Source organism: Sebastes fasciatus, chromosome 14, assembly GCF_043250625.1.
Source record: "Sebastes fasciatus isolate fSebFas1 chromosome 14, fSebFas1.pri, whole genome shotgun sequence".
NCBI lineage: Eukaryota > Metazoa > Chordata > Actinopteri > Perciformes > Sebastidae > Sebastes > Sebastes fasciatus.
Window position 1 is genome coordinate 21,510,238 of NC_133808.1, and position 71,604 is coordinate 21,581,841.

Consider the following 71,604-nt stretch of genomic DNA (forward strand, 5'->3'; position numbering starts at 1 on the left):
AACATTTAAAAAGCACATAAATAAAATCCCAAAGTTTAAGATAGCTCTTCCTCGTCATGTATTTCAGCAACTCTTCTGATCACATTCTGTTTGAAAACGATGAAATGTGAAGCTCTACTTCTGCTCAAAAAAAAAAAAAAAAACAGGTCTTAACTTTCAGTTCCCAGTGAAAACTTTGGAAAGAAAACATAACGACATTACAAAAAGAGCCAGGAGCCCTAATATGCACCGCACACATGCACACACGTCCTCACACTAACACACACATCCGCACAAATACACACACACACACACACAGTCTCTGGGCATAAACCGAGTGTGTTCCCTGAGATGCCCTGAAGTTGTTATCTTAAAGTGGCATCCTGGAGCTGCAGGGTGGGAAGGTGCGTGACTTGTGGAGCAGATTTAGAGTATCCCCAAAGACTGCAGTACAAAGCACACACACACACACAAAGTAGACAGAGGTGAACACACACGATTCCCAGTATGCCAATTCACACACTCGTTGGTACAGACATGTGCATCAACACTCTCACAGCAGTGACATCCACACATGGCCCCAAGTCATCATTTTCACTTACTGTGGCATAATTAAGAGACACTCAGGAGAGTTCTTGTTTTTATCATTGCTAACTTTTCATCTATTTCCCAGAGGGGGATATGCTTCATAATAAATTTATGAGGAATCAGATCACTCGCACACATAGTAATCCATATATAACATAGTTTTTGCATAATTCTAATAAAGAAATCTGGTGACGGCCAAAATGCCTAACTCAAGGGTTCAAAACATGCACAAACAAATGGGCGACGTCCAGGTAACTACGTCCACTTCTTATATACAGTCCATGGATATGAAGCAAGGTTGCTGGAAATCATGACATGCATCATAAACCACTCGCCAACAAGGACACCCCGTCTGCATTATTTTGGGATTCTGTGTTTTCTCAGGTCAGACTTGAGCCACATGTCTACAGCGCAGAAGTGCCTGGATGTCCTCAGCTCACTTACCTATCCTCTTCTCCATCACAGGCCTCCTATTTTTATAGCTCTAACTTTCTAGAACCATCCATAAAACCCACTCAGGTTGAACCTGGGGCCGGCACAATAATAGCCTCATGACATGGAGCAGTAAGTGGAACTGAAAAGTGGAGAGGAGAAATGTATGCACCTTTCTCCGTTGAAGTGGAACACACTGACCCGAGTCTAAATCATTGACGAAAAGCGAGGGGGAAAAGCACTCGAAGAGATCCTCTCACAGAATTACAGCTGATTTCTACAGCAGTGGGAAAAAGAAATCAGTGAAGTTTGTTTAAATGCAACCAAAGTGTTGTTTCGCATCCTGGCAAGAAGTTCTCCTTACTGAATAGTTAAAAAAATACTCCCTGCTGGAATTCTTCAATATTTAATATAATCAGAAAAATTCAACAACGCTGATTTCCTGTGGTTCCTTTTACTTCAAAATACAAAGCAGTGGGATACTTTCATCCAGAGAAAGTTAACTTTTTTACCTTTTTAATCAAAGACGTAGAAAAAACTCATTCTTCTCTAATCTGGTTTTAGTGAGAGGGGAGGATTAGTTATTACAGGGAAGTTAAATCAGGCTATAGGGATGGCTGCAGATTTGGATTAATTCAAATTCAGCCTCATTTAAAGGGACATGATTTTTTCCTGTGCGTTTGCTGGAATAGTGTTTTCCTCAAGAAAAGATATATTTCTCAACAGCCAGCACCAAGTGGTACACCAACCTGGTCCCACGGGAAGGCTTATAAATACCACGACATTACACGGATATACGCGTGTCATGAGTACGCATTTTAGCCTTTTCGCGTGTCATTTGTTTGCCACACAAACGTCCTCAGTTAGGTTTAGGCAAGCAAACCACTTAGTTAGGGTAAGGGAAAACATCATGGTTGGACTTAAAATAAGTACGTCATCTAAAAACATGTACAGAAACAACATAACAACGTCACTATTGTAACTTACAAAACAAAACGCTGGTCAACAACGGTCTCGAACACGGACCTTCTGATTAAAAGTTCAGTGCATCCACCTCCCCACCCAACCACTGTATGCTTATTTATTATTACTTATTGCACATTAAATGCCTTGCACATTATCCTAGCACCTTTTCATGCGAACTGGGTACCCATCACTAGTTCACCACCATGACATTGGTAATACTGCACCGTGTCTCTGGGCACGATCACCGTCTCCGCACAGGTCAAGCTGTCTTCAGCCTCAGCACTTCATTTCCCTTCATTAGGCCGACTCTCTGTAAAGCTGTCCACAAGGATTTGACATCAATTCTAATTTGTTGCACTTTGAAGTCTGATTAATTCACAATTACTGGGAGAAAAAGAAGGAGAGACGAGGATAGAGAGCGCAGTGAGGATGAGTGGGTGTATAGAAAAGAGACGGGGAAGTGAACAGTAGCGGTGCAGTCCTCTGAATGCAGAACAGACAATATTGGTCTGATGGCTGATTATGATTTCAGCTGAGGAGTCAGACAACTGATATTTTGTGCAATTATCTTTTGGCATGCCTATTTTATGCCTAATAAATGTCAGTTATATGTATAAATTATATTCTCAAATACTTGTGTGGAAGTCTCCCAAAGACAACGAGCGTTGTGTTGATCAGTTCAACCATCAGCGGTGGAGCACGATGACAGGCTGAGCTTTAATAAAAGGCTGATATCTGCAGAGGAGGATACGGGTGGAATAAAAGATGGGCTGGGTCATTATGAAGAAGATTTACTGAGTCACAAAGACAGCTTTACTAGGCTGTTAAGAACAGTAAGAGGCGAGTGGTTCAGACACACGGATTAGGATTGAGCGATGAGAACAGATATGTAAAGAAGTTCATCTGCATAGCGATGAGACTTGAAACGCACACTGCACACCAGCTAATAGAGGTCGACCTTTGCAGTGTGAGGCTAATCATTTACAGCAGAATCACACTGTACGAGAGTTAGTCTCTTACCAACACGTTCTCATCCCAACTCGTCACATACCGCCGCTTTGTCACGCCCATTGGCATCACTTTGTTTTTGGCATCAAAGCCACTAAAGTTATCCTTGGGGTCATTTTAGGATTAGGCAACAAAACCACTATAGTTGGGTTTAGGAAAGAAATACCTGGCTGGGCTTAAAATCACTACGTCTGTACAGTGAAAATGACACTGAACGTTGTAAACAAGGGACACGAAGGAACAGCTGAATGTAACGTAATGCACAGAACACATGATACGTTGTAACGACCACTACAAATCCTCGTTATTTTGGCGCCCTGGGAATGAGAACAGGCTGTAATGCCGTGACTTTGCCTTAGTGCTAATGAGTCATGCAGACTAACTACTTCTCCTGCTGCAACAACTCTTCTCACACTGCTGCCGTGAACACCATTTGGCCGTAAGTACTTAGTTTTACCAATTATTTGGAGCTGTATCTGAAAAAAAGTATTTTTATTTTGCTGCAAATCTTGTTAACAAGCACAGGTGGAAATAATAAGCATTGATTTCCATTTGGCTCTGAGTTTCTCCATCCAAAGTTATATTCTCATTACAGTGGTGAAATTTTCAGAGTCAGCTTTGTTTTTATGGGAGGACTTCACATCGTTAGCTAACTGTCTAGCTTTTATAGGGAAAATTACAACAACCAGCATGAAGCTCGGCGCTTGTTGACTCCAGGGAAGTGTAGAATAGTTTGGTTGTAATGTTAGTATGTCCAGCCTCCAGCAGCGAAAGTGAACTGCAGGCAATGAGCCGCCTCATCTGTAAAATCCCGCCGCAGAAAACATGCTCTGCTCGTCAGCAGAACTCTGAGGCACTCTGCTGCACAGAGCCTGTTCGCTTGTTTATTCAAAGTTTATTAATATTGAATGTGTCGCGTGTCCAAATTGCACCAACTTCAACACTGCACATCTTTGGGTCCCCAGTAATACACCCGCCAAGTGTGAAGTAGATTGGATGAACAGTTCTTGAGATAAGTGAAGGACACACAGACAGACAGAGATTCCTTGACTTTTCAGAATTAAAACATTTCTTTGAGAATACCCCCTTAAAAATACATTACAGAACGTTAGGTTTTTGTTTTTCGGGTTACAGTCTATTCAACAACCACATTTATTCAAGGTTGCCAACAGGCCAGTAATTATACTAACCGGTCAGTCATCAGCCATCTTGACCACTGACATTACAAACTGATGTTTTGAGGCCAAACATTGCACATAGCAAAGAATTTTATTTTAGTTCCCAAATGTTCCAAAGACACAAAATATGCTGATTTACAGGAAATGTATTTAAAATGATGCACAACAGTCCAGAATAACTGAGCATCCATAAAAACGGGCCTCGGTTTGAATATTTCATAGGTCTTATAGTGAAAAAGCAGAACGTGGTGTAATACAGTGTGAGAAACTTTTTTTTATTTGAACAAACTTAGGGTGACATTTAAGAAGAAATCCAAAAATAGCAGAATTTCTTTTTCCAGGTGGTGTGAGTTTTCAGTCCTGGCACAGTAGAGTATAGCCTTATCTGTCGGCCTCATGTCTCTTTGCGTCCCAGCACGGCGTCGTAGATCTTCCCAGTGAGGCGGTGCTGGATGGCGGTGAAGCCGGCGGCAGCCAGCAGAGCAGCGTACTGAGCAGCTGTCCTCTCTCTGCCCTCCGTCTGCACCAGCATGTTCAGGGAGTAGAGCTGCACCGTCACCGGGCCGGAGCCGTCCTCGTGGAGCAACGCCTCCACCAGCAACACAGCACCTCCTGCGGGACGGACCAAGAGGTCAGCTTTGTTTGGTCCTTTCTACTTGTTGTTTTCTCTTTTTTTGTTTCTTTCTCTCCTTCTCTGACTGTTCGACGAATGTCCTGACAAAGCTTGGCTAGCTTTATTGTTTGGCAGAATTGATAAAAATGAGACATCTTAACTTGTGCAAACATAGGTGTAACTAATATCATTGTCAATTGCTGCATTGCACTGCAATAATTGCTGTAACAGAGACATTAATAACGTTGTTAGTAACACCCGTGCTGGTCCTGTCAAAATGTCTTGCTGTCTGAGAAACTACGACAGGTTGTTTTCTTTCTCCAGTGTAACTAGGCTTCCCTACTTAGTTTTTTTCTTTGTTTTTCTTTCTTCCTCTTATGTACACACCATCACAGATGCACATTATCATAGAAACACATGAGAGGGTTTTCTGCCTCCTGATAACGCCTGCTGCTTTTGTGCATGTGTGCGTCTGTCTTTGATCAAAGTCACAAGGACAGATTTTCTGGGATCAGCTGCATTGTGGGATACAATCTGCCATCTCATTTCAAGGAGGGAAAAGAAAAAAAAGTATCATCCCGCTCACACTCAAAGACACACGCACACACACACACACACACACACACACACACACAGACCTGGTTTGCAGGCTTTGTAGACTCTACTGAGTAGCTCAATGCATCGTTCGTCTGTCCAATCGTGGAGGATTCTGGCGAGGAAGTAGAGGTCGGCCTCTGGCACGGGGTCTTTGAAGAAGTCTCCTAAACACACACACAACACACACACACATCCATATGCATAGTTCAAATGCACTGAATTCCTGAGACACTGTTAATTATTTCACGTAATTATTAATTCTGTTGACAAGCCTTCCAGTAATAAGAAACTGATTCAATTAGTGGTTACAAATATAATTAATACATCGAGGTGATGTCTGTTGTAATCACATTATGTCAAAAGCATATACCCTTTCCAGCTATAGTTTACCCTGTACAAACAGTAATAAAATTAGAGTATGTATGCTTGTCCCTCATTCAATTACATGTCCTTGCCGTCCATTGTAATTGTGTGACCACAATATTTCAAATTACTATGCAATAAAGCACACAGACGTCTGCACTCATAAAAAAAATAGAGACAAATTCAGTACATTTCATTTTTCATGTTTTCCGTGTTACAGCTCCTGTTGTGTTCAACACCACCAAGGCTCTGAGAGCAGCAGGAGAGTAAGGAATCGATTTTGGCTCTGGGTTTTCAAGATCGCAGGCTGCTGTGAACTTTTTATTTCCACATTAGCTGCTTTGTAGGAGAGCCGGCACAACAAAGCGTGAGGTATAAATCGACAGAATATTTTCAGTCCAATAGCATCAGTTCAGCAGGAGGATGGAGACAGCATCAACACTGTCTTTATCTGCTTTATTTTTTTCAGATCAGAGTTATACTTGATTATATAGTAACTGAATACTGTGCACACACACAATTGCAGGTAAATCTACATACACTCAACTTCTCTGACATTACATCATTAATGAAAGAAAATGTCTTCAAAAGATGTTTTCTAATTTCTCTCTATGTTTTTAGAATCAAACAAGACTGACAGTGGCAGACAGACTGAACCACGCCAAAACCATATCTCAAAGTATTCACTGGTGGAATTCATCCAGGATTCAAAGATCGCACTTTAGATCTGCACTTATTCTTCTGAAAGCGGGCACACACAACATGTTTTATCATGTGGAAAATCTCAAGATATAAATCCAAGAGCACTTTTATTGCAGAGTTTCTTCATCTGTCGTTGAATATTGTGTTGGAAACACAGGAGTAAATAGTGCATTGGTGGGGACTCTTTTCAGGAACAGGTGTGGTGCACTGAGTATTTACGGCACCAGGATTTTGTGGGATTGACTCAAAATAAACTACGCTGCAGTACAGGAATAAGTTATATCAAGCTTTTGCTACACAGTCGAGACTCGTTAGTGGAATCAATTTATTTATTTTTATTTTTTTTTTGTTCTTTTCAGGTCATTTGTTGTCAATAAGAATAATGTCAACACCAGACTTACATTCTTTGCACACCAAGTCTGTATTTTTCGTCCAAAATTGTCACACTTTAAAAATAAATACAACCTCATGTTGTGTCAATCACGTTTAGACGCGATTCAGAAACTTTCGTCCGTCATTAAAGTTTTCGGAGCAGGTTCGATTTCTTTTTTTTTTTAAAGACTAAACTCACCGTCTCAACACTGCATTATAAATGTCAAGGGATCAGTCAATTTGCAACGGCGTTACCTTCGTGGAAGCTTATCCTCTGGTCGGCCCCGGTGACAAAGTGTTCCCTCGACGTATGCACCACCTTGGGGAGGTCAAAGATCGTCACAGTGCATTCTGGGTAGGCTGACGTGCACTGCTTGGCTAATGCTCCACTGCAGCCTGGAGAGAGAAAGAGACAGAGCTAACTGAAGTTGAATGAATGCACGTAACCTTCATTAACAAGGTAGAGCATCACTCACACACACCGTGCACACAAACACACACAGCACACGGAGTCACACGAATGGAACAGATGCTTTCGGGTATCTACCCATTATTAATCTGCATGAGTTGTATTCAGATGTATGTGGCGGCTTTGGGAATATGGTTCATCTAACATTCATGCCAATAAAGCAGACTGGATTGAACTGAATATAGAGTGACTGAGACGCAGATGCTTTATACAGAAACAGAGCAGAGCTTGCTGTCTAGGAATCCTACTGAGGAATCTAATCTAAGGAAAAGCAAACACAGACACACAATTTACGCCGGTGACAGCCGTGGCCTGGGGCATAATGTTTTCGGGTTGTCCATCTATCCGTACCATTCTCCTGAACGTTATATCTCAGGAGGGAATTTCATTACATCTGGCACAAATATCGACCTGGACTCAAGGTTGAACTGATCAGAATTTGGACGACAAAAGTCAAGGTCGCTGAGGTCGACCTCGAAGCACATTTTGGGCCATAATTCATTACTAATTAGGATAAAGGAAAATCAGGATAAAATTATGAAGAGATGACATTTTGGACAGACATGGACGTAAACTGCAACTTGACTTGTTGGCGGAGGCATACAACCGCTAGGCGATAATTCTAGTTATCCATGCTCGCTGCATGATTGCAGTTGGTCTGCTCCACCACTTTGGTCCAGACTGAGATATCTCAACATCTATTGGAGGGATTGCGATGGAATTTGGAACATATTCATGGTCCCCAGGGAATGAATCCTACTGACTTTGTGATCCGCTGACTTCCTGCAGCGCCACCATGAGATTCACATTTTTGTTTTTTTATTGAAATGTCTTAACAACTCGTCGGTTTGATTGTAGCTAAATTTGGTACAGACATTTATGGTCCCCTGAGGATGAATTGTACTACTTTGGGAATCTTCCAACTTTTCATCTAGCGTCATCATCAGGTCAAATTTTTATTTTGTCCAATAATTCATTAATATGTTTATGACCAAATATCTGCAAAACGTGTCATCAGCCTCAGCTGTACTTTATGTTTAGTGTTGTTGTTGTTGTTGTTGTTAGCATTAGTTTGTGTTTGTTCTCAAAAACAATCCTGCTCACACAAGCACTGTTTTAAAAAAAATCTCTGTCCAGATTAAAATGCAAAAATACAATTGAAGCGCTGTCAAGGCCAGTGGGCAGGTTGGGACACACACACACACTCAATCAAATACCGGCGACATTGGCGACGGTCTGTGTCTTGGGAGTGTTGGATAAGGTAGCAGTGACCTCCGTAGCACCTTCTGGCGCCTCTGTTCCTCAATATACTGGAAGAGTAACTGTGCATGTTAACATGTATAAAGTCCTGGTAGCAAGGTTATTTGGCCACGTCCGCTGTTCGCTCATGGATGTATTTATGCCGACGTCGCACGACATGTTGCCTCATTGGTGACGCCACATGAAGGAGATAATGGCACACACTCTGATGCTATACAAGCCGAAATCTCAGTTTTACCTGTCTACATGTCAGCACTGAAAATGGAGTTTCTGAAAGTCTTCATCCTGGCTGGAGTATTAAAAAGAATTCAGTGACCTAAAACGTCGTTAGGTGTGGACGAAAGGCTAAAACGCATAGAAAAAGCTACGTTTACAAAAATATCTGTGTACGTGTGGATAAGGCTGAGAGATGGTGACCGTGGTAAACATTATACCTGCGCATGGGGGCATGCTGACACTAGCATTTATCTCAGCCTCACATATCTGCTATCATGACCATGGACTCTTAGTGTTGTTCTGCTTGCTTTCCTCCTTATAGAGAGAACTGTATCTCATTGTAGGGCAGAAGTAAGACCTGATGATCTGAGTAGAAAAAGAGCACATAAACACGGGCGGAATAAGGATTTACTGTGAAATTATGAATATTTCACCTTGATGCGTTGGCAGCATTATTATCAGCGTCCGTGCTTCACATGCAAAACACAAACTAGCTTCACAAGCAAAGTGAATTTAAAACAGAGGGTGAGGAAGAGTATGAGGCAGATAGAGAAAGAGGTGGATGAAGAATGTATGAATGGGATGGAGTGGTGGGAAGGCAGTGAGGTGGAATACACGATCAAAGGATCTCACTTTGAGAAACCTACAAAACCAAACCAGATCTGTGTGTAGGTGTGTGTGTGTGTGTGTGTGTGTGTACAAGGCAAACTGTCAAGCCCGATGGTGCCTTCCTCCTAGCACGACCTGCTGCTACTGTATCAGTCAGTATTTGTACAAGACTTTTTTTCACACACACACACAAACACCCACCCACACACACACACACACACACAGATACTCTCACATCAAACAGGGGTTAGCAGAGGAGAAAAATCAAAGAGCAGCGAGGAGGAGCAAAACCAAACACAACACGCTGTAAAAGACCCCGAGCTAACCTGGCTGTCTCAGTTTGTTAATGGAATCCTTTGATAGGCGTTCATGACTGTTACAGCCTGTTATATTTGTTGTATGTTATTGTTGTGTTTTTCTTTCTGCATTTGTATGTTTTCTGTCTGTTTACTTTATCTGTATGTCCTTCGATATTCATGCATTTGTGCATATGTGTGACTGTTTGATTAAAAAAACTAAAAAATTTAGTTTATTGCACCACTACATATAAGTATGTTTTGGATAGATAAATCTTAGGATATTGGCTATATGTAGTAGACATATATGAATATGTAGGCTTATTAGTTATGTGTCATCAGCTGGATACTGGTGACAACGTCTGCATCAAACTTATTCACCTCCACTGACTTTATATATTAAGATCAGTTAACTTATAATGTGGGAGTATTCCTTATTCCTCATCCTGTAAAAACAGTTGTATAACGTGCCACCGTGGCTCTGGAGGAGCTTTGTCAAGATGCAATCAGGGTTATCTCGGCTTAAGCTTCAGACTTCACATTTTTTACAGAAATCCTGGGTTAAACTGAAGTATGGAGTTTGAAAGATGTGGGCATTTACAGGAGTAAAACTGAATATTTCCAATTATTATCACTTGATAAATGATCAGCTTTTACCTGCAAAACAAATAATGATGATTACTATAAATGAAACTGCCTAATAATATAACAAAATGGTCTGTTGATCCGCTGTTTGTTCTCTCTCTGTCTGGTCGTGGCACTCTGTTCCACTCCTGCTGCCAACCAACCTGCATACCTGAGAGCCATCAAGCTCCTCCAGTATATCTACCCGGCTCTACACGCCAGTCTTCTCCAGATTGTTCAGTTCGTCAATGTGGTAGCGACTAACGCCTCGGCCAAACTAAACCCTAGTTTACACTTCCTGAACCTCGTTTAAACTGTGTTTCTACCTGTGCCTCAGGTTCATTCCCTGCTTAAAGCAACACATTGTCATGCCAACTCGTCACAATACTGACACTTTGTTAGGGGAAGCCCAGTGAGTCAAACTATGACGGTCGCAGTAAATACGTTGTGAATTCAAACAAAAGCCCTTGCTTAGCAACAAAACCACTTTAGGTTTAGGAGAAAACATCATGATTTAACCCAAACCATTAAAAAGATACGACCTTTGTAAAGTGATAGTGAAACTTAATGTTGTGAACACAAAGACAACATATTGTTGGTTTCACATACTGGATGAAAGTCTTGTGTTTGTTGGAGAGACTGTAACAGACTATTCTATCTTTAGGCTACTTTCTATCTATCTCTATTATATACTATTAGTACTTTAATACTTGAGTACATTTACCCAATTCTTGTTTACTTTTACTATGTTTAAAGGTATAATATGGTACATTTGTCAGGTTGGTGATTGTAAACACACGGCATTCAAAGTCGGCCACTCCTCCTCGGCACAATGAGTGAGGGAGGGAGAGACAAAGCAGCGATGGTCAAACGAGCTACAGAGTGAATGAAGAGAGGACAAAGTAGTGAATCCGAGAAATACATCGCTTTCTGATTATTTCATAGCGGTTATGTTCTAAAGCACAAATAAGCACACAACTAACTCTGTTAGTTAGTTTTAGTTAGCAAACTAAAAAGAAAAGAGATAACACAGGCAGAAGGCTGCAGGGTCTCTGCAGATACAGACAGCACCACACACTTCTAGTGGGTCATAAGTGATGATTGAGAGGAATTGTTTTTGTATCTATACATTGTTTTTAGGAAATTCCTGCATATTATACATTTAAATTTTTTTTATTTATTTTTATGTCACATACACATAGTACATGACATTTGACATGTGGAGCAACTTGAGGTTTAGTGTCTCGCTCAAGGACACTTCGACAGTTCGATCCTCCTGTCTGAGGAGGAGATGGGGATCGAACTGTCAACCTTGTTGTTAAAGGACAACCCGCTCTATGCCCTGAGCCACAGTCGCACTGCTTGAATGCATTCATTTGGAATATGCTTCCATTGTGGTATCATGATTCATATCATTTTTCGAACGTAAATTATGTAAATACTTTTTTTCTGGCTGTGTTTGTTACGTGTAGCAGCATGAGGCAGATTGCTGTTTACTTGAAAAAAGGCTTCGGAACCATGAATATAATTTCCTTAGAGCGGCAGTAACCTTTAAGTTGATTATTCTTTTTTAGACAAAACATACCAGGGAAGTGCGTGTTAAATGTCACATTTAAATAAAGCTATAGGTGAAGGGCTTCCCACAGACGGCCAGTGTAGTACAAACCACCTTCATCATATCAATGATAAAGATGAAAGTTGGCAGAAAGTAGGACACACAGACAGACAGACAGACAGGCAGAGCACCTGAGCAGCAGGTGTGTTCAGACACAACAGCTGCTGTGTGAGAGACAAAGTCTTAATGGGACACTGTAGTCTCTCCCTTCACACTCCTGCTGTCCACATGCACACTCCTTTAGGTGGTGGTGGTGCACCTTAATACATAAACATGAACACACAAACCGCATGCTGAGACGGTCACAGAGGAGAGGAAGGAGAAGACAGGAGGGCTGCCCTGGATGTGTGTCTACTGTGTGTGTATGCGTTTGTGCTTTCAGTGGCTTCACAGCTCCCCTGTGTGGTCAGCTGAGGTGTCACACACAGGAGGTGGCCACCCACGGGTGTCAAATAGTGTTGGAACAGTGAGCTGCTTGCCATTTCTTTGCCTGACTGAGCCCAAATGTTGCAGTTTTTATTAAAACTTTTTCAAACTATTTCACTAAAACTGGAAAAATGATGACTCACTTCTGCATGTAAAATAACTGCTTCTACGCAACATGTTTTTTTGAGGAACTTTAACTCATTTCAATGTTAAACTAAAATACATTCAGTCTGCGTTAGAGTGTCTGTACGATGCTTGTATGTCAACCTCCAACCTGATTTAACACAGTGTGGATTCTGTGTTTTTCGACATTATTCAACATTATTCCTGTCCCATTACTGCTACGTTATTATCCATCATCTACTATTTTTCACAGATAGAGGAGTGCATGAGTGGAGACAATGTTCAGCTCTCTGTTCAAAATGAAAAAGAACGTCTCCCAGACAAAAGCTTTCTCCCCTATTATTCTCATCATGACGCTTCCAGCAAGAGATGAAAACTCCTCTGACAACAGAAGATTCATTTCTTTGAACTCACATTGTTGAGTTCATGTCGTGTTTGTTCAGTCTGATTTTGTTCCTTTCTTTTTTATCCTTCTGCCCTTTGCTCCCTGTGTAAACCATGTTGTGAGACATCCTCTGTTCAAAGGCACTTTATAAATAAATCGTATTTGACAAAGAAGAACACACAGAGGCGATCAGCTACCTTTTCATCTTTCAAAGTAGACTGACTATGCTTCAACATCTTTCTTCACATTCATACATTTTACATTCAGAGCTGTACAGTTCAGTCTTTCTGTGGAACAATGGATGGAAGCAACATTAGTCTGCAGCAAATTGGAGTTACATGTTTTCCCTTACTGATTTGCATTTGCATATGTCTTATCTTTCAGGATCAGGCTATATGCAAAATCACATTAAACCAATTAGTAATGCGTACTAGGGCCATGTCCACATTAATACAGTTTTATGATAAAACATTGTTCTTAGATTGTTAAATACACTATCTAACTGAAATGCCGCAACAACAGGAAAACGATTACATTTCTTTATTCTCTTGGTTGTCAAGTTCTACGACAAAAACACACACAACTCCCAGACCAGACAGAAGTTGCCCACTGTGACAGACATTGTTGGATACTTCGCTTGTTCTCAGCAGGTTAAACTGCTCTGCTGCCTCCAACTCTCTCTCTGTGAACACCTTTTTATGTTTTCAGCTCAAGTATTTTTATTGACAACTTTCTGTCTCAGCTATGAAACAAGTACATGAGTATGAAATTTACATATGAACTATGACTAACAGTGATTCCTGGACCTGTGCCATTACGATATTCAATCAAATTACTATCTGATAAAACAAAACAACAAAAAATCACAACTCTGGCCTTGTTAAGTTTGTGTTTCTACACTGTATTTGTTGTTGTGTTGTTGTGTTTGTTCAGCTCTAAAAGAAAAAAAACTTTTTCTTCTTACAGATATACACAGTAATGTTAGAACTTGGCAACAGGGAAACAATGAATCTCTGACAGTATGAGGGAAACTCCAGGTGTAGGTGACTTTGAGTTAGTTGTGTGTGTGTGTGTGTGTGTGTGTGTGTGTGTGTGTGTGTGTGTGTGTGTGTGTGTGTGTGTGTGTGTGTGCGTGGGTGGGTGTGTGCGTGTGCGTGTGCGTGTGCGTGTGTGTGTGTGTGTGTGTGTGTGTGTGTGTGTGTGTGTGTGTGTGTGTGTGTGTGTGTGTGTGTGTGTGTGTGTTGGAAGGGTTGACTGATTTACAAAGAGTCATTAACTCCGAGAGGCTGGAGGGGGGTATAATAATAAAGGTCACAGTTGACTGCACGTGTTGTGCATTTTTGTGCACACACACACACTACTGTATTAATATGTGTGTGGCTTAGCCAGCTGTCTCTATAGTTAACGCATGAGGGCAACTATTTTAAATGTTAATGACTATGAACCCGCAACCTTATGGAAATTAGATAGGGTGCCTCGATAAACACACACACACACACACTTACCTCCAAGGTCGCAGATGATCTTGAAAGGCGAAAGGTCAAAGGCCGTGACCACGTCTTTACCACAGATGTTCCAAATGGAGTTCATTAACTGCATGAACTTCACCATCTCTTCATCAGACCTACACACAGAGACAAAACAGTAAGTCCTATCAGTACAGCCTCTCTTTCATTTAAGTCTCTGTGTATAGATTGCTGCAGAAATGAGTCCTAAAACCTTAAATGAGTTAGTATTTTAACACTTCCGGTTCCCTCGTCTGGAAGTCAATGGGATTTTAGTTAGATGCCTGAAATAAGGTCTGTGGTTAACACAAGCTTCAGAGATTTTAACCTCTTGTTTTACCACATATAATACATAAAAAAATACCCCACTCGTGACTTTTTAAGCTTTTACGTGTCTTAAAAAAGGCTGTTGCTAACAAGTGGACTCGTGTTCCAGCCCATTCTCATTCCCAGGGCGTTAAATACAGAGGCTTGGTCGCGGCCGTTGGCGTTTGGTACTTTAGCACACGGCTCCCTTTAGCGCTGGTATGAAACGCACCGGGCGTTCCATTAACTACAATTTAACAGTAAATGCTCAGAGAAAGTGCGCCAGGAGTGTGGTGACGTAGTTTAAAGCAAAAGAGACACACAGGCCGGGCGGGAGGGTAGGAGGATGGGTCCAACAAACACAAGGCTTTCATCCAGGAGACCGCTGACCGCTATAGCGAAACAACAGACCATAGAATGCCATGATTGACCAATCAGAATCGAGTATTCAACCAAGCCGTGTACTAAAGCAAACATCTGTTTGCCACAGAGTTTATTTTCTGCAATAATCCAAAACCCAATTGAAAAATCCCATTGGCTTTTTGTCGAGGGAACCAGTGTTGTGCTAACTTCCAGGTTGGCCTACAAAAATATGTCATCCCTGCAGCGCTCTATTGAGGCAAAACTTTCTTTAGCATTTCTGTAAGCTGTCACTAAGGTTTTCCTTGCTCTATGTCCACAATAAACAGACAAACACACACACACACACACACACACACACACACACACACACACACACACACACAGTGCCTCTCCTCATCTACAAAGTTTCTCCCCGTGGCGACACAGTGTGTGTGAGAGAGAGACAGGCTGCAGCAGAACAGAAGAGCCTGTGGTGACTGCTGCTGCTCTGAGGAATCTCCACCTCATCAACCAGCACCCAGCCCTGCCATGGGGCTACACTCACACACACACACACACACACACACACACACTGAGCATCCTCTGATCTGTAACACTAGAATTGTATTCACCCAAACTTCACTGCAGCAAAGTGATAGCCATCTGATACACGAACCAACTTCAGATGACACAGTGACCTCCAGAGGAACTTTGAAAGTGACTCATTGTTGCAGCTTCAGACTCTGATTACATCCGATGTGAAAAGATGAAAATGACTGTGAGGCCAAACAGCAGACTGTCAGCTTTAATTTGAGGACATTTTGGGACGCAAGTTATCGAATGCCCCCCAACGAATAACATCTGCAGCCCGTTTTGTCCCTGATTGAGTGCATTTACATGCACACGGCGATCTCATCCTGTCTCCAGTCATATTGAGGAAAAGATGCTCAGCCTGGTTCGTCTCTGTCCTTAAAATACATCGTTATAACATCATCGTGGTCTGAGATCTGTCTGCTCTCTGCACAGACATGTTGTGTTCTCCTCAACATCCCCGCAGGTCTCTGTCATATCTGTACCCGCTGAGTTATGGCTCATGGCTGCGTGATCACTGCTGTGTGTTTTACAGCTGTCTTGATGCTTTAGCCTCTCCATTACCAACAATAATAGAAGAAAAGACTGACAAGTATTGTGCACTTTGACTATGCTTTCACCTCTACCAAAATAGAGAATTTTTGAAGACACATCCAGGAACATCTTGGAGAACAAAAAATAAATGTTGTTTCTCTTTATTTGTAGAAAAATCTTATTGAAAACTGGTGCAGTTCATGCGTCCTCTCTGTCCATTTGTTTCCACTCTCTCTCATCCACTGTTACTGTTACTGTTGATACCACCACAGGAGGGTGCCAAAGCATGCAGGACATTTTCAAATTCTAAGTATTGTGGCTTACATACTTTTTAAATAGGAGTTAGTTTTCCAAAGTTGCTTTACTTTGGTCAGCGCATATCTTGTATACATTTTTGTCAATACAAAGTAGTATACTAATTCCCAAAATAATATATTGTGATTAGTAAACTTCGTGCATTTTTTCAGCGTTAGGATAACCCAGGTTTCATGACCAGAATAAAAGATTATCCAGGTTTGTAACCAGAATATGTTCAAACATGTAAACCAATCAGAGATCATATGACAAAATGTAATAAGATTTATCCAAAGATAAACTCCAAGGAATAATATTATTTCAATCCAGCCCAAGATTTGTAATAAGCAGGTACTCCTCCCCCATCCCAATCCAAATCCCTCCTTTCTTACACTTTTGCTTGTTTTGTTTTGTGTGTTTTGTTTTGTTTAGTTTTGTGTATCTTAGTTATTTATTAATTTATCTTGCATAAACAAGTATAAAATGTGCAATTGTCTGGAAGATGATGAAAGAAACATTGCAATAAAGTAAAACAACAACAACATGTAAACCTAATCATTGATAGAATAGAAGTGTCTTTACTCGTTGTATTCAAAACAATGAGTAAACAAAGGCCTAGTTATTGTAAATATACTTATTGTCGTACATTATAATGTAAAAATATTACATTTATTACCATGTTATTAACTGTTCCATCTATCAGTCAATAGACTACATTTTTCACATGACATGTTTCCTTCTGTACAGTTATTTTAATTGACACTAGGAATTCAGGTGATGACCCCATCAAGTGAAGCATTACAACCATTTCAGTATCAAACCCCTCAGCCTACATGTTTGAAATACAGAAACGTTTTAAATTACATGAATTACATAAAGATTACAGTCATCTGTGAAGGTTGAAACCATCAGACACATCTAGACAAAATAAGTAGTCATCTAATAAAACTTCTTTCTATGTGTCTTGTATATGTTTGAATCTCAAAAGCTCTCTAAATCCATTCTCTCTTGCCAGTCTTCACTCCAAATCTTCTCAGCTTTCTCCAGTATGAGAATTGAAGCTGTAGACGGGACTTGGCTGTAAATTATTCAGGTGCTGCACACGGCTGGTTAAATGGCGATGAGTAAACAGGAGTCTGAGTCATCCAGCCGGCTTGGAATCATCCTGCTGCTGCTACAGCGCTCTGAGACCGCAGTGAATGACTTCGGTGGTTGTTTCCCCTTGCTAATTTACCCCCAGTACTCACAGGGGAAATCAGCGGGGACAAACAACTGCTACTCCCCATTAAATCAATTGTTCGCAGGTGTTGACATTTTTCTTGTAGGATATTTTCATTTTCAATCAATTAAAAGCTGAATTGCAAATTCATCTGCACAAGGGTGCATTACATTATGTGTGTTGATGACATGAGGCGGTTTTTGTGAGATCATCAGCTGCTTTTCAAAAGGTTGCGAGAACAAATATGAATCAAAAATGGCAAATGCAGAGATAATTTAACTTATGCAGAAGCCCCCACAACCAGCAACACACAAAACATAAAAAATCCAAAGAAGACTAAATGCATTCATACGCAAAGAAATGTCAAATTTCACAGTTTTTACTTTCTGCTGCAGTGGTGTTCATTCGTACATCTGCACATTGGTGCTGGTACATTTCATTTTATGGTTCAGATGTAAAATAATAACGGAAATGTGCATTTTAACATCTGTTTCATCTTCCATTTGTGCGCATCAGATCCCCTCCCATCAAAGTATAAATGGTTGTGCAAATCATGCCATGATGAGGACGAGAAGGGAGGATGTTTTAGTGAGTTATTCCTCTGTGTTTCAGTTTTGACGGTCTCTGTTGCTTTGGGACACTGCCAGTGTTGTCCATTATGGTGCCTCAGGCAGACCGGTCGAAACCTCTTAGCGAACAATGTGTGAAACTTTGAGCGTGTGACCCCTGAAAACTGCTGACCAGCAGATCAGTGAAGCGTTAAAACTGTGGGCACTAGATGCCATAAACACACGAGACCTCAAGGACAATGGCAGGCAGATATATTCTCTCTCTCTCTCTCTGCTCCGAGCATCCTCACATCACTGCCCACACCCCCCCTCTCTCTGTCTCACACATCCCCTGCCGCCTAATAAATCCCACGAGTCGTTTTTTAAGAGGGAAGAGAGAAGAGAGTGACAGACAGGCTTAAGATGGAGAGACAGGGGTGGAATATAAATGAGCAAGAATGTGTGATTCATCTGTTTTTGTGTGTGTGTGTGTGTGTGTGTGTGTGTGTGTGTGTGTGTGTGTGTGTGTGTGTGTGTGTGTGTGTGTGTGTGTGTGTGTGTGTGTGTGTGTGTGTGTGTGTGTGTGTGTGTTTGTGTGTGTGTGTGTGTGTGTTCGAAAAAGACTGCTTCTTACCTGTAGAGAGCCTGAAACAGGTCGTTGGAGTTGACCCCAAAAGCCTTTTCATACTGGTTTCTTCCCTCTCTAGAACACAGAAATATTCATATATGACAACCACATTATATAGTGCTATACATATTGTGAGTGTGACTTATTTGACACTACGTGAGTGTACAAAATGTGGGATCTAGAAATTGATCATTACACTGCTTAAAATCTGCTTCAGCTTCATCTCATGAATTCACAATCATATTCTATTTTAAGTAAATTCACATATTACGAAATAATTAATCATATAGATCAAGCCTTTACCCTTCAGATATAATCTTTACTTCTATCTATTTTCAGTGCTTCTCACAGATTTGGACTTCAGCCACAGTAAATCCATCAAACGCTGCTCGAGAGCTGCTGGCTGTCTTCCCTCAGACATAACAATGAGACTAAAATCCATCTTGAGACACTGTTCAAACAAAAAAGGAGGACAGTAATCCACATCCTGCGGCAACAAATCAAACCTGCCGTTCTCACAGCTCCACACTGCCCACCTGTGTGTCGTTTTACTCTTCCTAGCTGGCTCATTTAATTGAATAACATCCTTTGTGCATAATTGACAAAAGCATTGTCTTCAGTATTTTTTTAAAGCAGGTATGGCACCCATTTATGTGTTTAATGTTGTTTGCTCTTTTGGTTTAACTCCCCCTGTATCATTTTATGTCCCCAAGTTACATTTTCAAATTATACTTTGGTCATTAACAGATGTTCTTATACAATATTAAGGGGATAATATCTGTATATCACAACACAAACTGTACAGCTCTGCAACCAAACAACAGGGAACAAAGATAATTTACCCCACGAGGGACTAACAAATTGTATCAAATCACATTATAGTTAGAGTTTAATAAAAGGTTATATAAATGTATACAATTTGAAGGAAGCCTTCCTTTTTTATAATACTCCAGCTGTTAACTGGTACATATCTATTGGGAACTGAGGTTTAAGTGATAGACACTCGTTTATCAGACATCTTGAAGTCTGACATAGTGCTGAAACTGATTGATTAGTCAATTAATCAACTGACAGAAAGATATTTAAAACATTGATTAATTGTTTAAGTCATCCATCAAGAAAAAAAATGATTTAAGAAACAGCGGGATTCAGCCTCTGTAAGGAATATGTAAGGTTTGCTGTATTTCAGTGTTTTATATCATTGTAATTGACATAAACACCAAACACATTTGGTTGCGCATAACCTTGTTCTTAGGGAAATTGTGAATTTTCACAATTTTCTGACATTTTGCAGCCTATACGATTCATTTTGGTAATAGAATTTTTTTATAGTTTCAGCTGCTCAGTGTACCGACCTGACAGCGTCGGTCAGGTAGTGCCAGCAGAGGTAGATGGTTCTGGAGCTGTACTGGATGGACTGGTAGAGGGATACAGGACTGGAGCGGGTCAGGTAGACGCTGGCCTGCTCTGTGTTACTGTAAAACACTGAAACAGGTGGTGGGAGAGAGACAGAGGAAGAGGTGACTGTGAATGAATCACTGCAGGTGTGAGACTAAGTTTGACCTTTTATGTCTGTGAGGCAGACAGACACTGAGTGGGAGGTGTGCACGACGTACGTGGTGCAGCAGTTGACAGTAAAAATTACATTTTGGTACGACAAAAAGAGTGAAAAAATATTAGTTTGTAATTTCTCTTATGAGTTTCATTGGTCATTTTTGTAAATTTGTTTTAGTTCTATCTAAGTTTCACACATTCATGTTCTTTCACTGTTTTAAACAAATGTGTGTGTGTGTGCTGACCTCGTCCATTGTCCTGGTGTGTGTTAAGGAGCTGCAGGCCGGTGCAGGCAGCCAGTAGTCTCTGTGTGCCATCCAGACTGGCTCCCACCGCCTGACTGATCTCCTCTGCAGACAGGGGGCGCTCTGCAGCCAGCAGCACATCAAACACACCCAGCTCACAGGCAGAGAAAACTGTCTGGGTCAGAGAGAGAGGAGACCGAATAGAAAAGAGTTCATTCATGTACCAGAGTAGAGTAGAATGCAGTTCTCTATATCTGCAGTACCAATTAATCTCCTCGAGTTCACTGATTTATAGTCACATATAGCACTATATATATATTTACACTAATAAGGACAGCACTATAATGATGCTTCAAAGTTATTTCAACAGAAATTATCCATGTAGATCATTTCTTGTGGTGCTTCATTACTCACTGCTGAGTAGGTCACTATCATGCACAGTAAAGGATTAAAAAGACGAAATATTGTAAAGAGCAGTTCAAACTGTCACGCTATCTGGTCCTTTACAGTGTAGCTGAAGTATGTCATTGATATATTTGTGGACATCAGTCATTTTCTGCATACCATGCATATCTTATATTAATTAACTTTTATCATTTCCCCTTTACACCTTCTGATGTATTCATTTACTATACTATACTATCTTGTCGGTTTCCTTTTACTATTTGCTCCTGCAGCAATTTGTTGATTGGGATCATTCAATTAAAGCTTTATCATCCAGTATCTATTATAGTTTAGATAATAGTAAATAAAAAGTGTAGTGAACTGACCTTCAATTGGTGACAAGGCCACAAATAAAACCAAAAATCGCATTATATTAGCACTTTGTGTATTTTTCTATGGTTAATCTAAATTATTTTCTCAATGAATTGAATGCCCATTACAATATTTGAGACCCCAAGGTGGCATCTTCAAAACACTTTCTTTTTTTTTGTAAAACTAAGTCTAAAACACAAAGCTATTAAGCAGCAAATCCCACAATTGAAAAACTGTAACCTGGTATGTTTGTGTGGAAAAAAAAGCATCAAAAACCCTGACAATTAATTTTCTTAATTGATTATTCAACTAATCGTTTTAACTTTTAGGAAACTATATCCTTGTATCTTTAATATGTTGGAGTGCTCTCAACCCTCAAGCTGAGGAGGGGAAACTCTATTGTGTCAATAACTTTAACCTGAGTAAAGGTGGGCTGCATCCCTGGTTACCTTGGAGATGAGGAATCCTTCCATATACTCCAGTATCTTTCTGGGGTACGTGTCTGCAGCAGGTGTCCCCTCAGATGAAACCATCTCTTGACGCTCAGCCATGGCCACAGTTTGGACAGGACTCCCAGAAAAGACTCTAAAAGTTGCGCTCCTCCAAGCTCTTCTACATGCAAAGTGAACTTCCCTGCTAGTTTGCTCTGCTTCTAAGGCACTTCAACAGGTATGTATGGCAGTGACGACAGAACCAGACTAAAGCTACAGAACGTAGTACTCACCCAGCAGCACCAGCAGTGAGAGTGGCAGTGGGCTAAGCTGATTACAGCCAGATAACCCAGATTATAGCAGGGGCTCAGTCTGCTTTGGACAAAGAAACAACTCTCCGGCAAACACACTGCATGCCTTGTTCATTATCACCCACACTTAGACACACTCGGATGGAGACTTTTTCTCAGTGCATTCTCATACCAGAACTGTTTTCATGACCCCAAAATGTGATTGACGCTTCTGGTGTACCAAACCTCTGAGGGGAAATCGTATGAAAGATGTGCTCCCCTTCTCTTCTCCATATGGCCTGATTGCACCAACGCTGAGAGACTAATGGTAGCATCAGACCTAATGACACAGACGGTCATGTCACATGCCTTGATGAGATTACACAGACACTAATCAGACTATTAATTATTCATCCACACAGTTCATTAAGCCAGCGGCGTATGGACAACACACAGATACAACAGCTGGAGTTGAGTAAATTATCACCTTGATACTTCGCACAAGGTCTTGAGGAAATTTGGAGAGATAACGTTTACAAGAACTGACTGACAATCAGAGCTTTTGACACAGAATTTAAATTGTGTTGATCACAGTGGAGCATGAGACGGTGAAAGTAGAAAGTGAAGTTGGCAGAACATCAAAGTTTTCAGTTTGAATTTTTATTTCAACAATGTGTATGCAAGACATGCTCTAGTAGATCATGAGCATACAGCACAAAGAACAAAATGGGCTTTGCCATGATAAGTAACAATGTCGACGTAGCAGTCTCAACAAAACTATTTGACTTGATCGACTTCCCCAAAGCTGAAATACAGCAAAGAGAACAGTCTGTACAGTTACTAGTAAGGCTAAGAAATGCACCAGCACTAAATTGTGAACATGAAAGCATCTTAACATCCCATTTTTACTTGGTACTGTGCTGGTTTGACTTGAAGCTGGTTTCCAAAAAACAATGATTAAACTTTGACCAAAGCTTTGTCGAGAGAGGAAAAGAGGGATTACACTGCTTGCTGAGGCAGGTCCAATATGTCTTACTATATCAAGTCTTCACACAACAAATCACTTTTCTTTTTCCAACAAACTTCTTCCAAACATTCAGAAATTCAAGAAAACCCGAAAAGATATCAAGTCAGCGGAAACTTTGTGATCATCAAAAATGGTGCCGCTTGGTCGAGCTCGACGACAAGTCTGTTTTAAAATTCAGTCGAGTGTTTTTTTCTGAGCTGCTTATCAGCAACACAGCTAACACTGAAGCAGTAGTCCACGAAATAGTTCAGGCAGCTAACACAGGACGACGAAATCAGTTTGCAGGTCAGCCAAAACATAGAGGTATGTTTCTTATGGTCTGTGGAGATTTCACATTTGTAACGGAACAGCAGCCAGTAGTCCACTTAAAAAAGTCTTCCATGACTATGGCAGCCATGAGATCTGAAAGTGTGTGATTATACTTCAGTACACAATGCTGTGTTTTATTTTCTTTAGTCAGGCTTCACAGGCTGGTGCCACATCAAAATGACAAACACAATTTTGTACTTGCCACTTTCTATAACTCACTGTTATTCAAGCACAAAGACAACTTGCTTGCAGAAAATGGAGGTCATCAACAGGCTTTTGGGTTCAGAGAAGAGTTAGACTGTCGTGTCAATCTATAAATACAGTAAGCCTCTGATATTCAAACATCTACCAGCCAGTCAATGTTCTCAATGTCCTATATGTAACTAATATCGATGATTATATAATAGAGCGATGACTTTGAATCAAATTTAAATAACCTGATATGTTTCTTCCTGTCAGAGTTTTAGTGTATTAATATTACATTTTGTGTTTTATCCCATGAAATTCTTAAATGTAAACATATTGAACATTTTGACAAATTCACAGGTAGCAGCTTCAATCCAACAGCGTGAAATGTGAAAAAGAAACTAAAAAAGGGTAACAGCAACTCCCTAGAATCAACTGCAACAATTTACATGCCTTACACATTTACAGGGTACACTTACATATGTTGTTTCAGTTGATTCTGTGGAGTTGATTTTACTTTTATATCTAAGATTACTTGTTTTTTTAATCAAGCTGCCCTATTCTGGAGAAAGCCATTTGGTGCACTTGGTGTCACGTTACTTAATTAAAAGACCAAAAAGGTCTATTCTTCTTAAACTCGTTGAACTTTAGGTGTGAGCCCAGATATGGGGAGTATATCAGAGAATAAACTGATAATATTGACGAGATCAGCGTCGTCTGGAGTGACTCCTGCCTCTACTGTTGCTGTGTCTCTTGTATCTGTAATGGCTGTGACTCCTCCGGTCTCTACTTTTGTTGCTGGTCCTAGAGCTGCCTCTGCTGTGTCTACGGTGACTACGCCTGCTGCTCCTCCCTCTGCTGTAACTCCTCCCGCTGCTGCTCCGGCTCCTGTCCCGGCTGGAGCTTGTGCTCCTGCTGCTGTGGCTGCGCCTCCTGCTGCCGCGGTGACTGAGGCTCCTCCTCTGACGACTGGAGCTCCTCCTACGGTGGCTGGAGCTCCTTCTCCTTCTGCCGTTGCTGTGGGAGCGCCTCCTCCTCCCCCGGCTGTGGGAGCTCCTCTCTCTGTGGGAGCGGTTTTGGTCCCTGACTTGTTCCCTAGTCTGCCTGCTCCTCGCCACCTCTTCCCTCTTTCCCTCTCTGTCTTTCTTTCTGCCCTCCCCTCCCCTCCTCTCCTCGGCTGTTCTGTTTTTGCCCAAAACTTGTGAATGCACACTGGACTTGGCCACCTGCTTCTCTTTGCTCTCAGCTGCCTTCACTCCGTAGACCCGGCCCAGGACCCCCAACATCACATCACTGCCGCCAGGATCAGAGGCCTCTTCGCTCGGTACAGGGCCGGCCTGGTCCTGCGTGCCTGAAGGTCTTGTGGTTTTACTGCTGCCCTTCTTTAACAGGTTGCAAAGCAGTTTCTCCCTCAGCTCCCTCTCACGGCGCTGGAGCTCCATTGCTCGGTCCTTCTCCACCTCCACCCTCCGGAGCTCCTGCTCCTGCTTGCGTCGGCAGGCCTCCAGCTGCTGAAGACGAGCTAGTTCCTCCTTCTGTCGAGCCTGCTCCTGCATTTCCCGCTCCTCCCGTTCTGCCCGCTCTTTCTCTTGCTGCTGTTGCTTCAGGGCCTGGAGAGGAGGAGGAAACAACGTAGGTACAGATAAGAGAAACAATGTTATTGAAGAAAAAAACAAACAATCTAAATTCAGGTTAGACAGTCAGCACGAGACACTGCAGTGTCACCCAAGTAATTTACTACAAAGCACACAAGCTCAAGTATCAGTATCAAGTACCTTGGCCCTGGCCAGCAGCTCAGCAATGAGCCGTATGGACTCCAGGTTGCGCTGAGCCAGCAGCAGCCTCCTCTCCTCCATTGCGATCTTCATCTGCAGCTTCTTCTGCTCCTCTTCCTGCTGTCGCCTCACCCTCTTCAGGTTCCTCCTCTCCTCTCTCTCCCGCAGCTTCTGCTCTCGCTTTCGTATCCTCTCTTCCTTCCTTCTCTCTTTCTCCTCCTCCTCCTGCTCCTTCTGTTTCCTGAAAATAAGATAAATTGTCCTCTGTGAACATCTGTTATTACTGGGAACTGTAACTTTACTTGGTTCAGTGAGGGCAAAATTAAATTAAGCAAACATAACTTATTACTTTCGTCGTCACCCACTCGATATTATACTGAAAATGTATTCCTGAATGTTTTTTTTACATTTAAAACAGTAGTACAACACCATGTATTGGGGGTCGCTGCCTTGATTCAGAGTTACATGAATCCTCTGGAGACCTTGTTCATCATAAACTAGCTTTCTGTTTTCCTTTTGTCTTCCATCATACCTCTCCTCCTCCTTACGCCGCTCCTCCTCTTCCTTCTCCCGTCGTTTCTGCTCCTCCCTCTGCCTCTCCAGCTCCTGTAGCTTCAGCCTCTCCAGGCTCCTCCTCTTCAGAGCCAACTCACTCAGGTGCTTGCTAGTGTCAAAGGTCACCTGAGGAAAACACATACACACAGATACAAGGCTTACAAAAAGGGGATTTCATGGAATACATGGTACCAAGTACAACAGCATCTTCGTTTTCTAGTAGGAATCTCTTTTTCAAAAACGTTTGTAGTGTTTCTGCATCTATGATGTTTTATTGCAGTTTTAATAAATCTGTAGTATATTTTGTGCTGTGGTGGTAATTACAACAACATGATATTGAAATCCAGAGTATATAGCTTGATAATATAATGATAAATTATGACTTCGTACAATACGGATCATCAGGCGGGGTTATGAGGGTCATTGTTTTTCATTTTCAAAATACTTCATGTCATATTCCAGCGAGATAAAGCCTTTCATGTTCAGACCAGAGCTGGTTAGATTATAATCTGCCTTCGCTTTGTTTATTTATGTAATGGACAGAACCTTCTTTTGTTCTTCATTTCTTTTACACAGAGCCTCCTTTGCTTCTTTTACCCTAACTTAGATTTCACAGAGAAGCTTTATTCTGTGGATTAAGAGACCTGGCTCTCCTCTACCCTCATTACCTTGGAAATAATGCTGACGCAGCTTTAATTCTCATTCCACTAAAAGGTCTTAAAGCTGCTATGTGTCTCTGACCAACACAATCTAATTGCTGAAATCTGCCAATCTGCAATATCACTACAACAACGGCAATTCACTTGTGGCCTCACATGCGAAACAGAGGGATGCAGATCTCTGACATGCCCTTAGCGGTAAACCCATCAGACCAAAAATAGCAAAACTTCACAATTGTGATATAAAAAGTAGAAATACATTGTTACCTTGCAATGTTCACTGTATTATCTATCTATTAAAGAAGTCTTTTTATACACCTTAGTCATGAGCTAAACTCAAGTTTTCTCTACACTCTGCCTGCTCGCACTTGCTTTAATCAATTCCTCTATCTAGGAATGAACATATTTAGGAATTCAAACAATTTAATCAAGCTTAATTATGTAGACCAGCTAGTACAGTATGTTACAACCATAAGAGCCTGCAGTACCTTGATGTTGCAGGCCACTGCCTTTCCATCTTCTCCTTTCAGCATCAGCTTCATGCTGCGCAGAGTGTCCATAGCCTTGGTGAAGCCGCCGTACTCCTGGTACTGGACATACGCCTCAAAGTTCAGATGACCGCCGAAACTGAATGTGTTGAAGTTCTTGTCCAGCATCTCCTCCCTGTATGGGTCTAGCATGGGGATGTCAACATTTCGCACCTACGATCAAAAGGATGACATTTTGACAAAATCAAATACAATGTTATTTTGGGCTCAATTTCTTAATATTGGTGATGTGAAAATATGATGATGATATACATGACTTCTATAGGTTATTTCTCTTGCAATAATTAAATGTTGTTGAAATGTTGAAATTCTATCACTTACATGTAATGCATACAATCACAACTATCTTTTTGAATTATATTGTTTGAGTGAAACAATTACAAAAGTCAATACATCCAAAAAAAACATACTAATTGTAAGATTGTACTGTGATACTAGCCATGTCTATGCTTAATTATTAGGCCCCAAAATTAAGAATAGGTCATCAGTAAAGTCCTGCATGGTACGACTACGTTAGGTTTGCAGCGAAAGCCACATTACAATAGTTGTGTCTTACAGCCTAGTGGGAAGATTACCTTATTTCAAACTAGCAAATAACATAATGTGAATTGTGTGATTAGGTTAATTCCCTGTTAAATATAGAAACAGAAACGTGTCCTACCTTGCCAAATGTCTGGAAGACCACAATGAGGACCTCTTCAGAGGGTCGGTCTGGGTACGGGCTGTCCTTCTGGCTGAACCAGCGGCAAGGAAGTCCCTCCAGGTGGATGGTGTCAGGCCTCTCTCCCGGCAGAGTCTCATTCATGTCCTTGGCGTCGCGGAAGAAGGAGTCCCAGTCGTGACGTGTAGGGAAGTCCACTTTGTTCTCTACCGCACGGACCTGAGGAAAGATAGGGAGAGAAGGGTTGATATAGGTTCAGTTGCCAGTTTATTAGATACACTTAGATAAAACTAATGCAGTCCAGTACAACATTAAATATTATATTGAGAGGAGTTTGTAATATTTAGTCCCTCCTTTCATTGATATAAATGAGATGGGCAAAATATTAGAAACATCTGTCAGTATAACACAATGAAACTCAACTGCTACACAAACTACAACCTCAAAAATAACCCAAGAGTACTGGATACATATACTGCAATATATAACCAGCAAAGTTTCACCATGGGATTTGTGGTCCAATAATGTCAGCCTTACCTTCAGTACATCAGTAAATCCACTAAGTTTGATGCACTTCACATCCAGACGGCTCAGCAGGCTCTTGACCACCGTCTTGTTTTCTACCTCGCCCTCAAAGCGGATGAAGTCCATGGTGCTCTTGGAGATCCGCAGGGCTGAAAACTGCTCCGGAGCAACCATGGCCTTCACCCTCTCCATTACCTCCCAGTTGGAGATGCTCTTGCCCGGCAGCTTGAGCTGGGGCAGAGCCACACTGACGGTCACTTTGGCAATGGGCTTGAGGTACAGGTTGTAGTCAGAGGAGAGACACACCGCCTCTGTAGTGTCATGGACGATGGTGGTCATTGTGGCAGACATTTGGAGAACCTGCAGGAAGGTTGGAGAGACAGTGAAGGGTGTAAGCTTAGCTGTAATAAGTAAGGCAAGGCAAGGCAGCTTTATTTGTATAGCACATTTCAGCAACAGGGCAATTCAAAGTGCTTTACATAAACATTCAAGAACATTGCGACAAAGTGCAAAAGAACATTAAGACATAAATAAAACAGTTATAAAAACATTAAAGATTAGAAAATAAAAAACAGGCTAAAAATAAAAGCTAGGATTGAAGCTAAAATAGAATATAACATACAAGAGTAAAAGCTCTAGTGCAGTATAAGATCATTATCTGGTTTAATAAAACGCAGCAGCAAACAGGAAAGTTTTAAGCTTTGATTTAAAAGAACTCAGAGTTGGAGTTGGTCCTGCAGGTTTCTGGGAGCTTTTTCCAGATATTTGGTGCATAAAAACTGAACGCTGTTTCTGCATGTTTAGTTCTGACTCTGGGGACACTAAGCAGACCTGATCCAGATGACCTGAGAGGTCTGGATGGTTCATAACATAGCAGAAGATCAGAAATGTATTTTGGCCCTAAACCATTTAGTGCTTTGTAAACCAGCAGGAGTATTTTGAAATCAATTATCTGAGATACAGGGAGCCAGTGTAGAGACCTCAGAACTGGACTGATGTGATCCACTTTCTTTGTCTTAGTGAGGAACTCTCAATCAGCTTTCTGAATCAGCTGCAGCTGTCTGATTGATATTTTAGGAAGACCAGTAAAGACGCCTTTACAGTAGTCAAATCCACTGAAGATAAATGCATGGACTAGTTTTTCCAAATCCTGCTGAGACATCAGTCCTTTATTATTGCTATATTCTTTAGTTGATAGAAGGCTGTCTTTGTAATTGTCTTAATATGATTGTTAAAACTCAGATCAGAGTCCATGACTACACCAAGACGTCTGGCTTGGTCCGAGCTTTTTAACATTACAGATTGCAGGTGAGCATTAACCTTTAATCTTTCCTCTTTGCCTCCAAAAACAACCTAAATAGTGGTTTACAAATGCAAGCTTGGATTTGGATTGGGGAGATCTCCACATTAAACTCCATTCAATATTCTGACAATTCAATGTTGTTGATCAAAAAACACACACAAAATAAATTAAAAAACCTTTTATGGAATTGGGAACTATCAAATCAGAGAGTTCACATGTTAATTGTATTTAACGTCAGCGTTATAGAGACATCCACAGGTTTGTTATCTTCAGCTCTTTGTCTCATCAAACCATCAAGCTACAAACAACTAGCTCACTAGCTAAACGTGACTAGTGTTAACGATGCTACATCACGCTATCTAGGAGTGTTAGCTCTCATTTCAAGCGAAGGAAAAGCTTAATTATCTTGTTTGTTTATGATAACCCACTAAGACTAAACCATAAAGAGATAATCTGGACCAAACTTTGATTAACCTTTATGCTAACGTAAAACACGTTAGCTCGCTAGCCTAGCTTCAGCTAGCGTTGTGATTTACGAGGGTTAATTAAAGAAAACAAATCACCAGCTGAACTATAATGTTAACAATTCATAAACCAGGTTGGACAAAAGATTATCTGTTGGCTACGTGTACATTATATAGGTTAATAATAATAAAACATTAGTGTTATTTATCGCAGGCTAGTTAGCTTGAGGTGTTTTCTAACTCAACCTTTTACACGTCCTGTTATATAATGTTATAATCTAACATCACACTAGATTTCATCACCACTTACCTAACATGAGTCAGCCTCCAGGCAGCAAAAAGAAGAAACACTTGTTGTAACGTTACTGATTTATGGAGAGACAAACACCGCAGAGGAAAATATCATCATGAGAAAACATAAAAGCCTCAGCTACACTCAGCTTCCGCGTGCAGTGACCTGTGACCTCACAGAGAACCAACGAGTCTCGAGCAGCAGGGTGGTGGTGTTGTTGTTGTTTCAGAGCAGTGACACCATGTGGAGCATGTGTGTAGGAAAAACAACAGGGAAATAAGAATATGGAAAAAAACGCTTTATTATAGAATAGTATAGAATAGTATAGTATCATGACTTTAGATAAACTGATCTATATTAAGTCCACAGTGCACTTTCATAGACTAAGCTACTGGAGTTACCCTGCACTATATTCACTTTTAACAGTCTCTTCTGCACTATATTCACTTTTAACAGTCTCTTCTGCACTATATTCACTTTTTAACAATCTCTTCTGCACTATATTCATTTTTAACAGTCTCTTCTGCACTATATTCACTTTTTTTAATAGTCGTCTATCACAGCTGTTACCCTGCACTATACTCATTTTTAACAGTCTCTTCTGCACTATATTCATTTTTAACAGTCTCTTCTGCACTATATTCACTTTTAACAGTCTCTTCTGCACTATACTAATTTTTAACAGTCTCTTCTGCACTATATTCACTTTTTTTAATAGTCGTTTATCACAGCTGTTACCCTGCACTATGCTCATTTTTAACAGTCTCTTCTGCACTATATTCACTTTTTTTGATCGTCGTGTATCACAGCTGTTACCCTGCACTATATTCAGTTTTAACAGTTTTCTTCATCTCCTTGTATTTTTATATCTGGTATATTTGTTTGTACTTTGTACTTTGCACTACTAACTTTTTTACTGTCTTTTTACTAACATGTTTTGCACTATGGAACTGAGATGCTGGAAACTTGAATTTCCCTCGGGATCAATAAAGTTACTATCTATCTATCTATCTATCTATCTAGCTGAAATTAATTAAATCAAAATATGCCAAAGATCTCTTTCTATTACTTGAAAATGATCTGACCCTATAACTAACAATCACTTAATCACTTTTTTTTTACTTTGTTTTATTTATGACATGCTTTTTTTAAATGTATTTATTTATTTTTCATTTATTGTCTGTGTAAATGTTTTATGTCTATTGTGATATCTGCAGGATGATAACTTTGTTATTGTAATGACTTTGCCTTACTGTTTGTAAATTCATTCATCTTGTGAATTTAAAAAAAAAGAAGTTAAATGGAGATCACCTGTGTGTAGTCAATAGGTAGCCTAACAATTGAATGCATTACAAATAATATCCTCTGTCTAAGGACTGCTGTACAGATTGTAAAGCCACTTGAGGCAAAGTTGTGATTGGGCTATATAGGTAAAATGGACTTGACTTGACTTGAAATACATGCAAACAATTACTTCATATGTTATATTTATAATTCATTTAGATCACTTAATAGAAATCTGTTTTCACTTTGATATTAGAGTGCTTTTCTGATGATTAGCATAAAAAAGCCACAATAAATCTACTTCAGTGTTGTACAGTAAAACAATAAAACATGAATACCTTTTATAGGCACCCTATTTCACAAGACAACAGTGCACATGTGTTATTAAGTTGATGGCTATTTGGCACTGTTAGTCACAAGTTAGACTTTGTTTGGATGTCAGTGTCACTGTGGTGACTGTTTGGGGAGGGAGTAGGAGATGGGGATAGATTGGACATGGATTAGTCCAACAGCAGAGGCCCCAGGCTACAAAGTTGGCACAGTTTCCGTGAAAAGATGGCAGAGGAATTTACATAATAGGCATTACTCCCTTCACTTTGTATGTAGGTCAGTAGCTGCAGTCAGACAGCCTCTCTGCTCCGTCCCGATCAGCAGTCATCTAACAGATAGGCCTGCCTAAGGCAACTAGACTCTACCGGCTCAGGAAAAATCTCATCCCTTTGGTGACCTCTATAAATCTTGTTTGACTAGTCGATAACAGAGATCAGAGAAACATCAAAAGAACAGACTCTGACTCCAGATCATTTAGTTACACAAGCAGCACATGTGATTTTAATGACTATACATATGTAATCCTGCTTTTATATGGCTGATTTGTTCTGGTAAGCATGAGGTAGAGGACAGACCCATACAAGAGCTAGAAGGACATCAGTGCCAGAGGACGATGTGGTTATCTGTCCAGTCGCAGGACTGCAAATGTACCCCATCCCTCTCATACACATGATGGCTTACTCAACTTTTTAGATTTTTGCCAGAGATAAAATGCTCAACTACATGTCAAACAGAAAAACATAAAAGCTACTTGTCCTCTGTTACTTCTCACATGTAATATACTGATGAAACTAAACCTACAGTATATCTGCAGTTGAAATGGTTGTGAAACGAACTAGACCAGTGTAGATCACTAAAAAATTAATTTATCTTGTGAGGGCGTTTGGTCTTTGTAACAATAGAAGTACACCCACAACAGGTGCAGAGTGGGCTGTGAATATATTGCGTGCAGTATTACATGGGCAGCTTGTGGACAGGAAGCCGTGGATGTACTGTAAATGGGGGCACAGGGGGTCATCAGATCATCAATTATTCAGCACCACCAGACAAGGACAATCACTCGGTGTCAGCAGGACTGGCAGAAAAAATAGCTGGCTTAATGTGGAGCTTTGGTCCATTCTAGTTGAAGTTGACTCTTAGCATTCATGATTGTAAATATTATGACAACTCTGTCCATTATTTGTCTAATCCTTGTTACATATTCTGTATATTGGTTTGCTACGAACAACAGCAGCAAACTGTAACAGAGCACCGACTTTATGCAAACCATTATTGCTTTATTTCATATTCAATGATGAGAAATGAGGACAAAGATGACAGTGGTCCAGTAACAGTGTATTCACACCACATAACTTCACAGTATTTCACAAAGAAGACAGAACAAATTACTTACAAAACATACAAAGTAACAGTGCATAGCATTTCCCTTATTCATGCATCTGAAAAAAGTGACATCAAAGTAGGTTTGTACAATACATTTCTACATCAAAAGAGTCAACCATACAGTTACATGAAGCCCTATGATTTGAGTACAAATGCTACAAAATATTAAGGGAACATTCATGAACTCTATAGGATGTGTCGTTGATCCAGTAATCAGATATAAGCAAGGTTCACATATTTGGGAAAAACAGTCAAAAAGTCAATGTGCTCCTCAGCTAAACATCCCGCATATTCTGGTACCGACTCTTTACTGTCCACAGACGATGCAGACATGATTAATGGACAAATGATTGTATACATGCAAGGTTAGAACAATACAAGGAGGTTGATTTACTAAATGGTGGAGATAAATCAGTTTGTTTGATTGCATGTTTACTGTAGAACTAATCAGTGAATGACTTGAATAACCTAAATAACTTTTCACTAGATTAGATTTTGAGATTAGATTTCTGCATGAAATACAGAATTATTATAATACATTTTAAGAATTGGAGATTTGCACAAAAACACTGCAATCTAGTATTAGAGGCCCAAACTGCTTGAGAAGCAATTTAATAATGAGTAGACCAGACTCTGGCTCAGACTCAGAGGACTTGAGGTACATTATAGTCAGTAGAAAAACCACATCAGTTCTCCCTGTGCTTCTACACTGTGAAACAGTCCTACTGTATAACTGATCAGTGTCTTTATAGTACTTGGATCTAACTAAAGCCATGGCAGCCTTCTTTTGGTGTCAACTAATGATCAACTGAAGTGAAAGGGAAAAATGACTCATTTGTACTTTTATATATACAGTACATTTTACATCTAAAAGTAACAATTTGAGCACCCTTATGAGTATGACATGGGACCAATAACAGATGGCATGGTTTTAGTTTGAGCGGTTTCCTCCCATAATCACAATCTATCTCCAAAGTGACAAAGTGCAAACATGACAACTGTACATCGATGTTTGGACATACAAGAATTCTGTGGTTACAACAGTTTCAATACTAAAATCTGGTAGTTAAAAAATAATAATTCACATTACAGAAATGTAATTTTAAAAAAACAGCACCATCCAATCCAAGGAGGTTGAAATATAGAAAATTAGTTCTATGAATATATTACTTTACTCTGCAAACAAAAAACAAGATTTTAGATAAGTGATAAATCAAACCTAAGTGCTATTTTCAAATCCCTCACCACTGTGAGTCAAATCTAAAAGTGTAAACATGATACAATCCTGCCGGCTTTTGCATGTGTGAACATTGTTCTAGTGTAAATATTAAATAATAAAAAATAAACTGGTGTATTGTGTGCTACCAGCTCTAAAACAGAGCCTAAAAACATGATAGAAAAACACACTAAAACCAATAAGTTCAAAAGCAATTCACAGAGCCGTGGTTCAATGAATTGTCGTGGCAAATAAAACGCTACATGAACTGTGACTTGCCCTCAGTGATTAACTAATAACTTCAAAAGGAACAAAAATAAGTTAGATTTTTAGACATTTGTGGTCCTATAATAATAAAACTTTAAAATCAACTTGACACTATACTGTATATTAGGATGTGTTCGGTCAGTTTTGGTCATAAAAACGTCTGACCTGTCAGCTTATAAAAGGTGAGTAAACTGCATTTTGTCAAACTGGTTTATATCTCAGAGATGTGTGTAACTTCATCCAAACAGGTTGGACAGTGGTCGGGTTCGGAGAGGGCTGCTGGGGAGATCCTCTCCTCTTCCCACCTCCCCTGCGTCCCTGAAGGAGGCGCTGTGGATGATCTGGGCTCGGTGGCGTCCTCGGTGCAGCCGGGCGTTCAGTCGGCTCAGAGACGACTTCCTCTGCATGCTCCCCTTGGTCCTCCCGGTCACGACTCCATCCTCTGCTGCCTCGGCGGGCGGGTTCAGGAGCCGCAGTGGGTTCAGATTGCCCTGGAGGACTCTGGGAAATCGCCAGCCGCGCATTCCGCTGCTGCCGCTGTTGGTGTTTTCATTGTCTGACTCAGCTCCCGGTGAGGTGACCACTCCCTCCTCCTGCAGGTCAGCAGCCAGCGGTGGGGACAGGTACTGGATGGCTCGCCTCCCGCTGTAGTCTCGGGCCTCAAGGTCGGCCTCCCAGTCCGACAGCAGCACACGGACCACCTGTCAATCACACAGTAGAGGGAATATTCAGATCGTGTCATTTATGCGGAATTAACTCTTTCTCTGATATCAATTGTCTCATCAATAATCAATAGCACTAGTTGTCTTCTCTAAAACAAACAGGTGTTACAAATGGGGCAGACAGAGCAGATACAATCCTCTGCTGCTTCACTGAGCAGGTGAAACACACGATACCCCACCACCACCACCACCATCTACGCAACCCACCTGTGTGTGTCCATGCATAGCTGCCAGGTGTAGCGGTGTGTATCCAGCACTGGATCTCACATTTACATTCACAGGTATAGCGTTCTCCTTGGCGAAGGCCAGCAGCTGGGAGAGCAGCTCAGCTTTGCCCTGCTTAGCCGCCCAGTGGAGGCAGGTGAAGCCGGTCACAAAGTCTCTCTTGGCCACGAGGCTAGGCTCCACAGAGAGCAGGGGCTGCAGACAGTCCCACAGGCCATCTGAGGCGCACAGCATCCACTCATGTTCCAGCGGGTCCAGGGTCACCGAGGCGCAGTCCTCATCGGTGGCTGAGGAGAGGAGCGATGCCGAATCTCCATCGCTCTTCACCGAGTCCCGGATGCGTGAACCGCGGTTGATCAGAGACCTCCGAACCTGCAAAGGGAAGAAAGAGGTGCATACTTTACATACATTTTTTTGTGTCACCTTTTAATACGGTATCTGTTTAGCTTTGCGCCACTGTGGAATGCTTTATGGTGATAGAAAGACAGTAAACAAATCAGTTTTGAAATACTCAATTTAGCTAGTTATTGCCTTATGATGATCACCAAATGGAGGTCATAGGTCAAGCTGTCTAACAGTTAAGTCAAGCTAGATTACATCACTGTGTCTCTAAGTTACAGAAAACAGAAAACTGTTGCTGTGGAGTCACACTTCATGAATATTGCATTTGTGGTTACACCCCAAATAGCGTTTTCAATCAGCTGTCAAAGGCTGCGCTCTTGGCCGTGCTGCAAGTTACACAGCAGCAAAGGCAGGGGAACCTGATTCAGGTATTAGAGCACACCCAAAGGTGAAACACCTGATGTGACACTACTGCTTTAGGTGTGGCCAAATGTATAGCATGGTCCAAAGTTTGAAATAAAATCAAAAGCAGTACAGCAGCATTTTTCTTTTATATCTGAATCAGTGATTTTTACAGATTGAAGCCTATTTTTGCAAACACACTTTCACACATGCTTAAATTGGTACTTGTTTTAGCTACTATGCCTTGTAGAGAGCGAAAAATAATCCACATGGGAGTTTTTTTCATGCCAGAGAAACGTAGTATCCTACCTGAGGAGAACTGCTCATCATCAGCTCTATGAAGTTCCTGCGACTTCCCTTGGGGGTGTTGATGTCTCCAACAGGGTCCAGCCCTTCCAAGGCGCTGTCTTCAGATAGGCAGCTGGTCAGCAAGGCCCGCTGGGATCCTTTGGACACCCTGCGAGCCCCTCTCACCTGCTGGCTGTGGGACCCTGCAGGGTGAGCCTGGTCGAGATCTGCAATCCCAATCACTGGGGCCGACTCCCGCCTTCTCCTCTCCCTCAGCTTCACCTCCCCTCCTCCACCAGAGGTAGGAGTCCCTGTGTTGTTGGTTTTATTATTCTGGGAGGGGGTTGCAGGCTGCACATTTCCATTGGACTGTTTGTCATTGTCCAGACTGGCAGCCAACGAGCTGGATGCTCCTGTGGGAACCATTGGATATGTTTATTTTTGTCACGGTGTACGATGGAGTTGTCTATGGCACAATCTTAACCTGAACTCCCAAGCAACATTTCCATTGTAATCCCCACAGGTATATGCACAAGGCTGGTCTTGTTACATCTTTATGTTATCATTAACCCTGACTTATTGTAGACTTATTATGATTTTTTTGTCAAGAAAGAGGTAAAAATTAAAGGTCTGATTACTGGATTTGACAATGTCAGTCTGTATAGTAGGTATTGGCCTTCAAAAACAATGGCAAAAACAATGACACTTTATAATGTTGTGGCTATTCAGAGGGACAATGCTGAGACAATAAAATCTAAGCAAATAAATAAATAAATATCGAACGTTTGAGATTACTGTTTTACACAAATATACACATAGGTTAGATAAATAAACACAAGATTTTGCATGTATATGCTATTTCTGCTCCTGTGGAACCATTGGACATGTTTATTTTTGTCACAATGTACAATGGAGTTGTCTATGGCGCAATCTTAACCTGAACTCCCAAACAACATTTCCATTGTAATCCCCCACAGGTATGCACAGGGCTGGTCTTGTTAGGTCTTTATGTTATCATTAACCCTGACTTATTGTAGACTTATTGTGATTTTTTGGCAAGAAAGAGGTCAAAATTAAAGGTCTGATTACTGGATTTGACAATGTCAGTCTGTATAGGAGGTATTGGCCTTCAAAAACAATGGCCAAACAATGACACTTGATAATGTTGTGGCTATTCAGAGGAACAATGCCAGACAATAAAATCTAAGCAAATAAATAAATATACAACGTTTGAGATTACCTATACACATAGGTTAGATAAATAAACATACGATTTTGCATGTATATTTTAGAATATTTAAACAAATCATAGACAAAAAACAATCACATAGGTTGGAATAACATCAACACATCGTGCAGTATGCCTTACCTGTTTGCTCTACGTTGTCAGGGGTGCTGTTGACATAGCCGTTGTCCAGTGTCTCCTGGATATTATTACCATTGCACTCCGCGTGATCGTGGCCGCCTGTGTCTGCACGCATCACCGACTCCGCGCTGTCTTCACTGTTCAAACAAACAAATGTCACGCCGTTTTCCACCTTCACAACACCCACGTTGTCCACGATGCGTCTCAGCAGCTCCTCACCACCATCCACCCCTTCATCTTCCTTCGACTGGTCGTTTTGCCCCGAAACTGATAGGAAATGATCCATCAGCTCCATCTGTTGGACCCTCCCTCCTCTCTCCATCAGGAACTCCTGCACGGCTTGCTCCGTGGTGCACTGGGACGACATCGTCGTCCTGCACAACCTCCAAACAGAGATAGTTACACAAGGACGTTTCAAAATGAATGCATGTTTTCACACTACTGTCATGCATTTAGGTCGGTGATGACAGCATCTTCTTCTTCTCCTCTCCTCCATGGGGAGTGTCCAGCTCTGGCAGATAGGGGTCGCACGTAGCTGAAAGGATGCAGACGGCTCACCACTAGTGATGTGTCGGTCACGAACGAGTCGGCTCTAAGAGCCGGCTCTTTTAAGTGAACGATAAGAGCCGGCTCCCGTCCGAGAGCCGTTTTTTTCCTCTTATTTAAAGGGGTTGTTTGTAAGATCAGAAAAGCTTGTTAACGGCGACACCTGTGGCTGTTAAGTCAATGAAAGTCAGCGTTGGGCTACGATTGCTTGCTCTAAATAGACATGAACGAGCATCGCTCAAAACAGCGAGGCGACACACGTCAGCTAAAACCACAATATCACTCAATATTTCACCTGCTTGGCAGTAACGTTAGCTGACGAGACGGAGGTATCCCCATGAACATGATTTAGATCTGATCCTAGTGTTGGCTTTTCCTGCCTCAGCCTTCCGACTGCGGCCGGAGAGAACAGGGTAGACACCGGCACCCGGTCGTAGACGATAATGTTTCTCGCTGCGGAGCCCCGTCACTTCACCAGACACGGGAAAACTTTGTTGGTCTGGAGGAGCTGCAGCAGTTATTTCTGCACAAACGTCCACTGTACATTCACTAGATATTCTCAGAGCTACGAAGTCTTCTGCAGTGTGTAGTAAGCGTGCATGCACGTTCGAGGGGAGCGCGAGAAAGCGCGTTGTGTGAGTGAAGGCAGGCAGCGGAGCAGAGAACAGCAGAGACTCTGGCCCTGGAGACCAAAGCTATGGTCTCCGCTGTGACTTCTGGCCTTGATCAGGGGCTGGAGCAGGAAGAGTTGACACTGTTTTGCAAGACGTGCTTCACTAGATATAACTTTGTGGTTTTGGTACTTCCGTGTAGTTTGTGTTAGAGTCTGAGTCTGAACAGCATAGCCACATGCGAGCGTGCATGGGACACCGATCCGGTAGATTTATATGTGTAAAAAGTTACAAACAGTCCCTTCAATTAATTCAAGGCAGAATGATATGATGATCTTCTCCTTGCAACGGGCACTCCATGCACCGACTGTGACTGAATGTTGTGTTAATGACGTCCGTTACCAATCAGGTGATGACAGACATGGATCATACCATCGAGCAGGGAGGGGTGGGGAGGGGCGGGGATACACGGCGCGTTGACGGTCTACAGGTACAGAGCAGGAGGGAGAGGAGGAGAGAAAGAGAGAGGAGTGTGGTGTGCGAATAGCAGACAAGATGAGTGATAGTAGGAAACGAAGCAGCATGTAAAGTTATGGTATTCTGTAAAGTATAAGGTATAGTATAATTAAATTGAATAATTTAAGTGATATATATGCACACATACTAATCATAGGTCAAAACAGCGCTAAATTTGGCTGAATTATAAAAGGGCAGAAGTGGTAAAATGAGAGCCGTTTGGGAGCCGAAAGAGCCGGCTCTTCTTGGTGAGCTGAGCCAAATGATCCGACTCACAAAAATTAGCCATAATTCCCATCACTACTCACCACTGCAAATATCATGCTGCGTTCTGGTGCTCCTCGTAAACGCGGACTTCCTATTACTAGTGTAGTCGACTATGAGTAAAAACAAGTCCGATTTTTTGAGAATGCGGTTTTATTTCAAGTGTCAACACCATAAACTGTAGGCCTATACGGTAAACACAAATGGGGCAAATTAGTCAAAGTCTATGACAAATAAAATGTAAGGTATACATTAGAATAGCATCAACATGAATGTAAATTAGTTGCGCTGTTTTCAGTTTTACAATTTTTCTAACAGTCCCGTAACACACCATGGAAGCGACTGGGAAAATTAAGTTGAGCTGTACCATTATACAAAGAAGGGGTGTTGGGTGTTATTAATGGAATAAATTAACATTTGGCTACATTTTTTTGAAGATTATTCTGCATTTTATTCTTTAAAAAACTGTACTGTTTGAATTCACGTCACAGTCTAGCCTTAATTTGTAGAATAATAGTTTTAAAGCAAATTTACAAACTTTACATTTCACCTCATTCCTATGTTGAGTGGTCTAGTCTGCCTAGTTGTCGACGGCATACGCAGTGAGGCGGTCCTGATCAGGATTTCTAAAAAAAAGAAGAAGTGGTCTTTTAGTTAGTTTTGTTGTATTATTTCTGAATCTACATTGGTTTATTAACTTCTAACTCAAACTATGGCTTCTTCGGATGTTGCTCGACAGCCGGTAAGCACTTTTTCTCCTATGTATTTGATAAATGACAGTGTTTTTGACTTGTCTATCAGGGAGTGTCCGTCGGGCCTGATACCTACTTTCTATTAAAGTTACTGAAAACAGCTGTTCAAAGTCACTTTTACACAGTGAAGAACACAAAACACATCTGTCCTTCACGTTGGTAAACATCAGGAACATCAAGTGTGGCATTTCAACTTCTATATTCAACTTTTCCAAAGGGATTCAGTGTTATTTAACGTACATCTTTCACCATAATGGCTAACACTAGCTACCAGCCACCCAACAGTCAAAAAGTTTATGAAAATAGTTGTGTTGCTGCAAACTGGTTAAACATTCTGTGCTACAGCTAACCTACTAGCACAAACATTGCGAAAGTGTTAGGTCATGCTCTACTGGTAGGCTATGTGGGTTGAGCTTGATAAGAAGCCACTAAATTCCTACATGTATGAATGAAATCACTTTGTGGAAACGTGTGTGAACTTTCCCACACAGACAACATAGTTTACTAATATATCAAAAGTTGGAGATCTATCATGGTATGCCCCTGGCTTAATTTTTTATTTATTTATTTATTTATTTATTTGCACATATATAAAACTGCACAATATCCAGTCAATGAAAAAAAAACAAGAAAGCATAACCTAAAAGTGTTAGGTCATGCTCTACTGGTAAGCTATGTGGGTTGAGCTTTGCTATGTATCTTGATAAGAAGCCACTAAATTCCTGGATGTATGAATGAAATCACGTTGTGGAAACTTGTGTGAACTTTCCCACACAGACAACATAGTTTACTAATATATCAAAAGTTGGAGATCTATCATGGTAGGTCAATGTTAGCCCTCGACTAGTGATCTTCTGGATTTCTGAATACAAGTTCAGATGGGGCCAGGTCAGAGGAGGACGACAGGAGAGTTTGAGGAAGATGGAATCACCATAATTCAATTAAATTCAATTTGCTTTATTGGCATGACTGTCAGGTGAACAATAATGCCAAAGCGTCAATTCAATAATAAATGAAAATAAAAAAGAACAAAATAAAAAACAAAAACATATATATATATATATACATATATACAGTTCATTAAGCAAATTACAATATATAGATATTTAAAAAGAACATGCATGTAAATGGAAGAAAACAATAAAGAAGTAATTCATGTTTGTTGTGTCAATAAAATAAACAAACAAATAAAAAACAATTAATAAAAATATATTGCAATATCAAAGGATAAATGTAAAAAACAACAAAAAAACAAAACTATATGAAGTAAGAAGTTTTTTTGTTACTTGTGCTTTGAAAGAAATGTACTAAAATTTGATGTAATTTTTTTTCTGTCTGTCTCAGTGGCTGAGATGCGAATTTATAACGTTTAGAACATGTTTTGTCTACTATATCACTTACCAAGAGCCACTTGTAAATGTAACTTTAAACATTGCAAAGCTTTTTCATTCCATCACATTAAGAGGTGCCAACTACAAAGGATAATGGATTTAGCAATACATCATGTGTAAAAAATGTTATAGACGCCTGGACCATTTGATATGTGAATGATTCCATTTGTTAGTAGCAAGTGCATGTAATTTTAGTTACCTGCATTAGGACATTTCTTAATTGATATTACCTATAGTATGGATTGGATAACAAATATTGCCAGACTCGTCATTATTGTGCATCCCCAAAACAAATTTTAAATGTATGAAGCTATAAAGTTGTGGATTGCCAGTAAACAATACCTAAAAGTTCACATTTTATTTTTCCGATCGATTATTTCCTTGATTAATCGATTAGTTGTTTGGTCTAAAAAAATGCTGAAAAATATCAATCAGTGTTTCCCAAAGACCGAGATGATGTCTGCAAAAGTCTTGTTTCGTGCACAGCTCAAAGATATCCAGTTTACTGTCATAGAGTAAAGAAAACAGAAAATATTCACATTTAAGAAGCTGGAATCAGAATTATGACTTTTTTTCTTAAAAAATTACTCAAAACGATAAATTGATTATCAAAATAGTTGCCGATTAATTTGATAGTTGACAACTAATTGATTAATTGATTAATTGATTAATCGTTGCAGCTCTATTTCCTGCTGAGATAATCACACTTCGCATAATTTTTTTTATTTTGAGGAGAAAATGACTGCTGCATCTTGAGAATGATTTGTCTGTCTGTGCAATTCCTTCCTCAGGATCAAGGCGTCCGGCCCCTGGGCCTGGCAGGCCATGTGGGCTTTGACAGCCTTCCAGATCAGCTTGTTAACAAGTCCATCTGCCAAGGCTTCTGCTTCAATATCCTCTGCATTGGTACGTTGTAATATACGCGCACACATACACAAACAATACACAAACAATACACACTCACCCATACCAAAACACAGGTACTCGCAGGATGCTACTACTAGAATACATTCTTCACTCACATGCACACACATACACATTGTTTTACTTGACCACCTCAATTCACTGCCATTGCTTAGGTCTGTCTGATATTATAGCTCCTTTTCTCCTTCTCATTAGCTAGAGCTTTGATCCCAATGGCAGTGCTTGATACTCCTAATTATACTGAGTATTACTCTGAGTATTAGGAGCAGTGGTAGACAATGGGTCAAAGGAGCATTGTGATGAGAAGGATCCCGTTGGTTCAAATCTCTCCACCAGCTTGTAAATATGTGGTTGGGTGAATGAATAGTATTTCTTCTTCCTCAACAACTGCCATCATTGTGTCCTTGAGCAGAGCACTGATTTGACCACTGCTCCACTGCAGCTGGAGTTTAAACTTGGAGCTTGGTGTTCCGTCATCCTTCTCCTAGCAAATTAAATTTTAGGAATATTTCATTTAAAGTGTTTTGGTGTCAGAGCGACAGTCTCAACTTTCAACTTTATTTTATTCCCCAGAGGGCAATTGGTTTTACAGCAAGGCACATTACAATACATTACAGAACATGGACGTATTGTACAGTAAGGAGAAGGAGGGGCATGCTGAATACAAGTGGGTTAGAGGTCAAACAACAGTAGTCACTGCTGTCTGACTCGCATTTCCACAGTGTGCAAAAGCACAGCAGCAATAACAACTTTAAGGAATTTCAAGTCAGATAGAATAAATAGCAGTAGAATATGACCTTATAAATACACAGGGAGAGTAAAGTGCATAGTGACCAGATCAACATCTCTCCTATTATAACACAGTCGTCAGCGGCATAGACATAGACATCGTAGTTGACATTGTCATCATCATCACGATTGCTTGTACCTGTTACCCTTAACAGGGGAGAATCTGAACCAAGAACCAGAAGGCAAAAGTCTCCGATGCTCACACTACTAAATTGGATCTCGACACAAAGTTAAATAACTAAAAATTGTGTCCCATCTTCTTCTGGCTCTAGGTGAAACTGGTATCGGCAAGTCTACCCTGATGGACACTCTGTTCAATACCAACTTTGAGAACTTTGAGTCATCCCACTTTGAGCCTCAAGTGAAGCTGCGGGCTCAAACCTACGACCTACAGGAGAGTAACGTCCGACTACGCCTTACCGTGGTCAACACTGTGGGCTTCGGAGACCAAATGAACAAGCAAGAGAGGTGGGAGGAGGAGAAGAGTGTGTGTGAGGTTGTTATTGATAGTGACGAAGAGTTACAGGCTCAAAGTGTTCAGGCTCAAGTGAATGTGATTTAACAACGAGTGTTTAGTTAAATATCCTTTTTCAAATGTACAGCCATTGTGAACAAATCAATGTCAACCAGTCAGAAAACCCAAATTTCTGACCAGCCCTGTATGTCTTTCCTGTAGCTATCAGCCAGTGGTGGACTACATCGACCGGCAGTTTGAGAGTTTTCTACAGGAAGAGCTCAAAATCAAACGCTCTCTTCACAACTACCACGACTCGCGAGTCCACGCCTGCCTTTACTTCATCTCCCCCTCGGGTCATTCACTCAAATCCCTGGACCTGGTCACAATGAAGAAACTAGACAGCAAGGTAGGAAAAGGATTAAAGTGTGTGTGTGTGTGTGTTTTGAAGGGTCGGACTGGTGTTTTGTCAATACATCAGAAGACTTTTCAATGTTCACTTTGATATGAGATTTCTTAAAATACCATAGAATATTCTGGGAATATCAGGCGATTTTTAAAGTTTAATTTAGTAATTGTATGATATGTATGTCTGTATTATACATTTCTTCAACTATATCATCCCAAGACATCCCAAAGATGGTTGTCTTCAGAGGTTGTTAACCTTTTACGAGAAGAAAACCTTTCATTTGACAAAGCTCAAAATGATGGCTGAATTAACTTGCTATAAAATGACTGACAGCCAGAATTGTTGAGCTCGTCTTTACCTAACGTTCTAAGGGGAAAAAGATGTTTGGTGATGCATGAACATTTTCAAAAGTTAAAGGTTCTCTAAATGACATCTATAGCATTAATATAGAAGCAGACATCTACAGTATTTGCTATCTAAAGAGTGGTGGAGTAATGTCTACCTGAACAGAGAATGAAGTGTCTCTTCCTGTGTGTGTTGTAATCCGAGTTTCTCCTTGCTTTGTTGACATCGCCAGGCCGGCCGTGCATGCTTTTAGTGCATGTGAGCATACCCCACTGGCTAGGTCATGGCCGCTGCTCTGCACTGCTCTCATTCGGCGGTTACAGTCGTCACGCAAGCGTAGTGTAGCACGCAAGCGTAGCGAGGCACACACCCTCTGGTTCCCCCTCAGATAAACACTGTTAGCTTTGTCAGCACTTTTTTCGTTGTTTCCACTGTTAGAGACGCCACGTTGTGAGCTGTGCGGAGGCAATGGAAATGCTCCCAATCTCGCATTTAGCAGAAACTCCAGAGAGATGATGTTGCATCGATCTAAAATGTGCCTGCAGTTCTTGGGATGACTTCTATAGAAATCGATATTTTAAAATGAACCTGTCACTTCTTTGGTCTGCCACAGAACCCTGGCTGGCATATTGTGAAGAGATGTCAATATGCAAAAGAGATTGATTTTGTTTTTTTGGGACACAGAAGAATCCGATACAAACTGTCTGATGTATGATGTTGGGAAATACTGTATTAGAGACTGTGCTGTGGTTGTTTCTAGAATTTCATCCAAGTGTTTTTATGTCTGACTGTTGGGAGAAGTTTGCTCTCCAAGTGACTAAACCCCTCCTTCATTCTTGAAGTGGTCAGAGACTTTCCCATGCTCTCTGTGTGTAGCGACTTTGTGTTTTTTGTGCGCTTGTGTGATTTCCCTGCTCTGGAGTGTCAGTAACCCTGGATTTGCGTGTGAATGGAGGAGAAAAAGCAGTGGAATGCTGTAATCACCTCACGAATACACACTCGAGTTGTCCTTTTGTGTCACTGTACAGATACACACAGAATGAGCCATTTGTTGAATCTGCAGCACTGACAGAGAGACAGTCACTCACTCACTCAGACAGCTGTTGGAACACATCTCCTAGCATTGTTTTGTTTATTCTGTATGTGTGTATGGGTGTGTGTGGTCTGGCCCAGAAGCTTGTCTAGTGAGAGCAACTCATCAAGCCTCTCTTTGGTACGACGAAGACGACGGACAGACAGGCAGGAGTGGAATGTGGGAAGACTTGGATAGCGGAGTGGGCTGCTGGGCCAGAAATAACATCAGTAAACCCGGTTTATACAACACTTATCTAAAAGCAGTTTTAAAAAGTATTTTAGATTAAGTAACAAAAACAAATGCTGTTGGAATAGTTTTTGTTGAACTATTGTTTGTACCTCGAGTCAGACTAATGGAGGCCTTTTAATGTGTCTACATGTAGTTTCATGCTCTGATACTAGATGTGTATGGCATCGGGTGCAGCTCTGCTCAAAGTTCAGGGAAGTTACCGTTACTCATTTTGAATTAATTAAACTTTTTCTTATACAAAACTACATTAAAGGTGCAATGTGTAAGATATGGCCAGAATTGTAGTTCAAAACATTCAAAAAATGAGCTATCATTATCAACTGCATGTGAAGAGGTTACAGTTTTGATGTTATGTTAAAGATGTCTATACTAGCCCTACCTGTCCTGTCTTGTAATACCACTTGTACCTCGAGAGGCGATAGTGAGTCACTGTATCACCAGTCTGCCCTCAGTCCAGAGACAAAGGAGGAGAGCTGACCCATTTGTCTTGGTCTGTGTGCGTTTTGATAAGGGTGCTCTGGGAGTAGAGCATGCGGCATCTCCGAGAGACAAACCCCCAGTTGAATTCAGCCAATGCAAACCCCAGCACCGGGGGTCTGACACTGCCTTTGCCCAATGTCAGCTGGGATAGTCTGCAGATAGTAGTATGTATATTTGATATTGATTGTTAATATTTTGTACATGAACATGTTTTTTCCATCTTGCTGTAGGTGAACATCATCCCAGTGATCGCTAAAGCTGACACCATCAGTAAGAGCGAGCTGCACAAGTTCAAGATTAAAATCATGAGTGAGCTGGTCAGCAACGGCGTCCAGATTTACCAGTTCCCCCTCGATGATGAGACCGTCGCTAAGGTCAACACTACTATGAATGTAAGGAAACGCACACAATACACCACCTTGAACTAGAATGCTTTCTTAGAGCAAGCTTATGCTTGATAATTGCTGAGAAGTTTGGTGTAAACATCGCTGACGTTTTGAGTATATAAATGAACTTTATACTGAAATTATTTATTTAACGTATAATGAAATAAACTCTTTTTGTAGGGTCATTTGCCGTTTGCTGTAGTAGGCAGCACAGAGGAAGTCAGTGTTGGCAATAAGATGGTGAAGGCTCGTCAGTATCCCTGGGGTGTAGTACAAGGTAGGATGGATCATTGTTTGGTTGTTTGTGTATTACCTTTTTTAGGATCACATTGATTTAATGAACATCTGTTAATCTTTTCAGCCCTACATATTCCCCCCTCACAAGAATTGTCACACTTTTCCCATATAGAAATCAGTACAGTGGCTGAAAGACGTCAATACACTAGCTTCATTTTGAAATCGGCACATTCCAGCTCTGTGGAGTTAGCTGCCAGCCAACCTACAGTAAAGAAATATCATTACTGTGGCTGTCATTAGGGAGTTTCAGTTGGATGACTAACCCTTCTCTATTGATGTGTGTATCAGTGGAGAACGAGAGTCATTGTGACTTTGTGAAGTTGAGGGAGATGCTGATCTGTGTCAACATGGAGGACCTGAGAGAGCAGACGCACTCTCGCCACTATGAGCTGTACAGACGCTGCAAACTGGAGGAAATGGGATTCAAAGACACGGACCCAGAGTGCAAACCCGTCAGGTGAGCTCATAAACACCTGCGTGGACACAATGGAAAAAGTACAACTGGCATGACTGACAACTGACCTGTGAGTGTGTATATGTGCGTGCGTGTGTGCAGCTTGCAGCAGACTTATGAGGCCAAGCGTCAGGAGTTCCTGGTGGAGCTGCAGAAGAGAGAGGACGAGATGAGGCAGATGTTTGTGCAGAGGGTGAAGGAGAAGGAGTCTGAGCTGAAGGAGGCTGAGAGAGAGGTATGGACACATGTAACACAAACTCATTCACATGAATCTCTTCATTAGCAGCATATGTTGTGTGTTAAGATAGTCGCGACTAAGTGGACATCGCTCTAAGGTAACGAAAGCACAACGATTCTTATTTTCAGGTGATTATACACTAAAGAAAACATACTTATTAATATTATATTACATTTCTGCCAATGGATCCCCCTAATTGTTACACACTGTTCCTTTAAAGGAGCCCCCAGGTTAGTCAGACTTAATTGAAAGAGAAAACAATTGTGATTTCATAAAATTCTTTATTAAATATTTTTCTTCCAGCGAAAGTCAATCTTTTTACAATTTCACATCTAATTTGGTTTTAGTGTGAGAGAGCGAAACCTCATTATGAGGAAAGTAATTTATTGCGTAATGATTTTAATTTGCTACATAGAAATGCAGATCTCTAATGTTTTTGCTTGTTCTACTTGATATCATCAAAAGTGGAAGCATCTCTGTAACTCAACTATGTTGTTCTCTCTGTGTGGTTCAGCTGCAAGGTCGTTTTGAGCAGCTGAAGCGCCTCCATGCAGATGAGAAAGCAAATCTGGAGGAAAAGAAGAGACACCTGGACGAGGACCAGAGTTCCTTCGGCAAGAGACGAGCTGCCGCCCAGCTCCTGCAGGCCCAGAGCCTCACCGCCAACGGCAAGAAGGACAAGGACCGCAAGAAGTAAGAGCTGATGTTTCATGGAAATATTCAGGATCCATAGATTCATCCATAGGTAAATTAAAAGTTTTTGTCATTAGTGACTCGCTGCTGACATTAGGTTCAGTGCTCAGAGTTTTATATGAAACCGGACATGTTGCCACCTACTGGTAAAATTATTGTGGCAACAAATCTGATCACCTCTGATTGCATTTAAGATTTGTCTACATGAGTACAGGGCTTAACAATAATAATATCTTTATTTATATAGCACATAAAAACAGTTATAAAGTGCTTCAAATAAAAGCAAAAATCAGCAAAAACTAATTAAAAGTACTAAAAGAGCAACATACAAATTAAAATAGTAAAACCCAAAAAACAGAATAAAGACTAGAAACAGGTGAAATCAGGGAAGGCAATGCGATAAAAGTAGATTTTGAGTTTAGATTTAAAGGAAGCCACTGACTAAGCCTGTCATATTTCCTCGGGCAGGGTGTTCCAGAGCCTCGGGGCTCTTATCTCAAGCTCTGTCCCCCCTTAGTCTTAAGCCGAGAGACCCTAGACAGTTAAATGGGTTTGATCCCCCTTGTGTTAACTACTCATATTTGTTCATTAAAATTGTATTTTTGTAATGTTTCAACCGTAATAAAATATTGAATGTGAATATTTTGTAGTCGTAAACACAAAGACAGAAGAACAAATTTAATCTAGAAAACTAATGCATAAAGTGGAAAACAGGCCACTTACAGTGCAAGTGGACATTTAAGTTGCTTACGGACAATAGAGCCAGTATAGTAAATTAAATTATATGTTGTGAGATATATTATATGGAATTTGCTGTAAAATTGATTCTCAACTATCTCTTTATTCCAGTTCTGGCTTCATGTGAAGACATTGGGATTCGAAGAACACTCCAGTATGACCAGTATAACCAGTGACATTCTGGCCACATCCTTTCCAGCCCTTTGTGGCCAGTTTCAAACACTAACCAGGAAAACCCCCCACACAAACCAGCAGTGTGTGTGAGTGTTAGTTTGCCAAAGTTTAATGACTGTACCCATGAATCCTGTGTACACTTTCCTCAATGGTATTTTTAATCTTCTTTGTGGGTTTTATACCTCCCGTGTAATATTTGATATTTATCCTTTCTTTTTTTTTTTATATAAAACCTTTTTTATTTTCCATGTACCTCCCTCTTTTTTAACTTCTGCCCAGACTGAGGGACACCTCAGTGTATTGATCGTCTCACAGACTCCTCACTAGATGCTGTACATTGATCAAAGGAATTGGATACATACCAACACTATATTGAAAGGGACTTCTTCACTTACATTTAATCTGTCTGCTATATCTTAAGTGTATAATGAGAACACACTTAATATGTTGTAATGCAGTCTTCTGACTTTTTTATATGAGAAAAAACATCTTTAACATGCTTGTAATTTATTATAAAGCCCCTTTCAGGCATGCTCTTCATGAGGAGATTTACATTTTGGCTTCAAAGTCTGAATAAATGCCACGGTCTCTTTTTCATAAGAGGCGAGCCGGTCATTAATAAAGCCTCAGAGATGAACTTGATTATTTTTTCTACTCACAGCTCTTCTGAATGAATATAGTGTGAGCATTGCAGCTCTGCGTAATAGTCCTGTCATGTTTAAATAGAGCCCTTACAGAATAATTACTCCACGGAGACCTGTGATATTTAACAGATTTGTAGCTAAATCCAGCAATGTAACAGAATCCATGTCTGAAAAGGGCTTAAGTGATCATTTCTGAAAGCTGATCTAGTGCATTCATTGTCAAGAGTTGTCATAATTATGGTCACAGGGCATTATAATTCCTTCCTTTGATTTGTTCTTCTCACACCTCCTTGTTGCTATACACTTTAACTATGAGCACACCAGCATTACAAACACCTGCAGGAGCCACACTGATTCTCCTGTTGCTGTTTCAAAGGGACTTCTCTTGTCCAATCCCAGTTTTACAGTTTTCTAGCAGGGTGAGGCTAAGGCTTGGTTTCGGATTAGGTACATGTTACCGCATATATTTATATATATTGTGTTTTTATTGGCTCCCTTATTTTTCTTACTGACACAAACCGTTGAAGTTTGCTATGCAGTCTGTCTGAAAAGAGCTGACTCGTGGGGAAAAAATGCGAGTCAGTCATGTCGAGTCAGTGTTTGTTGAGGGAGTATGGGAAGAGAGGGAAGATGCATTTGTGACTATATTTTGTATCATTTCTTTATTCACTTCTGTCTGGATCATGATGAGACAGTTTCACACCTCGAAGCATTTTACAGTATAGTTAAACAGTAAAGTGTGATTTATAAAGCAACATTCACTCACAAACATTGCCACTTTATATTTTACACTTGTGCTTAATATGTGTCAGTGCCTTATCTGTGTGAAACTTACTTACGAAATACACTATCCACCTAACTTGTACATCCAGGGAAACACACCGATGCTTAATGGAGTAACGTTTATCTAAGACACATTTGTACTACACTTGTATTTAAGGAATGAACAGTGTTATTTGGGAGCTTTTTTTCCTTCTTTCTAAATAAATCTTTGTATTTTTGTCATGATACACTCTGCTCTTCTGTTTGTTTTCATCTCACAGTGTGGCGTCTTATGTCAGCTACTTTTTCTTTATTTAAAAGTTTATATTAGGGCTGTCAAAGTTAATGTGATAACACGTTAACGTTTTAACGCCACTAATTTCTTTAGCGCATTAACGCAATCAATCTTTCGAAAGTTGTAGCGGGCTCAGTTTTAAAGCTAGAGTGAAGATACTGGTATCATATAAAACTTGAAAACCTAATGAATCCAATGGTACCAACCATCGTGATTAACCAGATTGTAGGAACATTTTTTTTTCTTTTCGACATACTATATATACTATGACCTTTTTATGACTTTTTTCAACATGTTATACTATAACTTTTTCAGGACTTTTATTGACATGTTATTCCATGACTTACTTCGACTACGACTTTTTTTGACAGATTATACTAGGATTTCTTTCATCATACTATACCGTGACTTTTTCATGACTATTTTTTTATATACTAAACTATAGCTTTTTTGTGACTTTTTTCTACATCTTATGCTATGGCTTTTTTTTCGAGATGCTATACTATGACTTTTATCGACATACTATGACATTTTTATCACTTTGTTGACATGCTATACTATGACTTTTTTCGACATACCATACAATTACTTTTTTATGAGCTTTTACGACATGCTATATGATGACCTTTTTATGACTTTTTTTGACATGACTTTTTTCTAACTTTTTTAAGACTTTTTTTTCAGATATTTTTTAGACTAGTTTTCAGACATTTTTCAGACTTTTGTTTTTCAGACATTGTTTAGACTTTTGTTTTCCAACATTTTTCAAACTTTTTTTTCCAGACTTTTATTTCAGACTTTTTTCAGACTTTTGTTTTTCAACATTTTTCAGATATTTTTTCGACCTTTTTTCAGACTTTTTCTCAAACTTTTTTTAGACATTTTTTTCAGACTATTATTCAGACTTTTTTTTTTACGGAAATTTTTTTAAGACAGTTTTTTCCCAACATGTTTCAAATTTTTATTTCCAACATTTTTCAGACATTTTTTTAGACTTTTTTTTCAGATATTTTTCAGACTTTTTTTTCAGATATTTTTCAGACTAGTTTTCAGACATTTTTCAGACTTTTGTTTTTGAGACATTGTTTAGACTTTTGTTTTCCAACATTTTTCAAACTTTTTTTTCCAGACTTTTATTTCAGACTTTTTTCAGACTTTTGTTTTTCAACATTTTTCAGATATTTTTTCGACCTTTTTTCAGACTTTTTCTCAAACTTTTTTTAGACATTTTTTTCAGACTATTTTTCAGACTTTTTTTTTTACGGAAATTTTTTTAAGACAGTTTTTTCCCAACATGTTTCAAATTTTTATTTCCAACATTTTTCAGACATTTTTTTAGACTTTTTTTTCAGATATTTTTCAGACTAGTTTTCAGACATTTTTCAGACTTTTGTTTTTGAGACATTGTTTAGACTTTTGTTTTCCAACATTTTTCAAACTTTTTTTTTCAGACTTTTTTTCCAGACTTTTTTCAGATTTGTTTTTCAACATTTTTCAGATTTTTTTTCGACCTTTTTTCAGACTTTTTCTCGAACTTTTTTCAGACTTTTTTTCTAGACTATTTTCAGAATTTTTTTTTTACTATTTTCAGACATTGTTTAGACTTTTGTTTTCCAACATTTTTCAAACTTTTTTTTTCAGACAGATTTTCCAGACTTTTTTCAGATTTGTTTTTCAACATTTTTCAAACTTTTTTTTCGAACTTTTTACAGACTTTTTTTCTAGACTATTTTCAGAATTTTTTTTTTAAACATGTTTCTGACATTTTTTTCAGACTTTTGTTTTCCAGACATTGTTTAGACTTTTGTTACGGTAAAAAAAAATGTCTGAAAAATTTCCCCAAAAAATATCTGAAAAATGTTGAAAAACAAAAGTATGAAAAAAGTCTGGAAAAAAAGTCTGAAAAAAGTCTGAAATAAAAGTCTGGAAAAAAAAGTTTGAAAAATGTTGGAAAACAAAAGTCTAAACAATGTCTGAAAAACAAAAGTCTGAAAAATGTCTGAATACTAGACTGAAAAATATCTGAAAAAAAAGTTTGAAAAATGCTGGAAAACAAAAGTCTAAACAATGTCTGAAAAAGGTAAAAAAAAAAATGTCTGAAAAATATCCCAAAAATGTCTGAAAAATAGTCTGAAAATATCTGAAAAAAAAGTCTAAAAAAAAGTTTGAAAAATGCTGGAAAACAAAAGTCTAAACAATGTCTGAAAAAGGTGGAAAAAAAATGTCTGAAAAATGTCCCAAAAAAAGTCTGAAAAATGTCTGAAAACAATATCTGAAAAAAAAAGTCTGAAAAAAGTTTGAAAAACAAATGTCTGAAATAGGTAAAAAAAAAAAAAAAAAGTCTAAAAAGTCAGAAAAAAAGTCAGAAAAATGTTGAAAAACAAAATTCTGAAAAAAGTCTAGAAAAAAAGTCTGAAAAAAGTTCGAAAAAAAGTTCGAAAAAAAAATCTGAAAAATGTTGAAAAACAAGTCTGAAAAAAGTCTGGAAAAAATGTCTGAAAAAAAAAGTTTGAAAAATGTTGGAAAACAAAAGTCTAAACAATGTCTGAAAAAGGTAAAAAAAAAAAAAAGTCTGAAAAATTTCCCAAAAAGAAGTCTGAAAAAAGTCTGAAAAATTTCCCCAAAAAATATCTGAAAAATGTTGAAAAACAAAAGTATGAAAAAAGTCTGGAAAAAAAGTCTGAAAAAAGTCTGAAATAAAAGTCTGGAAAAAAAAGTTTGAAAAATGTTGGAAAACAAAAGTCTAAACAATGTCTGAAAAACAAAAGTCTGAAAAATGTCTGAATACTAGACTGAAAAATATCTGAAAAAAAAGTTTGAAAAATGCTGGAAAACAAAAGTCTAAACAATGTCTGAAAAAGGTAAAAAAAAAAATGTCTGAAAAATATCCCAAAAATGTCTGAAAAATAGTCTGAAAATATCTGAAAAAAAAGTCTAAAAAAAAGTTTGAAAAATGCTGGAAAACAAAAGTCTAAACAATGTCTGAAAAAGGTGGAAAAAAAATGTCTGAAAAATGTCCCAAAAAAAGTCTGAAAAATGTCTGAAAACAATATCTGAAAAAAAAAGTCTGAAAAAAGTTTGAAAAACAAATGTCTGAAATAGGTAAAAAAAAAAAAAAAAAGTCTAAAAAGTCAGAAAAAAAGTCAGAAAAATGTTGAAAAACAAAATTCTGAAAAAAGTCTAGAAAAAAAGTCTGAAAAAAGTTCGAAAAAAAAATCTGAAAAATGTTGAAAAACAAGTCTGAAAAAAGTCTGGAAAAAATGTCTGAAAAAAAAAGTTTGAAAAATGTTGGAAAACAAAAGTCTAAACAATGTCTGAAAAAGGTAAAAAAAAAAAAAAGTCTGAAAAATTTCCCAAAAAGAAGTCTGAAAAAAGTCTGAAAAGTGTCTGAAAAAAAAGTCAGAAAAATGTTGAAAAACAAAATTCTGAAAAAAGTCTAGAAAAAAAGTCTGGAAAAAAAAGTGGAAAAAATGTTGAAAAAAAAAGTCTGAAAAAAGTCTGGAAAAAAAGTCTGGAAAAAAAAGTCTGAAAAATGTTGGAAAACAAAAAAAGTCATTAAAAAAAAAAAAGTCATAGTATAGCATTTAGAAAAAATCATAAAAAAGTCATAGTATAGTATTTCGAAAAAAGTCATAAAAAAGTCATAATATAGCATGTCGAAAAAAGTCATAAAAAGACATAGTATAGTATGTCGAAAAAAGTTATAAAAAAAAGTCATAGTATAGGATGTCAAAAATAGTCGTAAAAAGTCATAGTATAGTGTGTCGAAAAAAAGTCAGAAAAAGACATCTAACGGTGACAAACACGATGAGTTTGATGCCGGATGACACACACACACAACCAGCCACAAAAAACTTCCTCAGATCTTAACAAAACTTTACTTACCTATCTTCTGGAGCGTGGCGACCTCGAGGCAACTTGAAAGGCACACATCAGCGGCCAGAGCCCTGAAAAGCCTGCATCCGACAGAGAAATCAGTCCCTGCCCAGGATTATTCTGAAAACAAAAAAGGAAAAATAATAAACGAGTGCCTGATGGAAAGGCTGATGCAGCCAAGCTGGACACTCATCTATCTATCAGAGGAGCTGTTTTAACACTGAACAAAGGCTTTAGACAACATCCAGGCACATACCCACCACGATAACCACTGGAGAATCAACGTCAACACACAAAAATAACCACAACAATCCGTTACCCAATCAGCTCTTAGGATCCCGGATGAGCCCCCAATTATTACGTTCCCCCTGTTTACCATCCAGGGGATGGAGGAAGTGACAATAAAATAAACCCAGGAAAGAGAGACGGGCAACAGATGTGTGCAAACAAGAGTAACAATTTATTAACATTAAATTAAAACGTGTTCAGCAGCGCTGCGCCTTTCATTTAAACGCGGATGCCTTTGAGGGAAGACTGACCAAGCAGGTATGCCTGTACAGACATCTCTACAACTGTTCATTGAGAGACCACAGGGAAAGTCACATTACATTAAATACTTGGAAAGAAATAGGCATAACACTGGGGAAAGAATAGGCTTTTTGCTGCAGGCTGTGAAAGAATATGAGAGATCGTTTTGTAAAAGCTAAAAAAAGGTCTCATGGAAAGAGTGGTGACCCGAGCGGTAGCACCGAGAGACAAAAAGTAATTTTGACTTATAATAATAATTACAGTACAGAAGTGCAGTGTTTGGCGGTATGTACGTCAGTGTTTAGTGTTTACTACTGTTGCCAGGCAGCCTACTTTCCTTTCCGGTACCACTCGTTGACTTCTTGCTTATCCACAGAATATTTTGTTTGTGTGCCTTCTGGCGTTTCGGAGCATATTGCAACAAACAGTGTGTTGAGCATAAACGCCTCTGTGCACGCTTGTAGTGCGTGCGCCATCTACGGAGGCCCGCGCCATGGTGTCTCGTGCTAGTATAAACAACGCTTTATCCACCTGGCCCTCATGGGTGATTGGCCGAAGCCGCGTACAACCATTCACTGCAGCTTCACAGCGGGGGAGGGCAGCACCTGAAGGGACACAGGAGAGGGAGCAAAAACACACACGACACGGCACATAACAGATATACTATAATATGAATTTTTTTTACGACATACTATACTATGACTTTTTTCAACATGCTATACCATGAATTTTTCTATTTTTTCGACAATCTATACTGGGACTTATTTTTATTTTTTTTTTTTAAACTTTTTTCGTCTTTACCATGATTTTTTAAACATACTATACTATGACTTACGTAAATATCAATCCATACATTTGTGAATATTTTTTTCTGTGACTTCGTATTCAGAACAAAGGTGTGTGAATATTTTCTGATTGGAAATGTCAACATTCGAATTCACCTTTTTTTTACAAGCTCTCATGTGCTTTGTTTTTGGCAGTGAATTCAAATTCAAGTGAAAATTTAAACACACAATTTCAGATTTTTACTCTTAATTGCCCATAGGTGTGAATGTGAGCATGAATGGTTGTCTGTCTCTATGTGTCAGCCCAGTGATAGTCTGGCGACCTGTCAAGGGTGTACCTTGAGCGAAGGCCCAATGTCAGCTGGGATCGGCTCCAGCCCCTCCGCGACCCTGAATAGGATAAGAGGTTACAGATAATGGATGGATGGACAATCTCAATCATTTAGCAACATATTTACCTTCATACTAAGGTCTCTGACAACCTCCCAACTCGTCAAATATTGCCGATTGGGAGTGAGAATGTGTTTGTCCGAGGGGAATTTTACAGTAGTTCCAGTTCCAGTTTTGAGAACAGAACACTTTTTGGTATTTTTTAATTTTAGTGTTTGTGTCACTTACTCTCAAAACTGGACCTTTTGTTTCCCATAATGCACCAAAGGAGAAACAATGTAAGGCATTTTCAGACTGATGTAAGACCCACAGACCTCCTTCCTCTCCACCCCTATGATTCATCTTAAAAGAAATGTTTATTATTGAGACGTCCACATTTATTTCCCTTTCATCAAAAGGTAAGAGGATAGAGGATGATCACAAGCTTCCCTTTTGCTTTAGAAGAAGATATAGGAGACAGCAGTAGCTTAACATCCTCCCAGCTCACCACTTGGCTATATATGAATAGACACAAAGGGACCGCCTTATACTGACTGGTAGAGGTCTTGTTCCCTGCAGCTCTTTTGCCCTTCATGTGACTCACAGCTGGCACACAGACAGGTAGACAGACAGGCATGGCGTAAAGCAGAGGATTGCTGATCGATTCCCTGCAGGGGCCTGCAGCACCTCGCTGGTAGGTCGGGAAGAGGAAGCCCCAAAGAGATTTCACCAAGGCAAACTGTGGAGAAGTGTGTGCATGTGTATGTCTGAGTGCGCGCATACAGACACTTTTAGCTAGTCCCTGGGTGGGAAGTGGTTTCTCCCAGTTTTTCTTGCCAGAGGTGAACACTATCCCTGCTCTGCAGAAATCTGAAAAATCTAAATTTGCTGCCTGCCTCCTGCTCGCCTTAAATATAGCAGTTTGAGTTTGTGTGTTAGTGTCAAGTTTTTCTGTGTGCACTTACACCCAAGATAACTGTCATACCCATGTGCTGGCACACACAGACACTCACATACACATACCCTTGTCACCTTTTGCTAGTCACTCTAAATGCAAATGGAGGTGATCATTGGAGACAGGCCCGGCTGCTGGAGAGATGAGGTTGTCATTTAAGGGGAGTGCCGGGGACGCTCTGAAATTACCAATTACACACCTCGTCCATGCCAGTGTTGGCTTGAGAACACAAGAGACAGAGGGAGAGAAAGAAGGGAGAAGATGGAGGGAATGATGAAAAGACAGAAAGAGTGTCAGCTTTATTTCTAAACATCCTTTACTAGCATGTCTATAATGATAATGACAGTAATACACTCTGTCAGACAGCTGTACCTGGAGTGTTGCTCATAAGGCTTCATAAGCTCATAATGAGCACATAGTGAGTGCAGATAATTATAATTAGAGCAGGATATAATATGATTCTCAGGATGAATCCTCCAAAGGGCAACTGTAAAATCCTAATGGGCTGTAGAGGTAATGTGTTTGTTATGCATCAGAGTACACAAGTGTGTATTGCTTCCCATCGCTTCCTGTGTTATCTCCATTCTAAAGCTGCAGGCATATGCAGAAGAATACACTCAAAATCTGTTTTAAAACAAAGGCATTTATTGCGAAAAATACACTTGACATGAAAAAACAATCAAATCAACCACGGGTCATCGGTACAAGACGATGTATAATGATCACATGGTAGAGAGCGCTGCATGGCCAGCGCAGAGCATGACTTCAATGGCACAAAAGGCCTATAAATATTCTGCACAATATAGAATAATATATATACTTTATTTTTTTTCTGTTTCCCTCGCTGTACCGCTGTTTTAAACCCGTCCAGATGAGGCGCGAGTGTCCACGCCGCACCAAACATTTTCATAAAGTTCCTTTTTTATGTAAAGAGCTACATACAGAGGCTCCCTCCCCTCGTGCACACACACACACACACTCAAACACACAAGTATCCATAGGAACAAATATGGCCAACATCTAATTCAAGATGGCAGGGTGACTGCTCAGGCTTCCTGGAAGGACAAAAAAGGGAAGTGGACAGTAATTTGAAATCAAGTCCAATACAAAAATTATATGCTCAATGTTTTGTGTTGTGTTCACGTCCAATGGAAATTACCACTGCTGTTGATGCCTTGTTCACAATTTTTCAAGCTGTCACCACGAGTTCTAGAGTGGCATTTACAACCAGGAAGCTTGAGGCGAAAGACAAGCGTACATCACGTAAATAAAACACAAACGACGTGAAAACATTGGTGAAACCAGCGGTTCAAGATATTCTCTGTAAAGTTTTTTATTCCTGATGTTTTGACTGTTGTAAACTCTTCTCCTCATCACAGCATCAACCTCGTGAAAACAAAATAAGACCGCAGAGATTCTTTGATCTCCGACACAATTGAGGACTTGTGCTTAAGTTTGACTCAGTAGAAATTAGAGTCCTCATTCAGCGGGCGTACAAACAGATGAGGGAAAACCTCGCTAGGGGTTTGTGCAGAGCTGTTCTGGGATCTGCTGGTTTTTGTCATTTGAGTCAAACGAAGCAGAGCTGCAAGAAAAACAACCAGCAGGCTCATTGTACCGATAAGAAGAAAGTAAGGAACAGACAAAAGACGGATTGGTCTGCCGGATGTAAATACTGTGTATGTTGGCATTTATAGGCACTAAGACTTGACTGACAGCTTTTGAAGGCCAATGCAGATATTTTTGGATTGAAGCTTCCAATAACTAATCTTCTTTGCCGAAATTTGATATTTATTTTTGACCCTTTTCATGGCAAATTAACCACCATTTTTACTTGGCTGGACTAAAACACTCAATTAAAAGCCCTAAAAATGTAATAGTCTAGTACACTTGTGTGGAATAGGATGGAATAAAGAGACAAAATTGGTCACTTAAACATTAAATGTGTAAAGAATCAAACCAATTATTTCATATACTTGATTCTAACTGAAAAAACAATATTTGTCAGACTAGCCCTATCCTTTTACTGTATGTGTGTTTATGTGGCTAAGAAAATCTTAATCTAAATAGCAGAGTGTTTTTGGTTTCATCTGTTGCTCCAGACGTACAGGATTATACTGCACTGCCAGCAGCCAGAAGATGATGGCAGACCATGCTGTAATCACTTTGTAAAGTTAATTTCCTTTTCCACGTTTTTGTTCACTTTCCTTCACAGTTTAAGGGATCCGGTTTGAGTTCTTTTTCCCACTAATAGTGGAGGAAAAAACACTTCAAAAAGCAAACTGCTTGTGCTTTTGTCACCTCCACTTCAAGTTCAAGGAGAACATGAAAACATTAAAAAGATTTTTTTTTTACAAAAAAAGAAGCTTGCTACTCCTCTTTGTCAATTTCACTTAGGAGTATTATGCAGAAAAGAATTACATGGACAAAAAGAAAAGAACAATCATGTAACAACATTATCAGACCATAAATCTGACAAGAGAAAACTTTGAACATTGAACTGCATTTTTGAGTCAGATTTTGTGTCTGCAATATAATTTTTGCGCTGTGCTTGTTTTCTGTAAGTCTGTGGAGAGCTTGTAGCAAAGTCTCACGTCTGGGTGTTTATTCTTTAGTCCCATCATATGGGAATAAGAACTGACAGACGTTTCCAAACTGTTTTGACGCTGCAACATTTTGTTGACTCTGGGAAGCTTTTCATTGATGCAATGCAAAAAGTAGTAAGTGTTATTTTCTATCTGGAATTTTGTATTTATTGTCTTTCTTTATGGCATGAATGCAGTTCACCGATAAGATTCAAGTGTGCTTAGCCAATGACAGACTCTCACCTGGTTATGACCAAATAGAGAGGCGAAGTCCCGCACCTTCCAGTGGACCACCATGGAAAAAATATGTACGGTAGTCAATGGCGAGAGACAAATATTTTTTTTATACCGTTTGTGCCATGAATCATATATATGATGTTTGTCAATTTAAAACTTAAAATTTTGCAAGTCAAGAAAGTCGCGGTTTGTTGCAAAACTGTTGAAGTATAAGATTTTAAAAATACGTAATTAGAAAGACGACACACCCAAAAGTCGCGCAAGTGACGTCTCTCTGGCTGAAGCTACGATGCCTGTGTTTTTCGTACTGGGATGTACTCACACAAGAAACTGGACCAGGAGTCGCTGGATAAAACACATCAGGTGAGATAACGTTTCATTTGTGCATGGTCATAACTAAGTTTGCTAGCTAGCTAGTGTTGACGACGTATATTGTGAGATGAGGGATGTAGTTCACCGAGCGGTTTCACACAAAACTAAATGATACTACGACAAACTGAGACTTTCTTGACTTGCAAAAATATGTTTTAAATTGACAAACATCATATGTTTGATTCATGGCGCAATTCAAACGGGATCAAAAAATTATTCGTCTCTCGCCGTTGACTACCGCAATTTTTTTCCCCATGGGGTCCACCAGAAGGGGCGGGACTTCATCTCTCTATTAGACATTAGTGTGCTCAGCCAATGAGTGAGCCTCACCTGTGGCCAGTAGTTGTTTGTGCTTCATTCTGGCCCAGTTTTTAAAAACTGCAAGTGAGGAAAACCATTCATTAACTATGTTCTTTCACTAATACCTGCCATGTATTTCTCTCTGACACACACACACACATATACACACAGTTACACACACACATACACGCACACAGTTAGCGAGTCAAGCTCTGAGTTTCGCTGTGCTTCTATCTCCAGAAACAGGGAAACAAGGTAGATGGTTGTGGCTGGATGTAAACTAGACAAGCCTGGATCCACACTCAGGACGTAGAAATTCACAAAGCAGACTGACTGTACACTCACTGAAGCCGTACAAAAATACTCATTAGAGGTTGACAAGATCAGAGGAAAAGTTGTTGTCAAAGGTTGGCAGTTGTGTGATGAGTATCTAACGTCCCTGCCTTCTGACTTCAGGTGTTTCTCCCCTCGACCGTACATTCTTCCGTGAGCATCGAATCCACACACATTTGGTTTTACAATATTGCTGCAGTCAAACAAAAACTCTCAACTGTATCTCAAGAAAAGGCTGAGGAAGAGGAATTACTGTTAGCAAGAATGATCTCTGCGTTAGTAACTACATTTTTTGTTGGTTTGTTTAGGAATTTTTACATTTCAAACTAAAAAGGCTGGATTAAGATTTTTGTCCTATAAAGATGTTTGTGCCTGCTTAAAGAAAAAAGGATGTGACAAGTAGCAACGGAAATCCCGTTTGTCAAATAAATAATAACTGACTGTGTAAAATACTGTATATATAGTTATATTGGCAGGTTGTATTAAATATTACCAAGTGCATTCTTTGTCTCTATAATCCCACATAAAAGATCAAAAGACAACTTTATCAATAAAAATCACTTCTTTAAATAGTTTTGGCGTAACTTTTTTGTTTCTTCCTACATTCAGCAAGCCAGTTTTATTCAGTTTAACCCATTTGTGGCGGGTTTTATAAAAGTCAAATTTAAATGAAAAAAAGGCTGTATAAATTTATGTAAGATATATAAATAGAAGAATGAATCACCTAATTCATATTTTAATTTTTGCACCTTTTGTTTTGTGACAGATCATCACAGCATGACTAGTTTGGGACAACATCTATTTCAACATATATAAAGAAAACATAATAATGCTACATGCATTGTTATTAACATATATCGGGTTTGTAAGAAACACATGTGCTTGTTGTCACAAACTAGACACGGAGCTGTGCTTACAATGATCCCGTACTGTTTAGGCTCACACACTTCCCTCATCACCTGGCGATAAATCTGCACTTTTCTAACAAAGAAAGCACCCGAATTCAAGTTCTGAGGTCTCAGTGGAAAGCAGAGCTAATGCTTTTTGTGCTAGTGTTTGCTGGTGGGTGATGCCAAGGAGGAGAACTGTCTTTCTGTGCTCTTTGAGTCTGTGTACCTTCAGTAGTCAACAACGAGTCTGATGGAGCCCCTCTTATCCAACGCTGTCCCCGACGAGAAAAGCTGCCCTGCTTCCTGTGTGGCTGGTCGAAGCCGTGGCTAGCTTTCCTGTATGTGTGTGTGTGTGTGTGTGTGTGTGTGTGAATTGCTGGACCGATATGGGTTTCTGAACACAATTATTATTATCGATGTTTTGTGCCAGTATTCAATAGCTTTTAATTTCATTATTTCAGTGTTTCTTGACAGATTGTTTTTGGAAAAACTTAAAAAATGACTATCACCAAAGCAAGTTTCTTTTTGCAGTGTCCGTCTTTAAAAAAGTGTGTAAGTCTCGGAAACCAATGTCGGTCCATACTATGTCTGTAGCTGTCAAGATTGTGTGTTTGTGTGTTTTACGACTCAGAAACAGGAACAGTGTTTCGTTCTTTTGTCCACCTTTTCCAGTTCAGAAGCTCTCGACGAAGCTGCTGGGAAACAGGCCGGTCTGTCCTGTCCTCTGCAGGGTGCCTTTGTACCAGCCGTCCTCCCTCTTCTTGTGGACAAACACCACGTCCCCTTCCCGCAGCTCGATCTCCGCCTCGCTCTGGGGCGGGTAGGGTACCACCACACGATACCTGCCACGCACATAGACAATTGTCACACACACAACTCTGTCACACGCTGGAACGGCCCACCTGAAAGAATTGAATCAGTGCAGGTAACATCAATATGTTTAATGGATTCTAGGAATCACATGTTCCCTCAACCTGCCTCGCTTACTTCATTTAGTAATTTCCCAGAATGCCTTTTGACAAACCCCTCAGAAAGGAATATGATGTTTTATGTTTGTAATAACAGCTTTCCCTCTGACTCTCACGCAGACAGAAGGTGTGCATGGGTTGGTGTGATAACCAGTGCTCCCAGCACACCAGCATCCTACTGCCAGTAGGATACATGTTACTATTAAATGCTTCATTCCTCTTCCATGTCGTGTGACACAGTTGGAGTGTCTATAAGTGTGTTCCTGATTTAACAGGTTTCCTCTGAGGGGTATGAAGTGTGTGTGTGTGTGTCTTTAAGGCTGCTGGTTTGTGTATGGTTGTACCACCCTGGGATAAAAAGATGATCTACTGATCAATCACAGCAGTATTAAGAGTTGGTCCTGGTCAGCACTGAGGGACCTCAGCTCACATATTGTGTGTAGATATTAAATCCCAGATGATGCGGCAACAACAAGGCCATGAATGGTGGCGTAATGAAATCTACCAACTTGATAAAGGCTATTATGAGCAAGATTATTATAATTTCCTTCTGAGTGGGTGTGTGTGTGTGCCTACCTCTCTCTTGACAGGGGTTTGGGTTCAGGACGGAGGACCATCAGAGGGTTGCCGGTGCGTGTTGGTGGGGGCGACATGGGGAAGTTGGTGTCCAGGGAACCGGACTTCCTGTGCAGAGGCTCCAGCCCAATGGCTCCCCCCATCTCACTCTCGATCGGACAGGAGCCGGCTCGCCCCTGCGACGCCATCGGACAGGAACCTGAGCGGGCGTGGTGGTGATGGTGGTGAGGATGGTGGGCGGGGTCGGCTAGTGAGGGGTCGTGGGTGGGCGGGGAGGAGGGAGGTGAGCGAGGTTTCTTCTTGGCTGCCGCCCCCGACAGGAGCTTTAATAAACCCCCTGCTTTCCTTTCCTTCTGAGAACGGGCGCAGTGAATGAAGAGGATGAAGGAGATGAAGGAGGAGATGGAGAGAGAGAGGATGGAGGCACCGAGGGAGGGAGGAACAAAGAAATACAGATGTGAGATATACAGAAATATAGGTTTCATAAAGCCTATCTTGAAAAGTGACACGATGGTAATGAAACTGGTGTGTGTGTAAACAATACCTCTACAGAATATTTGTTTTTTTCTTTTCTCTATATAAATAAACCACAGAGCGCAAATGCACTCCTGACACATTAATCAAAAAACACATTTATGGAACAAATAGAAAAAGATTTTCCTGTTGACTCTATCTGACACAAGGAATAAAACTGGTAATAAAAGCACATTTGTTTCATGGGTGGGCGGACAGTAAAGCAAGGAGAGCTGTTCTCCTTTCAATATTCACATGGACAAAGTTTCTCAGGAATTCTGAATGAGACAATAAATGTCTTTTTTATGCCGCTGCTATGGTGCTGTTTTTGTTGGAAGGACACTGAGGACATGCCCCTTAACAAATGATTAATTTTATCCCCCCTTAAAGGAATAGTTAACATTCTTTCGGGGGTTTAGATGATCGATACCACTCTCATGTCTGTATGCTAAATGTGGAGATGAGATGGAGCCAAAAGATGATTATCTTAGCTAAGCATAAAGACCTTAGAGGAAGTTACATGCTGTATCTATGTCTTGACGAACAACAGCTTATTCATGCACCCAGGTTGACCGGCAATCTCACTGTGATTACACGGTAACTTCCTGTAAAACCACAAGTTTTCGTTTTTACATTTCTGTTTGTATATGCACAAAACAAACAAGATACAGTGTGTTAATTAGTGAACTTTAGAGGTAATAGTAGGCAGATTTTTGTACTTTTAAAATGTTTTCAAACTATTCCTTTAAACCAGTGTATACTGAGACATAAGTGTATGGAGAGCTGAGACTGACTGTGTGTTCCAATACCCATAATAACCATACTATTTTGTATGCCAGAAAAAGATTTAGTATGTCCCAATACATAGTATGTCAAATGCAGTATGCCAAAATACCAGGATGTTCTACTACATTCGTCGCATTTTGCAGTATGCAAGCCAGCATGCTTTTCTGGCTATTCTGACCCACAATCCTCTGCGCAGCAGATACTGTATATGAGCAAGAGGGTCAAAGTTCAAGGCAAAATTTGAATGAATGAAGGATTGTATCTTTTAAATAATAATAAAAATGTCCTTCACATGGCAATGTCAGCTGGGCTGTTTTCTATGAGCAGAACAAGTAATCTAGGTCAACCATCACAACAAAATAAAGCTTGATTCTTCTCTCCTTCTGACCTTCAGTCACGGCTCAGAGGGAAGGAAACAATGGCGATGGGAGAAGTTATTACTCTAATAACCCACAAAAGCATGGTATTTAAGATAATGTTCACAGTATGAATGCCTGCTCAGTCACAATGGGAACAGACAGGTAGATAAGCAAAGTGGTCAGCTAACGATCCTTCAAGCTGAATATGTGTGCATTTACTGCGACGGTCTTAAGAATAAACTATATTGATTATGAAGTATTTCTAAATGGCACCTATAAAGGCAGAGTCACGTTTTTCCATTGATGCTCGATTATGGAAAGGCTGTACAACACGGCCCATTCAGTCAGACTGTGTGTGATGCCAGGAGGAAAAAACAGCTTTGTCTCTTTTGCTGCTTGGCCTGATTTTACAGTCACAGTCATGACAACGTGGATCAATACTGAGCATGCCTGAGCATAATTACTTTTTTTTTTTGTAGATGCATGAGGCCTCCATATCAGCCCGGTCTCTGCCTCAGCCCATCTGTTTCTTTTATACATGCGCTGCTGGATCAAGCATCTTTTTAAATTTGTTTTCTATCAAGCAGTGTCTTTGCGATGCTGTGATGGACAGTTGTCATGGCAACGGCATGGAGTTGCAACCATGAAAGAATTCACACTGACTGTTTGGTTACTTGTCTAAAAAACTTACAGTATATATTAAAATAATGTGGTTTTATATTTAAATCAGGATAAAATAGAGTCAAGACAGCAGCAGATAGAGGAAGATGCTTCTTTAACAAGTGGTGGTAAATAAATACAAAGTAACGCCCCTTGAGGCAAAAGTGTGATTTGTGATATTAGGCTATATAAATAAAATGTACTTGACTTTACGTGTCAGCCAAATTTGTAACTTTAAGACATCCAAACAACAGCAAATATGACAAAATGATTAATATTTATCAGCAGCAGTATGGAAAGCATCTGCAACCACAGACCTTTTTAGTGTTTTACCGCACCGCGTATCTTGTCAATCTTTTTAAAAATGTCTTGATAAGTGTGAATGCGCTCTTGTCTGTCTGTAGCTGATGGTGGAGCATATAAACATGTCAGTGGGACGTGACACTGGACCGAACCTGTTATCATTCTGTGTGAACCTGAGCTGCAAAGTCTGGAGCACATAACTGAATAATAAATCTAGCAGTAAGGTCTGAGATCTCAATAATAACCAGTTTCAGTCTGACACATCACTTTGTGTGAATCACAGTTGCTCAAACTGTAAGAGCAAACCTTGTCACCTTGATCATTAATGGTTAATGACTTCTCTTTGTTGTCCTCTCAAGTCTTTTCATCCCTTTTGCTCCAGTTTCTGAACCAAAATTGAGAGCTCATCATAACCTTTAATCACATTATAAAAGACACTTCTTCAATATATTTAACATTTTAGCTGTGGCTATATATTTATCTTTTTTATCACTTATTTTTTCGCCCAGCTGTCACACCAAATTTGCAAGCTTTTGCAGATGGCTCTGCAATACAGTCAACTGCTGAACCCGGCTTAAAGCAAACCTGCCTGTGCTTCGTGACTGCTGTAAAAAAAATTTTCAGAAAACATGCAGGCGATCAAAGTGATAATCTGTCAGAAAAAAAGCCAGACCTCAGGAAAACAGAAAACACTGCAGGAAGTTTTCTTAAATGTGTGTAGGATCTGGTGGTATCAATGAGCGGTGAGGTGAGGTGAGGTGAGGTGAGGAGATTGCAACCAACTGAAGCCTCTCTCATGTGCCAAGTGCGTTGGAGAGCTAGAGTGCCCGACACAAAAACATGAATGACCCTCTCTAGAGCCAGTTGGGGCAGAGCCAGTGCACAGAGTGTGTGTGTACATGGGAAGTGAGTGGTGAAGCAAGAGAGAGAGAGTGAGCGGCGGCGACGAGAGCGAGTAACGTTATCGACTCCGGCCCAAGCAGGAAAAGTTAACAGAGTTTGGTTTGTTCGTTCTGGGCTACTGAGGACCCGCTCCCTATGTAGATATAAACGTCTCATTCTAAGGTAACGAAAACAAAACGATTCTTATTAACAGGTTATTATACACTAAAGAAAACACACGTATTAATATTATATTAATTTTTGCCAATAGATCCCCCTAAATGTTCATTTAAAGCTGCAACTATTTGGTATTTTTCTTTGATAAATGACAAACTATGATTCATTACCAACTTGATTTTGAAAATCGTTGGTAATGAATTTGATTTGATTAATGCTCCAGCAGTACTCCAGTTATCCAATAACTTCATTTGGACACTTTCATAAAATCATGGACACTCACAGTTCAGGCACTGTGGATTATTAGAAAGGTCCGTTAAGAAAGCAAAATTGGGGCCTACTTTATAAACTATAAAAAAAAAATAAGGCTAAACAGGAGAACTTTTGACTTTAATGTTTCTTGAGTACACAGGACTTTCTGCAATCATCGAACCTCCAACAACCAAACTCGTACATCTACACTGACAAAGTACACTGTGACCAATTTCTCGGGTGACAAAAAACTGTTGAAATATCTGATCAAAATCAAATGATTGAGAAAACCCCCCCAAAAACCCCAATAACAATTCATAGTCCGAATGACCAGTCTTAGTAATAGAGATGGGGCAGCACAGCAAAAAGTGCTTACAAAGGCAAAAGTGGCTGTATAAACACTTTGACTCAGCAGACCAAAACAAACAGCATTCCTTGCTCTTGCACTCCAAATACCAATGCTTTAGAGATACGCACTGCCCGAAAAAAACAAGACTTGATTAATTCTCACAGGATTAGGAATGTGTAGCCTTTTTGTTTAACTTTTTCCCCCCAAAACATAAATTACTTTTGCATAAATCTAATGATGCTCACTGTCTGGAGTGTACACATAAAATGTTCCACCGCTCTGGCAACATAGATTTCCTTCCTGTCATGCAAATAAAGCTCGTTTGAATTTTAATTTGGGAGAGGGAGGAGAAGATGGAGAGGAAAACAAAGATGAAGAGAAGGGGAGAAAATGGTGAGGTACAGAGGAAGAAAGGAACGGAGGAGGGACTCGGCGGGGGAGGACAGAAAGGAGAGGAAAAGAGGAAAGGTGGAGAGACAGGAAGATAGTGGGGAGGACAGAGAGAGGAGGTGGGACTGAAAGCAGCCGAAAAAAGTGAATAATTACTCCCTCTCCTCTTTCATCTGCAGGCTTAAAGGCTTAATCTGCCTCCTGTGAGTGTGCGCTCGCCTGTGAGTGTGTGTGTGTGCGTGCGTGTGCACAAGTGAGTCAAACTGCTGCTGTTGTTCCAAAGTGAACCACCAGATGGCAGCACACACTCACAGTGGTGAATGTATGCCTTGCTCTGCAGCACATTGGCAAGATGCTGAAACTGAACGGAGCTTGTAGTGTTTTCATTCTTCTTCTTTGTTCCTTTTACATACTGGTATGTAAATAAACAGCATTTATGCTTGTGTGTGTGTGTGTGAGACGCTTTCTTTCTTTCAAAATTGCACATACAGTAATTAAAAAAACAATCACATTAAGGCAGAATCCAGCGCTGATGGTGAGTTAATTGATAAAGGCAGGTTTTGAACTTAACCTTTCAGAGTAGACATAGGGGTGTTAAGATTGCTCAGGGTTGAGAGGAATGATGCGTTGGACGCCCCACCAAGCTAATTACTCAATCATTTACTCATCCATGCTCAAGTCTTTTAAATGTTTTGCGGTATCCTAAAATATGTGAAAGAAAAACATGGATCATGCTAACTCCATATTTTGCTTGATGTAATTGTTATTATCTAACCTCAAAGCTGTAAATACTCTTAAATATTCAGTTAAACATAGATTTTCAAGACATTTTTAGACTTTTTTCTGGACCTTCTGAAACCCTGCAGGCACTTCTGACAGCCTTTTAGTGTGCAGACTTCTTGGAAACGGTCTACAAACACATCTCAATCTCCAACGTGATATGTGTCTGTAATGCCGGCTGAGCTCTAGACAGTGAGACAGCGTGTCGAACAGAGATTACCCTAACTGGGTCTGCCAGACAGTTATCATAGCTGCTTCATCATTTCCTCTGTAACAAAGACTGACTCTGTGCGGCCTCATCGCCACCCTGACTTCAAACTTGTTGTTTATGCTCTGCCGAGCTCAAAGCAACAAAGGTAAGTGCTGTGAACTAAGGTTAGGCTGAACATTTCTTAAAAGGATATTATGAGACTGACAACAGTTTGTGCTAATACTCAGTATCTTTAAATTTGATCTCTTGAGCTACCCTGCCTAAACTGATTCCTCCAGAATCTTAATCTTGTCAGGGCGTAAAAGCTTCCGAAACAGCATTTAAATCATAATTGGATGCAACTACAACCAAATCCATATTGATGTATTTATAGACAGCTGAGAAAAAGCATTCAAAAACAAACTAGAATCTTTTTTTTTTTAGGAAAACACATTTTGCACTTGTGATAAGATGGAAGCATTCTTTATCATCAGAATGACAGACAGCACTTTAACTACATTGTTCCAACTTTTATCGGACGTATTCAGGATATGAATAATAAACCTGAATCCGGTTCAAGCCATCTTTGAGTGTGGCGATGTAAACAAGGCCGCTGCCTGCTGTTCCATAGTCAATGAGCTGTTTGTCAGCTAGCCATAGATTAGCTGTCCCAGACAGTGGAGCCAACAGTGAAACAAATGGAGCTGAGACAGATGCGAGCTTGCGCTGCCATCCTTCACTGTCAGCGCAGCCCGATTTAACATCCACAGCTTTACCAGCGCACATCTCACAACATATAGGTTGGCATTCAGCATTTGTGCCAGCTGCCTGGGTGAATGACACTTACTGAGGTAGGAGAGGACTACTGGCACATCGCACATACACACACACACACAACAGATTTCACGTACACAAAGAAAGCCATGTGAAATCTGGAAGACACAACACCTATTTTTCACCTGATGTGGTGTTGTATGAATGTATGGTTAGTTTTATTTACAGGATGACTAATGTGTGGAATCAAAGGAAGTGGAAGTGGTATTTTTTTATAGTATGGCTGAGTGGTCGGAAACAAGAGGGATTGTTTAACGGAGATGTGGACTCACACAGACTCAATATTTGTTTTGCCTTATTGAATTCCCTGCTCTAACAAAACAGTTGCCTGACTCTGGATATTTTCAACAATAATGACGGTCAGATTTAGAGCTGAATGAATTACTCGATTAATCAATTAGTCGACAAAGAAAATTAACCTGCAACTATTGTGATAATTGATTAATCGCTTATATTTTCTAAGCAACAATGCCAAATTCTCCATAGTCGTAGCTTCTGAGTTGTGAGGAGCTGCTGTTTTTCTTTATCTTGTGGTAGTATATCAATACTTTTGGGGTTTTGGAGTGTTGATCAGACAAAATAAGCTATTTGAAGACATCAGGTTGGATATTTTCACTATTTTCTTACATTCTGTACACTAAATAACTAATTGATAAAAGAAAGCTGTGCTATTATT

General features: G+C 39.9%; 5 protein-coding genes across 7 annotated transcripts in view; 1 reads left to right on the top strand and 4 right to left on the bottom strand.

The window, feature by feature from the left end:
• Positions 1-4,166: 4,166 nt before the first annotated feature.
• asmt (acetylserotonin O-methyltransferase) lies at positions 4,167-22,389 on the bottom strand. Its single transcript, XM_074658217.1, has 8 exons — positions 21,793-22,389; positions 20,588-20,762; positions 20,144-20,273; positions 18,795-18,863; positions 14,327-14,445; positions 7,054-7,194; positions 5,403-5,525; positions 4,167-4,763 (listed from the first exon to the last, which is right to left on the bottom strand). Exons 1-8 carry the CDS (start codon positions 21,892-21,894, stop codon positions 4,546-4,548), a joined length of 1,077 nt encoding a protein of 358 aa, XP_074514318.1. The 5' UTR covers positions 21,895-22,389; the 3' UTR covers positions 4,167-4,545.
• A 317-nt stretch (positions 22,390-22,706) lies between these two features.
• On the bottom strand, positions 22,707-30,535 carry akap17a (A kinase (PRKA) anchor protein 17A). The gene is made up of 7 exons (XM_074659659.1): positions 30,387-30,535; positions 28,322-28,669; positions 27,785-28,003; positions 27,064-27,276; positions 25,894-26,042; positions 25,362-25,602; positions 22,707-25,196 (listed from the first exon to the last, which is right to left on the bottom strand). Exons 2-7 carry the CDS (start codon positions 28,658-28,660, stop codon positions 24,294-24,296), a joined length of 2,064 nt encoding a protein of 687 aa, XP_074515760.1. The 5' UTR covers positions 28,661-28,669; positions 30,387-30,535; the 3' UTR covers positions 22,707-24,293.
• Positions 30,536-33,238: 2,703 nt separating this feature from the next.
• sowahca (sosondowah ankyrin repeat domain family Ca) lies at positions 33,239-38,758 on the bottom strand. Its single transcript, XM_074659660.1, has 4 exons — positions 38,197-38,758; positions 36,849-37,240; positions 35,778-36,167; positions 33,239-35,549 (listed from the first exon to the last, which is right to left on the bottom strand). The coding sequence occupies exons 1-4, from the start codon at positions 38,558-38,560 to the stop codon at positions 35,085-35,087; spliced, it is 1,611 nt and encodes a 536-aa protein (XP_074515761.1). The 5' UTR covers positions 38,561-38,758; the 3' UTR covers positions 33,239-35,084.
• Positions 38,759-40,704: 1,946 nt separating this feature from the next.
• Positions 40,705-51,632, top strand: septin10 (septin 10). Its single transcript, XM_074659661.1, has 10 exons — positions 40,705-40,872; positions 43,065-43,179; positions 44,259-44,454; positions 44,663-44,849; positions 47,229-47,390; positions 47,565-47,661; positions 47,970-48,138; positions 48,238-48,370; positions 48,888-49,066; positions 49,916-51,632. The coding sequence occupies exons 1-10, from the start codon at positions 40,843-40,845 to the stop codon at positions 49,929-49,931; spliced, it is 1,284 nt and encodes a 427-aa protein (XP_074515762.1). The 5' UTR covers positions 40,705-40,842; the 3' UTR covers positions 49,932-51,632.
• Positions 51,633-58,815: 7,183 nt separating this feature from the next.
• The window catches only part of LOC141782855 (E3 ubiquitin-protein ligase SH3RF3-like), a 104,910-nt gene continuing 92,121 nt past the window's right edge, over positions 58,816-71,604 (bottom strand). For 2 of the 3 annotated variants that reach the window (XM_074659665.1, XM_074659662.1), the window contains 2 exons: positions 64,454-64,806; positions 58,816-63,751 (listed from right to left, as the gene is read on the bottom strand). In XM_074659665.1, coding sequence (XP_074515766.1) covers positions 63,583-63,751; positions 64,454-64,806 — 522 coding nt within the window. In that variant the 3' untranslated portion in view covers positions 58,816-63,582. The remainder of the gene's footprint in view (positions 63,752-64,453; positions 64,807-71,604) is intronic. The other variant, XM_074659664.1, reaches the window with a different exon arrangement.

Bases quoted from the DNA above. Each gene is read 5' to 3' on its own strand.
- akap17a (XM_074659659.1), bottom strand. From the start codon at position 28,660: ATGTCTGCCACAATGACCACCATCGTCCATGACACTACAGAGGCGGTG. The intron at 25,603-25,893 runs GTATGATGGAAG...TCTTATTTTCAG, and splicing joins CGGCGTAAGGAGGAGGAGAG to GAAACAGAAGGAGCAGGAGG. The intron at 25,197-25,361 runs GTACTTGATACT...CCTCCTCTCCAG, and splicing joins AGCTGCTGGCCAGGGCCAAG to GCCCTGAAGCAACAGCAGCA.
- sowahca (XM_074659660.1), bottom strand. From the start codon at position 38,560: ATGTCGTCCCAGTGCACCACGGAGCAAGCCGTGCAGGAGTTCCTGATG. The intron at 36,168-36,848 runs GTAGGATACTAC...TTCCCTTTGCAG, and splicing joins TGATGAGCAGTTCTCCTCAG to GTTCGGAGGTCTCTGATCAA. The intron at 35,550-35,777 runs GTGGGTTGCGTA...TGTGATTGACAG, and splicing joins CTATGCATGGACACACACAG to GTGGTCCGTGTGCTGCTGTC.
- asmt (XM_074658217.1), bottom strand. From the start codon at position 21,894: ATGGCTGAGCGTCAAGAGATGGTTTCATCTGAGGGGACACCTGCTGCA. The intron at 20,274-20,587 runs GTCAGCACACAC...CACCTGTTTCAG, and splicing joins ACACCAGGACAATGGACGAG to TGTTTTACAGTAACACAGAG. The intron at 7,195-14,326 runs GTAAGTGTGTGT...TTCTCTCTCCAG, and splicing joins GATCATCTGCGACCTTGGAG to GCTGCAGTGGAGCATTAGCC.
- septin10 (XM_074659661.1), top strand. From the start codon at position 40,843: ATGGCTTCTTCGGATGTTGCTCGACAGCCG. The intron at 47,391-47,564 runs GTAAGGAAACGC...CTCTTTTTGTAG, and splicing joins AGGTCAACACTACTATGAAT to GGTCATTTGCCGTTTGCTGT. The intron at 47,662-47,969 runs GTAGGATGGATC...TGTGTGTATCAG, and splicing joins TCCCTGGGGTGTAGTACAAG to TGGAGAACGAGAGTCATTGT.